Genomic DNA, 72,089 nt, shown 5'->3' with positions numbered 1-72,089 from the left:
AGCTAAATAAAAGATTCAAACTACTGAAGGCACTAACTACTGATAGGGATAGTTAGCAAATGAAAGATATTAATAGAGAACAAACAATGTATTTACCTTGATATCATCATATATAAATATACCAGTTCATGAAAAATTACAAAACTCCGCCATCTCTCTCCACACATCCACCACTGCTGGCGGCTCACCTCCAACTGCGCAACGCTACGCGCTGTTCACAGCCAGCTGCCTAACACTACAATGGCAGACAACAATGCAAACTAGCCACAGACTGCACACAGCACAGCCAGTGATTTTCATATTGAGCGCTACGTAACGTTGCCAATAAGAAAACATAAACAGCCTACTTACATAGAGAAAACATAAACAGCCTACTTACAAAACAATGCCTCGCCCTTAAGGGAAAGGCATCGTCTAAAGTAAACTGACGTCGGGGTTGCTCCGAAATGTGTTAGGACATTTACTGTTCACACTTTCCCTGTGACTGAAAAACATTTCCTGAAGATGCTTTCAATGAATCTAGCTTGGCGCCTGCTTTTTCTACAGCTACACTGTCCAGTCATATTAATGTGACCAACGCTTATGTTCGACATCAACGCGCAATAACCTCTCACAGACAGGAGGTGGCAGGACAAGCAATGGAAGGTACATAAAGTGTGTCAAAGGGGACACGGATAAGGGTGCACTTTTGGTCGTAATGCGGAAACGGAGCTTTTATCCGACATCCAAAAGGGCATGATTATTCGATTTCGGGCCAAGGGTGGAAACACTTCCGAAACGGCTAGGTCTATAAACTGTTTGCGTGCCACCGTGCTTAAAGGATACTGTGCATGGCAAGATGGCGTTATCCAAAAACGACGCCGAGCCAGCTATGGTGCTCCAGGGGTGAAAATTACCTGTGGAAATGTGTACGGGCGAATAGGCGTGCAACTGTTGGGCAACTGACAACCCAGATGATCCAAGGGCCTAGGAACAGTGTCTCCTCAACGTCCGTTCTGCGAACGTTGCCGCGTATGCACCTTCGTAGCAGGCGCCTGGTTCATGCACCCATGCTGACTACTGTTCATCAGCGACGATGGCTGGAATTTGTACGCCAATATCGCAACTGGACGTCCACTGAGTGGTGACGGGTGGCCCTGTCAGATGAATCACGTTCTATGCTCCATCGGGCAGATGGCTTCCATGAGGCCCGAGGAGGGAGCGTTATAGTCTGGGGAATGTTTTCGTGACATTCCTTGAGTGATCTCGTCATTCTGGAGGGCAAATTGGATCAACAGAAGTATGCATCTATCGTTGGGGACCATGTCCATCCCTACAGGCACTTGGTTTTTTCCTGAGCACGATGGCATCTACCAGCAGGACAATGCAACGTGTTTCACAGCTGGCAGTGTACTTGCGTGGTTCGAAGGGCACCAGTATGAGTTTACCGTACTCCCCTGCGACTAAACTCCCCGGATTTAAACCGAATATATCCAAACCAGGCGCCGAGGCAACTGTGGTGCACCGTGGGCCATAGATGAGAGGGGTGAGTGACGATGTGTATGAGCGAATCGACATGCAACTTTTGAGTAACTGACAGCCGGTATGAACCAAAGCGTTCAGCGAAGGTTGCTGCGTATGGGCCTCCGCAGCAGGCGCCTGGTTCATTCACACGTGCTGACTGATGTACATAGGCGATGCAGGTTCCAATTTACCATCCCATATCGCAACTTTACGTCCACTGACTGGCTACAGATGGCTTTTTCAGATGAATCACGTTTTATATTCCGTCGGACAGATGGCAGTTGGCATGTACGCCCTGAAACATCTGAAATCAAACACCTTGCAACAATTGTCCGAAGGGTCCAGGTCGGATGAGGGAGCGTCGTGGTCTGGTGAATGTTTTCGTGGCATTCGCTTGGTGATCTCGTCATTCTGGAAGGCCCAATGAATCAACACAGGTATGCATCTAGACTTGGGGTACATATTCAGGCTGTTGACAGGTTTATGTGGCTGGACAGGGTAGTTACTATGTGGTCATTTCTCGTGAACGGGAACGTTCACTGTCTCATAAAGCCGGCCGGAGTGGCCGAGTGGTTCTAGGCACTACAGTCTGGAACCGCGCGATCGCTACGGTCGCAGGTTCGAATCCTGCCTCGGACATGGGTGTGTGTGATGTCTTTAGGTTAGTTAGGTTTAAGCAGTTCTAAGTTCTAGGGGACTGACGACCTCAGAAGTTAAGTCCCATAGTGCTCAGAGCCATTTGAACCATTTTCTTGTCTCACAAAATTACAAATTTTTTTCTGATTTGCATGGATAAGGAACTTCACTGTGGCATAAAATTTAACAAGACATTTAAGCAGAAGTTTAGTTTGACATTAACCGTTATCCCAGTGATTATTAGAATTTTCTTTCTGTATTTATATAATTATTGATTGTTGCACTAACCCCAGACCGCAAAGCAGCGAAGAAAGTGCATGGATTGATTAACAGCTGGTCTACTGTAATCTCGTTCAACAAACTTTCAACATGAAACTCATAATGCATTGACGCGCTGACAACTACCAAGACTATTTCCTTTATCTTACAACTTGTTACAATGTACCATATGGCGTTCAAAGAAGGCTGAACAGTAGTAGGAATTGTTGCGTACAAAGTAATATTAATGGTATCAGTAGTACTCTACCTATTACTCTGCAGCGGATCGGGGGTGCAATGACCACTATGGAGGGATGATGAGCCGCTATTCTAGTAGTCAGAAAGGCGATGTATCTCTCACCTGAGCATTGTGAGTTCGATGGGTTGGCAAGGTCTGCCGAAATTTGTCGGAGGTGAGGATGACTACAGCAAGACAGACGACGTGCTAGTATACTTTTTATTACTCCAACAAGTGTACAACAGTTGCAGGTGCGCGCCTTCGTCTGGTGGTGCGGTCTGATATCGACCCACTGCAACCGTGCTACATGTGCGCGGTAAGGCATCGATCTCGCGGCCCGGGGCGAAGCGACGCCGCATTGCGGAGCGTTGTGTGGGCAGGAGAGTGATGGCTCGATGGTGCTGACGCATCGTGGGCTGAGTCGGCCAAAGGCAGCCGAGGCAACTGTGTCTTGGCTGGCGGTGGCCGCCGACGTCCGCAGCGCTGAGCAATCGTGCAGAGGTAGGGCAGCACAGTCATGGCTCAGACGTGGACTGCTGAGGACGACAACGGCTGTCCAGTGGATGCTGGAGTAGTCCAGTGCCATGGCGGCCGTTTCTTACGGTTGGTGGCTTGGACCTCGGCATGGTCGCATGAATGCTGTTCATAAAGGCCCCCATACAAAGGCTGATAGGTCTGCCGACCAGTTCGCCGAGTGGCTCAGTCCCGACGCACTCGCCTGTGTGTGGGAGATGGGCTCGTGGTCAGATTCGTAGTTCGGCTGCACCGGAGAGCCCGTACCTGCTTACCCCGAGCGCTACCTGCCAGCCCACACCCCATCAGTATAGGCAGGTAGGTTCTGCCAAGCAGTCGCCAGTATCCACCCAGTTGGACGATTTGAGGGTGTGGTTGAGAACGCCTCTCCCGACCTGGCGGACTGTGAATGGACACCTTAGATAACGCCCCTCCTTTGGCTGTCTGGCGACGAAGAAATGTAGCGCTGTTTGGCGCAATGCTGGTTGTTACTAGAGCTTTGACATAGTCAACGTAAAGTGTGGAGCATTCTCCATGTCGGCTGTGTCGTCATCTGCCCCTCTTCGGGACGTTAATTGGAACATTGTGTCCCGAATTTCCTTGATATCCCAGTGCGCCGCAACACACATCTACCCCTTCGGAGAAATTCAGTCTAAGAGGAGGTGTGTTGTGGCTCACTGCGACGTCAAGAAAATTCGGGACAAATTCTTGCAATTGCCAAAGGGATGCAGCTGAGGACGCAACCAGCATGCAGAACGCGCAACATGTAACGGCGACATGTGGCAAGGATCTCGTAATGAGATCGCCTGAATGAATGAAAACAGTTTGTTGTAGCTTTGCAGCCGGCCGAAGTGGCCGTGCGGTTAAAGGCGCTGCAGTCTGGAACTGCAAGACCGCTACGGTCGCAGTTTCGAATCCTGCCTCGGGCATGGATGTTTGTGATGTCCTTAGGTTAGTTAGGTTTAACTAGTTCTAAGATCTAGGGGACTAATGACCTCAGCAGTTGAGTCCCATAGTGCTCAGAGCCATTTGAACCATTTTTTTGTAGCTTTGCAGACGAGAGTGTTAGTAAAGTGTAGAATTATAGAGCATAATTTGCTGAGAATGAACCACTGGAAAATGGGACTTTTCGACAACATATATTATGCGGTGACTTTTCGACAACATATATTATGTGGGGAAATTACAAAAGTATTGTCAAATGTGTATGTATGAGCAGCTCATATCTAGTAAATTTTCACTCAAACAGAATTTTACGGGACTTTTGATACAGATTGTTTTGACATACATGTTTGGAAATCATAATATGAACATGGGGACACTGTGGTAACGTTTTTGTACCTGGGGATGGTCTGGAAGATTATAAATCTTTTTAAAATAAAAGAAATTCGGCTAGCAGCCTTCGGGGAGTCAGTATGTTGTGAGTTTCTTCTTATGAGGTTTCTGAGCGAGATTACAATACACCAGCTGTTAATCAGACCGTGCACATTTACTGCTTACCTGTTCGTGCTAGGTCTGTATAAAGAGAGAGGAAGAAAGAGAAAGGAAGAACTTCTTAACACCCGCCCGGATAACCAAGCGTGCTAGCATGCTGCTTCCGGCATTCGGGCAGGAAAGTGGATCAACGATGAGGGCCAGCGTGCTTGCTAGCCTCGATTTGGTTTCCCACATCCGCCTATGTGATTATCCGGCTGGTAGCCAAGACCTGCCTCAATTACACAATTCACAAACATTTAGAAAACGTTTGCACCCTTTCACATGATTAACACTGCACGCAAACTTGGGATACAAGTAATCGGTCCCGACGGGGGGGGGGGGGGGGGGGGGGTAGGGGAGGGGGGGGGGGGAATGGGGAATGTAATAGGGTGGCGACAGGAAGCGCATCCGGCAATCCCTAAGATTAAATTGCAAAATCAGACAGTAAACATCCCGATACTGAGTAGATGTGGGATAAAGTAACAAAACGACGAAGAGGAAGAACTTTGTAACAACCATTAGCTTCGCGGTTAAGACAAACTGGAAACTTATTTTTATATGTTATAGCACAGTAAGCCATATTAAAACTACGTTTCAGAAAATTTGACACCACGGTAGGGTCATTGGAAGCATCTTGAGGAAATGTCACTCGCCAACGAAAGAAGTGGTTTACAAAACACTCATTCGACTGATTCTTGCTGCATTTTGTCAAGGGTTCGTTCAGCAATCACTAAGGCGCGACGCTGTTACTCAACTCTAGTAGCAGACACTACAAGAGATGATATGCATCACAGAGAAGTTTACTGGCACAATTCCGAGGCCGCACGTTCCACTCAGGTTCGGGAAACATATCTCTTCATCTGACATACTTTTTACGATATGACCACGAGAAGAAAATCAGAGAAATTTGAACTCGTACGGAGGCTTACCGACTATCGTTATTCCCAGGAAACATTCGCGAATGAAACAGGGATGAGGGGAAAATGATAGTGGTCCTAGAAGCATCCTCCATCATATATCGTAAACTGGCTTACGGAGTACAGATTTAAATATTATAATTGTTGTAAAAGAATCATGCAACAATTTTATTGGTACCGTAAAAGGGATGAGCTTGCCTTTCAACGCCTAAGGATTCCACACGAGTTAGTTACTACACACATCAAAGCACTAAAATCAATTCAACTGTAAATTCTAAAACAGCCAATTAAAAAGAAAAAGCATAATGAAAAATATACAATAGTACAACAGGAATCGTTGTTGGCTGATCACTGGACTAATAAATGACGAGCCAGCCGCTCTATAACGTACTAAAATCTCTAACCGAAGAGTTTGCGGTCGAATCCGTACAATTCACAACATATTAAAATACGGATCACACTCGTCTCGTCATCCACTAAAACAGAGGGCAGATTCCCACTTAAATTTGTTGCTACTCTCGCGTCAGAATACAAAACGCGCTTAATTAAAATATGGTGTTTGAGTGTGTTGTACCTTGCAGTACTTTTCAGACTTTCACCTCTACACACCTCTGAAGTAGAAGTTTAATATATTTTTCTATTCAGTTTTGAAATGATACCATTCACTTGATGTGTGCTGCAATATTTTTCTGAAATTACAAAAATGTCTCCGGAAAAGAAAGATGTTTCCAAACATGAGAAACTGTTCCAAGGTACAACGTGGTCATGTACCTAGGAACAAGTATTCTATTCAAGTTTAAAAGTGTTGCACTCTAGAAAATCTTGTAAATACTGCATTTAATAGTCTATGTGTTACATTATCACTCTAATACATGCCAATAATGAGTGAGTGAAATAAAATTAAGTAGAAGTATTACCAAAAAAGCAGACGGCCTTGCCGCAGTGGTAGCACCGGTCCCCGTCAGATCACCGGAGTTAAGCGCTATCGGTCTGGGCTAGCTCGTGGATGGGTGATCATCCGGCCTGTCGCGCGCTGTTGACCCTTGTGAGGCAAACTGAGGAGCTACTTCATTGAGAAGTAGCAGCTCCGGTCTCGTAAACTGACGTACGGCCGAGAGAGCGGTGTGCTGACCACATGCCCCTCCATATCCGCATTCTGTGACGCCTGTGGGCTGAGGATGACACGGCGGCCGTTCGGTACCGTTGGGCCTTCATGGCCTGTTCTGGCGGAGTTTCGTGTTATAAGCAGAAACGAGTTACAAGTTAAAACATTGTGAAATAAAAGCAGTTGGCGACTAACACAAATTTCCGCTTTCGAGACAGAGAACATTTTTAAGACAGAGTAATTTGTTTCATTTGCAGTTATCGCGTGCTACATAGTAAAGAGACCTATTTCACGGTACAACATGGTGCACTACTGATGACGTACGACTTAACATTGCACATATTATGTAAGTACGACATTGCAGTGGCTGTGTTGTTCAGAAAAACGACGCCATGTTCTTCCGGACACCCACGCATGTACGAAGGAACATTGCATCGTATTTCTCACTGTGGTGACTACAGCCGTTATGAAATGCATGAAATGTATTCTCATGTGCGAATGTGGACAACCATCAGCTGTATAATGGAATGACAACAATGAAAATTTGTTCCAGACCGGGACTCGAACCCGGATAGCGAGCGATAAGCGCGAAAAGGCTAGAGTCCCATTCCGGCACAAACTTTTAATTTTCGTCATTCCATTATACAGGTGATGGTTGTCCATGTTCGCAACTGTAAATACAGTTCATCATGTAAGTAGTTTAAAAAAAGTACAACATTTTATTAACCATAAGACTTTGTAACTGTAGAATTAACAATATCACCAAAAAAGCTGTCATATGGGAGGGTGTGCTAAAAAGCTTTCCACGGTATTTAGGCCGTTCTTCGACGTCCGAATCGTCAGTCGGCAAGACTCAGCATAACCAAGAGCACCTCCGAAGATGTCCAACGTAGCTTTGAACGAAACGTCAGGGATAGAAGACTTCCATGGACCACGACCACACGGCCATACAACCCGGAAGAATTCTCGGCGGCTGAAACATCCGGTCGTGAAAGCCTTCATTGTATGACTAAAAAGTAATGCCTTAGAATTTTTTATATGAAAGCTCTTACAGCTTTTTAAATAAAACAAGTGTTATTAACATTTTACAGCTTTATTCTTTATGTCTATATGTTTAATTCTCAACATAGTCATCCTGGCGACGAGCACATTCCTCCCAACGAGAGACCAGTTTTTTGATACCGTCACTGTAGAACGTTTGACTCTGTTGACGGACCTACAACCTCACCTCTACTTGCATCGCTTCATCACTATCAAAGTGAAGTCCTCGGAGGTATTCTTTATGTTTTGAAAACAGATGGAAATTGAGTGGGGCCAAGTATGGAGGGTATTCGATGGCAGTGAACCAAAGATGCCGGATTGTAGGAGATGTCGCAGCGCTCGTGTGTGGTCTGACATTGTCATGCTGGCGGAGCGCGTGATACATGTGTGGGCGAATTCTTCAAATTCTAAACTCGCTTACAGCACGCTTTACCTCTGTCACCGATATAGTTACGTTACACACCGCCATGCTACACCCTACAGCGCTGTAAACATGAAGAAATGAAGAATAATGACGTAGAATATCACTAACGTTTGTTTTATTTAAAAAGCTTTAAGAGTTTTCACATAAATTCGGAGCCATTGCTTTTCAACACGCACTCGTATTATACAGCACTTAAATATGTAGGATTCATTATATTTACAAGCGCCGCACAAAACACAATCTCATGTCTCACAACAACAAAAACAGTAGAAAACGCCGGAACCTTTTTATGGCTGTCTATTGCTCGTTCCTTCACGAGATTCTGAAATCGGTCACTAGACTGAAGCACCGACCAGGAAGTATTATGTGTGCCTAGGTACGTTATCCTCCAGGTAAAACACTCTTCCCTAGTGAAATGTGTAGGCCGTGGGCGCCACAATCGGGTTGGTCCTCATACCGAGTCAAGAAACCATGAGTGAGTGAGCTATCTTCTGTATGCAGACGACTGAGTAGGGCTACGTCCCGTCTGTGTTACCAAAGGAGGAACGCTACCGACCTACAATGGGTTTCACAACGCGCAGTTTGTTGTACATCACCTCCATTTTTCCTCCCATTGATGCAATACCTTATGGATCAACAGCGAGCTCACAACCTCTAAGTGAGGTGAATATTGCATTTTTCAACTCTGTCACTCCTACAGACATTCTTGGCCGTTACATCAGATTGCTCGTATCAGTTTATTCCCATGTGCCCAAGGACTCAGCAGAATACCACCACCTTTCCATGCCGTTGCAGCCAGACCAGAGTATTAAGTACGTCGTCTACAATGTTGTATGCTGAGTACATTTACTGAAGGCCCTGTAGAACACTAAGGTGACCGGAGCAGATGAGAAAATTGTTCTCTTGGGCTCGACTCATCTGCTGAGATCCTTCATAAACTCGTACAGGTTAACACAGTAGACTGTGAACGGATCTGTTGGTCGATTTCTGAAGACACTACCACCAGGCAGGCAAGGCCAAGAAATGAGATGTCAGACATGTCTCAGAAGCTCATAACCCACTCTAAGGGCAATACAAGGTGGCGTACTACGAAGTAATTATTCGAATGGGACGGAAATCGATAGATGTGATGAACGTGTACAGACAAGCAAATGATTATAGTTTCAGGAAAACTGCTTGAGTTATTCAACAGAAAGAGCTTCAAAAATTGAGCAAATAAGCCGGCCGCTGTGGCCGAGCGGTTCTAGGACCTTCAGTCCGGAACCGCGCCGCTGCTATGGTCGCAGGCTCGAATCCTGCCTCGGGCATGGATGTGTGTGATGTCCTTGGGTTAGTTAGGTTTAAGTAGTTCTAAGTCTAGGGGATTGATGACCTCAGATGTTAAGTTCCATAGTACTTGGAGCCATCTGAACCTTATGCAAGCAGTTATTCGGCTTGGCATTGATTGATAGAGTTGTTCGATGTCCTCCTGAGGCATGTCTTCTCGAAGTCTGTCCAATAGATGCGTTAGATCGTGTGAATCCCGAGCTGGTTGGAGGGCAGTGCCCATAATACTCCAAACGTTCTCAATCTGGGAGATATCTGGCGACTTTGCTGGCCAAGGTAGGGTTTGGCAAACTCTCGCCGTGTGCGTGGAGGCGTCATCTTGCTGAAATGTAAGCCCAGAACAGTTTGACTTCATGGATCGTAGAATATCGTCGATATACCGCTGTGCTGTAAGGGTGCATCAGAGACAATCAAAGGGGTGCGGCTATGAAAAGAAATGGTATCCCAGACAGTCAGGTTGGTATCCCAGCGCTATCCAGGGAGCCTCCGGACACGTCCAAGCTGGTCATTAGGGCTCATTTCGAAGCGGGACTCATCAGTTAAGACACACTCCACGATATTGCAGTACCTGTGTCCTTAAGAAGAACGATGCAATGTTCCTTCCGACATACATCCATGTCCGTAGGAATCTTGTATCTTTCTTCTTAACAACACTTACACTGCAACATCGTTTTTATTCGCCAATACCAGGTAGCGAATTTCAATTGAAATGTCATCCCTGAACAATAACTACATAATGAGTGTACGAATACAGGTTATGAAACACGAACGACACTATATGGAAGTCTGGATCTGGCCGTGAGTCGTGTTCTGATAGACGAAGTGGTTAAGACGACCGCTCGCGTAATGCGGGAAATTAGGGTTCGAGACGCGTCGGGCACAAATTTTCATTGTCGTTATTACCTTACACAGCTGAAGGTTGTTCTTATTCGCAACTGCGAATACATGTCATGGAATGCTATTCCAGTCTATGAGATTTCAGGTCGAAGGCGTGTCTGGAGATGCCCTGGACAGCAGTGGAATAGCAACCTAATTGTCGTCCGCCATACGCCCCGGGAACCAGGAGTCGTGGTCTTGGGTATCATTCCGTTTCATGGCAGGACCCATTTGGTTGTCATTCGCGGCACCCTTGCAAATGGTTCAAATGGCTCTGAGCACTATGGGACTTAATTTCTGAGGTCATCAGTCCTCTAGAACTTAGAACTACTTAAACCTAACTAACATAAGGAACTCACACACATCCATACCCAAGACAGGATTCGAACCTCCGACCGTAGCGGACGCGCGGTTCCAGACTGTAGCGCCTAGAACCGCTCGGCCACTCCGGCCGGCGGCACCCTTACAGAACGGCTGTAGGTCGACGGTATTCTACGCCTCGTTTTGTTGCCCCTCGTAGTAAACCATCCTGGTTTTACATTTCAGCAAGATAATGCCTGCCCGCAAACCGTGAGAGTTTCTACTGCTCGTCTTCGTGCTTACCAAACCCTAACTTGGTCAGAAATGTCGCCTGATCTCTCCCAATTCAGAAAGTTTGAAGCAAAATGGGTAGAGCCCTCCAAACAGCTCGAGATTCTGGCGATCTAAGGTGTCAGTTGGGCTAAATGTGGCACGATATTCCTCAGCATGACATCCAACAACTCTTTCAGTGCCATGTTGGATAACTGCTTGCGTAAGCGCCAGAGGTGGATCAATTTGCTCAATTTGTCAAGCTCTTTTCTCTTGAATAAATCATTCAACTTTTCTAAAATTGTAATCATTTGCATGTCTGTGCATGTATATTACGTCTACCAGTTTCCGTCCCTTTCGGATAATTCATTCGTGGTGTGGCTTTTTTTTGTCTTAGATTGTATTATGACGGATCAAAGAACATTATCTCCAGAGTTGGCAGATCACCGAAGGCGTGTCATTTCCTTCGTCACGAAGGATGAATGTGGAGATGCACAGGGCGACGCCCGGCTCGCTCTCTGAGCTAGCTCTGCCCCCCTGACGTCACGCCACGAGCTGCGTCTCTTTCCTTTCGGCCGTCGACCGCAGGCGCTACAGGCTGCGCCTGTGCCGCTCAAGCCGGGCGTAAAATGTAAATGCGAGCACCGGAGGTGCGGAACGGATGCGCACCCATCTCGAATCGCACCATCGCACCTGGCCGCTCCACTAATTATTTCGCCCCCTTCCCAAAATGGCGAGAGATCCGACGCAATTTAATTTATTCCAACTGGCCCGCAGACCTTAGACATTTTCTCAGAGCCTAGTCGACGCACTGTCGGCCTTGACTATTTCGTGCAAGGATAATTATCACCGCGAGGCGAACGTCCGTAGCAGCTACACTACAATAAAGGAGCGGCAAGATGAGAAAAGTCACGACGGCGCTACGTACATTTTATTGCGTTTGTCGGTACTGTTCTCTTTTGTTCTCTACTATCAACAGCGATCACACGACGCAGGAACGATTCAGATTCGTTCCAGTGCTGAAATCACTGTGAGTCGCTTGGAGAGAATATCATTTCACACATCGCTATCGCATAAAACCTAATGTTCTCCACCAAAATATAGCAGTTACATCCAGGCAACACACAGTGAAATTTAAGACGGAATTAGGAAACCACATCGTATTAATGCCCTACTTGACCTATAAATCTTATTTCAAATCTTATTTGTACTATATAGGTAGTACGCACATACTCCAGACAGACAAGAGAGAGTATGGCATATACCTACGTCGTTAATGCAAGCTGTTGGGATGACACAATTTGTAGGAAGCCGTTCTAAACGCGATACTTATGAAAAATAAAGTCAATTATTAAATGGAAGGCGGCCGCGGTGACCGAGCGGTTCTAGGCGCTTCAATCCGGAGCCGCGCGACTGCTACGGTCGCAGGTTCGAATCTTGCCTCGGGAATGGATGTGTGGTATGTCCTTAAGTTAGTTAGGTTTAAGTAGTTCTAAGTGCTAGGGCACTGATGACCTCAGATGTTAAGTCCCATAGTGCTCAGAGCCATTGAACCATTTTTATTAAATGTTTTCTTCGTCAACTTGCGATGACTTAATGTTATTTCAGATACTGCAAGAAGGTGAAACAGTTTCTGCTCTGTCGTTAGTGGAGGCGGTAAATAAATGCACTCAGGCATCTACAAAACAGTAACACATTGATAAATTTATTTACACTATGTACATTTAATAACTGAGTTGCACTTAACTCTGAATTCTGTACGTTCTTATGTGGTGCTTAGTTATAAACAAATAGAGTAAAGTTCTTGATTGTAACAAATATTCTTGGATGCTGATAGACTTACATGTGTCGCTGAATATTAGTAACGTTTAGCAGCGTCGTACTACGTCTGATGTGTTGTTCCTCTCTACTATTGCTCACACTAATGTTGATAAGTGCATATGTGATGTCACTGCCAGACACCACACTTGCTAGGTGGTAGCCTTTAAATCGGCCGCAGTCCGTTAGCATACGTCAGACCCGCGTGTCGCCACTATCAGTGATTGCAGACCGAGCGCCACCACACGGCAGGTCTAGTCTAGAGAGACTCCCTAGCACTCGCCCCAGTTGTACAGCCGACTTTGCTAGCGATGGTTCACTGACTATATACGCTCTCATTTGCAGAGACGACAGTTTAGCATAGCCTTCAGCTACGTCATTTGCTACGACCTAGCAAGGCGCCATATTCAGTTACTATGTATCCTGAACAGATAATATTGTGAATCATGTACCGTCAAGAGCGACGTTCATCATTAATGGATTAAAGTTAAGTCTCCAACTAATTACGTCCGCTTTCTGAATTCTAATTCCTTGTCATGTTCCAGACCTCACGTCAGTGTAGTTCTCCCTTCTCACGCCAGCCTGCGTGAGCTAAAACGCGTGCATTTCGGTCTCCTCTAGTAACACGGTGTTGGCTCTTCTGCCAACACAACAGCATAAATGCACAAAAGATAAAATAAAGTTTTTCCTTTATTACAGCACTTTCAAGGAGGTCTTTTCCATCTCTGGGTTGGTAAATGTAAATTAACAAAATATTGACGTTACAAGTGAGGCATAATTAAAGAACTGGAAGGGGAGTGCAACCATGGGCAAACGGCCCGGTTACGCCTTAACAAACGCCTGAGAAAGACCTTCAACGAGGGTCAGTACACTCGTAAATTTTTGGTGGAGCGTGTTCAACAGGCTCCTAATATCAGTAAGGGCAGCTGTAATAGGACCCATAAAAGAGGTAAAAGCGTCGGACGATTGAGACTGTTGATGATGTTCGGGACTCGTTGCTTGTGCAGACGTCTGTTGTTGACTCTGAGAGGCAACCCGTAGTATTCTCTGTGGTTGTTGAGGATGTGGTAGCTGTTGCGGAGGCTGCTGCATTAAATGGAGTGACTGTGAACGGACATGGGAAAATTGGTAGACGTCCTGGGACAACGGCCTGATGACAGCTGTGCGCCGAGGAGGCCGTGAACTGTCAACAGCACGTCGTTCGCATGCAAGAGGTAAGTCTTTATAGGGCGGACACGTTCTGCATGATGCAGGGTGGTGCTGTTCACAATTACAGCATTTCGCCTTCTCCGTTCTTGGCAGAGTGCAGTCCCGAGAATGATAGCAACCTGCACACACAGTGGTGGAAAGTGGCAGTAATTCGCCGGTGCGAACTCTGAGTTGTTGCTACGTAAAAAAATGCGCAGACCAATCGGAGTCGCAGCAATGAGGTAATGTAAATTTAGTGCCCTCTGATGGCGTGAATGCGTGGCGCCACCCCACGGAGATTGGCGAGCGAAAAAATAAGCCATTCCCGGCGTGCGGCGTGCTGGCGGGAGACTCAAAAACGTCGTCTCTCCTGTAACTGTGAGCTTCGCGCTACCCATTGTATGCGGTCGAAGAAGATGCAGTCGATATTGCAGTTTCCATGTTCAGCAGTGTACACCAAGTTATCAAAAACATTTAGGCACTTTTATGAGCTTTATGTAACAGCATACACTGTGTAGTGGTGTCTAGCACGACGTTGGCGTAAATTTGGTTCGTGACCTCGCTCCTGCTGGAGAACAGGCGAATTTGGAAATTTGTGGTAAGATCTTATGGGACCAAACTGCTGAGGTCATCGGTCCCTAAGCTTACACACTACTTAATCTAACTTAAACTAACTTACGCTAAGACATACACACACACACACACACACACACACACACACACACACACACACACACACACCTTGCCCGAGGGACAACTCTAACCTCCGACGTGGGGGGGGGGGGGGGCAGGAGGAGCCACGGGAACCATGACAAGGCGCCCCAGACCACGCGGCTACACCGACGTCAGGAACAGATGAGAGTCTCCTTTATGTGGTCTGTATGTCAGAATAGTCGATGAATGCCCGGTTTGGTTATGATGGTATCGCTGCGTAAGTTGACCTTTCCTGGTTCGTAGTTGTGAAATTACTCGAGCAAGTTTTCAGCGATAAAGAGATAATATGACATACTGACACAAATAATGCTTGACCTCCTAATTTACTCCGAGAATAATCAGAAAATGACTGGGAACTTGCGTCTTTAATTGTCTGTTAGGTGACTGTCCCGCAGAGCAACGACTCGGGACCTTTGCCTTTCGCTTAGCCACAGCCTGGGGGATGTTTCCAGAATGAGATTTTCACTCTGCAGCGAAGTATGCGCTGATATGAAACTTCCTGGCAGATTAAAACTGTGTGCCGGACCGAGACTCGAAGCTGTGACTACGGGGCCTGAGTCGTGCTTGGCTAGCTCAGTTGGTAGAGCATTTGCCCGCGAAAGGCAAAGGTCCCGAGTTCGAGTCTCGGTCCGGCACACAATTTTACTCTGCCAGGAAGTTTCATATCAGCGCACACTCCGCTGCAGAGTGAAAATCTCATTCTGGAAACAATTAGTTAATCTGCAAATGAAAAGTCATGAACGGTAAATGAGTAGGGTGATCTGTTAGAGATGTAGAGACACGAGTGGTACTGAAGAGGAAAGTTTCGTCAATTGACTCAGATTACAAGACATTGAGTTATATACAGTTCTACTCCTGGATGTTCCTTTACCTTCACTGTGAAAGGAAGACAGTATATTGACACAGCGGATGACCGAGATAAGGGACAGTGGATCTAGGAAGGATATGAGCCAAACCAAAGAAAACTGGCGTATAGAGACAGAACCACTAAGCTCAACGTCACGCCAAGGTCTAGATTAAATTTCAGAACTGGTGACTGTGGAGAGATATCTCACACAGTTGTATTTGAATACCGGTTCTCTAAATTTACAAATTAGGGTTTCGTGAGAACAATTTCAACTTTATTCCTAAGATAGCCCTTTAAGTCCCACGAGTATATCTGTTATTTTATTTATTTAATTGATCTTCATTCATCCAAGAATCATCTCACAGTCATATAGGATCTGTCGAGGTAATACATATACAACACACAGCATACATAATATGCATTATGATGATAGGACAGTTAGCTTTCAGGGATAGGACAGCCGGTCGGCTGTGGCCTTGATTAAGGAACCATCCCGGAATTGGACATAGCTATCTAGGAAAACTATGGGAAACCAAAACCAGGATGGTCGGAAGGAGCATTACGATGTCAGTGTCTTAACAACTACAGCTGCACTGCCGTATACGGTAATTCACTATTTTATGATGTTCCTTGATTTACACACACAATTTCTTTCAGATAACTTGCAACATGAAACATTGCTTTCTTCTTCTTTGTTGAATACACTGATTTCGGTTACTTGCAAAACAAAACATAGTTCTGCTCTTCATTGCTACCTACACTAAGACTCTTCGATTGAGATGACGATGCTGGACCCTTACCTCAATTCCAGACTCCATATTCAACTATGTGCCACTGTCCACCTGAAAAACTTAGCCAACGACATTACTGTTACGCCTTACACATGATATTTATGAATGGAGTAAACCATAATCATGTACTGAAATGTGACATGGCGCTGTTGTTATCCTCTTTCATTACTATCCTTTACTACAAATCCTCTAAGTGATCTTAAATTGTTTAATATTCATTACGTCTGAAGAACGTTTTAACTGCCTTTTTAAACAAATATAATTTCTTTGGCAATATATTTAGACGATTTGATCCCATGATATAAAATGCTGTTTGAAGTTTTTTGTTTTTCCTGGATAAATGTAACTCCAAACTGGTTCTTGTTCCAGCAGTATTTTGTAATGTTTTCCCTGAAATGTAGCATCGACTGGTAGATGTACTCACTTGTTGCAGTAAGGGTGCGAAATTTTTTGAAACAGCTATTTACAATGAGCCCTTTTCTGCAGTTTAAAAACCATTTCGGTGGTCTGTACCTTCGATATCCTGAAAATAATCCTATAGTTAAAAACAGAGTGTATGTAGACACACACTGAAGAGCAAAGGAAACTGGTGCACCTGGCTAATATCTTGTAGGGCCACCTCGGGCACGCAGAAGTGCCGCAACACGACGTGGCTTGACTCGACTAATGTCTGATGTAGTGCTGGAGGGAATTGACATCATGAATTCTGCAGGGCTGTCCATAAATCCGTAAGAGTACGAGGGCGTGGAGATCTTTTCTGAACAGCACGTTGCAAGGCATCCCCGATCTGCTCAATAATGTTTGGTGGCCGGCGGAAGTGTTTAAACTCAGAAGAATGTTCCTGGAGCCACTCTGTAGCATATCTGGACTTGTGGGTCGTCGCATCAACCTGCTGAAATTGCCAAAGTCCGTCGGAATGAACAATGGACAAGAATGGATGCAGGTGATTAGACAGGATGCTTACGTACGTGTTACCTGTCAGAGTCGTATCTAGACGTGTCAAGGGTCCCATATCACTCCAACTGCACACGCCCCACACCGTTACAGAGCCTCCGCTAGCGTTAACAGTCCTCTGCTGACATGCAGGGTCCGTGGATTCATGAGGTTATCTCCATACCCATACACGTCCATCCGCTCGATAAAATTTGAAGCGAGACTCGTCCGACCAGACAATATGTTTCCAGTCATCAACAGTCCAATGTCGGTGTTAAAGAGCCCAGGCGAGACGTAAAGCAATGTGTCGTGCAGTCATCAGGGGTACACCAGTGGGCCTTCGGCTGAAAAAGCCCGTATCGATGATATTTCGTTGAATGATTCGCACGATGAAACTTGTTGATGGCCCAGCATTGAAATATGCAACTATTTGGGGAAGATTTGCACTTGTGTCACGTAGAACAACTCTCTTCAGTCGTCGTTGGTCCCACTCTTGTAGGATCTTTTTCGGGCCGCAGCGATGTTGGAGATTTGATGTTTTACCTGATTGCTGATATTCACAGTACACTCGTGAAATGGTCGTACGGGAAAATCCGCACTTCATCGCTACCTCGGAGATACTGTGTCCCATCGCTCGCGCTCCGACTATAACACCACGTTCAAACTCAATTAAATATTAATAACCTGCCATTGAAGCAGCAGTAACCGATCTAACAACTGCACCAGACACTTGTTGTCTTATATAGGCGTTGCCGACCGAAAAGCCATGTTCTGCCAGTTAACATATCTCCGTATTTGAATACGCATGCCTATACCAGTTCATTTGGCGCTTCGCTGTAGTATGTCACCACAAGGCACTGGCTGTTACAAACAGATGCTAACACCGTAAAAGCATATCAAACTGAAAACATTCGTTTTGCCACTATCTTTGTATGTTCACTTCATATTAGCTGACAGTCAATGTTCATCCCAAGAAACATTGTCTTTGCTACACGATCTATAGATCTGTCATCTCTGCTTAAAGTGACAGAGTTACTTCCCCTCTTTATGCTGAAGTGCTTACTGTTCGTTTTCTTTATGTTCAACGCTATTTTATTACATACTGCCCAATTGTAAACATCATTCAGGATTTAATTTACTGTTAAACTTATGAATGGATTATACAGACCTGTTGCGATCATAGCAGCACATCTCTGAATTCTTTCAATGTCCGGTGCGATGCCTAATGGAACATGACGCTGGAGAAGCAATCCAGTGTTGGTCGCTGTACCATTAGTATCTTGTAGGCAATTTCCTTTAGAAATGCACTGAATTTTCCCAGAACCCTTCCATTCGCCTTCCCTATTACTGGCCGGCCGCGGTGGTCTCGCGGTTCTAGGCGCGCAGTCCGGAGCCGCGCGACTGCTACGGTCGCAGGTTCGAATCCTGCCTCGGGCATGGATGTGTGTGATGTCCTTAGGTTAGTTAGGTTTAAGTAGTTCTAAGTTCTAGGGGACTGATGACCACGGCTGTTAAGACCCATAGTGCTCAGAGCCATTTGAACCATTTGAACCCTATTACTGCTTTTACGAATTCGTCCAATATATTGCTTCTTGGTTCTACTCTAAATACTTAAACGATATGACGCGCAGCAGACGTTTACCACTAATCTCGGAATAGAACACTACTGATTCTCTCTCTTTGTCATAGACATTGTCTTGCATTTATCAGTAATTAAAGAGAGCGGTCACTCTTTACAAAAGTATAATTTCCATTGAATTCGTCCCGACTTATGATAATTCTATGACATAACTTTCCTGTGAACGACACCATAGTCAGCAAACAACCTGATAGTGTTACTGACCCAATCTATTACATTTTTTTTCATATTAACGACGTTATAGGTTCTAATAAGCTTCTCTGGGACACAGCCAATATTTGTAGCGTTAGTTCTGTTGATTATTCTCTGTCCTGTATAATGTACTGGGTTCTATCAGTCACAAATTCTTCGAGCCAATAACATATACGAGAAGATGCTTCGTATCGTCATGTCTGGGGTGTTAATCGCCAATATGGTATAGTGAACAACGTCTTTTGAAATTTAGGAAAACGGGATTCGCTGACCGGCACTAGTATTTTGGAAGATATCGTACGTGAATAAAGCAAGAGAGTATAACAAATGTGAAATAAGAAATGTGGACGACGGTAACATGTTCCATGTAAAATCGACGAAGAGTCTTCGAAACTGATTATGGCAGACGAAGTAAATTTCATTGAACACAGCACTACAGTGACCCTATTTTTCAAGAGTCATCAAGTCTCTGTAAACATCGGTCGGGTCATTCAAGCAGTCGTTCAATTCCTCGACGTCTGAAATCCTCTTCTTGGTCACAGAGCCATTCAAGAACTGCTGTGTGAACGCCCCCATCGTTAGAAAACCTGCGTTTTCTACGAATCAATTTCCCGCGTCTGGACGCGACAGTGCAATTGGTCCATACACCTGGAGAATATCACGGTGAATTTATGTGGGATTCAGACGTTTTGCCCACAAGAATTGTTGATTCCCACGTACTTCAGCTTTGATGTAAGCTTCCAGCTGTCGTGTTATTTCACTCCCACACTTTCAAATGGTTCAAATGGCTCTGAGCACTATGCGACTGAACTTCTGAGGTCATCAGTCGCCTAGAACTTAGAACTAATTAAACCTAACTAACCTAAGGACATCACACACATCCATGCCCGAGGCAGGATTCGAACCTGCGACCGTAGCGGTCGCTCGGTTCCACACTGTAGCGCCTAGAACCGCACGGCCACTCCGGCCAGCTCCCACACTTTGGTCTGCCTGTTAACCATACCACAGCTTAATTGCGGCTGCAGGAAACCCAGAACATATACTCTCTTCTGACAATTTGCCACTCTTATTGTGCAATGGTCTTAGTGTGGTACGACATGTGTGCCTTATGAAGGGGTGCTGTAAAGTAATGATTGCGGATTTTTAATGTCAAACATCTTAAAAATTTTTAAATAAAACAAACATTACTAAACGAGTAACACCATAGTGTGTAACGCAAAAATGTAGGTGCCTGAGAAATAGCGCACAGTAATCGAGTTTCGAATTCGAAGAGTTCGCCCACACATGGAGCATCTCTCCTTCAGCATGGTAATGACAGACCACTCTTGAGCACTGTGACATCTGCAACAATCCGATGCCTTGGGTTCCCTGTCATCGATCATCCTCCATTCAGTCCCGGCTTGGCCCCATCCGATTTTCATCTGTTTACAAAACTTAAAGACCACTTTCGTGGACTTCACTTCGTTAGTGATGAAGAGGTACGAGCAGAAGTGAGGTTGTGGGTCTATGAACAAAGTAAAATATTCTACAGCGACGGTATAAACAAACTGGTCTCCCTTTGAGAGAAATGTGTACGTCGCCAGGATGGCTATGTAGATAAATACACTGGTGCCCAAAATTAATGGTTCAAATGGCTCTGAGCACTATGGGACTTAACATCTGTGGTCGTCAGTCCCCTAGAACTTAGAACTACTTAAACCTAACTAACCTAAGGACATCACACACATCCATGCCCGAGGCAGGATTCGAACCTGCGACCGTAGCAGCAGCGCGGTTCCGGACTGAAGCGCCTAGAACCGCTCTGCCACAGCTGCCGGCAGACTTCCTATTCAAGAGGATAATGCTCGACCTCATAGAGCATGGGTGGTTGATGTTTTTTTGGAAACGGAAGATTTTACATGCCTGGCGCGGCGTGCTCCCTCTCCCGATTTGAAACCCGTAGAGCATGTCTGGGATTCACTAGGGAGATTGGTTACATCACGACAGCATCCACCAACCACTTTCCAAGACTTGCAACAGCTCTGAAGGAAGAATAGGACTTACTGCCTAACATGAGATTGATGACATCATTCACAGCATGTACCGTCGTTGCCAGGCCTATACTGCTGCCAAAAGTGGCCACACCCCATACTGAGCACATTAACCAATTGTCGGAATGTGTGCGCAAACCCGTTAAGTTGAAAAAAAAAAAAACGAAGAACATTTTCGTCTACCGTTATGCTTGCTGCATTTGTTTACATTCTGTATTCTATGCATTGATCCCACTCCACTATCACTTGTTTATAGTGTTTTGTGGCAAAATAAATGCAGTCTTGCAAGATTTCCGTTTGTCGCTTTAATTTTGGACACCAACGTAAATATGTAGACATGAGGAACAAAGATGTAGAATGTTCATAACGTCCGTTTTATTTATAAAGCTTTAAGAGTATTCACATGAAAATTTCGGAGGCATTACTGTTAAGCAGGCCCTCGTACTTTTAGAAGTATCCAGGTAATACGAATTCCGTCGGTGACTGGTGCCTAGCTCGAGTTGAACAGTCTTAATAGTCTTTTGCAGGGTTACCTATTTCTACACATTCCACTTGTGTGTACAGCTGTCGAATTTGGTGTAGTAGTATCGACATGAAAGAATATAATATTTTAATGAGATGAGCAGATATTTTCCATGTACCTATAAGTATGGTATCGTGCGATCGGCTACAGGCATAATGTGTACTGAATCTGCAAGCTTTCAACAATAAGCAGTCGACCACACAAGCCAGCAGACAACCGAAGAGGATGGTGCCCCGCTGGTTCTGTTTTTTTTTTTTTTTTTTTTTAAATCTCATTTTGTTCGCTTCATCTGCTCGGGGCGGACGTCGCAAGACATCCGTTTATGTTCGTTGTTGATCGATTAACTCAGTTTTTTATTACAGAGGGCAGCTAACCCTCTGACCGAACACGCTGAGCTACCGTGCCGGTGTTTCTGTTAAACGGTGCACAAACAGGAGCGCTTGTGGTACGGCTGAACTTCTTAAGTAATAGACCCCAGTACGTTGTCCTCGATGGTGAGTGTTTATCGGAGGTGAGGGTATCATGTGGAGTGCCTCAGGGAAGTGTGCTAGGTCCGCTGTTGTTTTCTATCTACAAATGGTTCAAATGGCTCTGAGCACTATGGGACTTAACATCTGTGGTCATCAGTCCGCTAGAACTTAGAACTACTTAAACCTAACTAACTTAAGGACATCACACACATCCATGCCCGAGGCAGGATTCGAATCTGCGACCGTAGTTTTTCTATCTACATAAATGATCTTTTGGATAGGGTGGATAGCAATGTGCGGCTGTTTTCTGATGTTGCTGTGGTGTACGGGAAGGTGTCGTCGTTGAGTGACTGTAGGAGGATACAAGATGACTTGGACAGGGCTTGTGATTGGTGTAAAGAATGGTAGCTAATTCTAAATATAGATAAATGTAAATTAATGCAGATGAATAGGAAAAAAAATCCAGTAAAGTTTGAATACTCCATTAGTAGTGTAGCGCTTGACACAGTCACGTCGATTAAATATTTGGGCGTAACAATGCAGAGCGATATGAAGTGGGACAAGCATGTAATGGCACTTGTGGGGAGGGCGGATAGTCATCTTCGGATGATTGGTAGAATTTTGGGAAGATGTGGTTCATCTGTAAAGGAGACCGCTTATAAAACACTAATACGACCTATTCTTGAGTACTGCTCGAGCGTTTTGGATCCCTATCAGGTCGGATTGAGGGAGGACATAGAAGCAATTCAGAGGCGGGCTGCTAGATTTGTTGCTGGTAGGTTTGATCATCACGCGAGTGTTACGGAAATGCTTCAGGAACTCGGGTGGGAGTCTCCAGAGGAAAGGAGGCGTTCTTTTCGTGAATCGCTACTGAGGAAATTTAGAGAGCCAGCATTTGAGGCTGACTGCAGTACAATTTTACTGCCGCCAACTTATATTTCGCGGAAAGACAACAAAGATGAGATAAGAGAGATTAGGGCTCGTACAGAGGCATATAGGCAGTCATTTTTCCCTCGTTCTGTTTGGGAGTGGAACAAGGAGAGAAGACGCTAGTTGTGGTACGAGGTACCCTTCGCCAGGCACCGTATGGTGGATGCGGAGTATGTATGTAGATGTAGATGAACAGTAGTGTCGTGTGTTACCACTCTGAACTTCACAGCTCTAAACATCGTTCCAGCAGCTGAATATCACCCCCCCCCCCCCACCCCACCCCCCCCACACACACACGCACACACGCACACACGCACACACGTAATACCTGCAACGATATGGACAGTGGCGGGTTAAGTACGGCAGTCATCAACTCGGAGATCGAATCTTAACACCGAAGGCCTCAAGATGATATTCCTCCGACAGTAGAACTACCTCGCATAGCCAGTAGTGAAGACATAAACAGTTTAATGTCAAATCCGAACTAAGATACGAACTACCATGAAAACTTTAGAGGCTACCATGTGCTACCACATGACACAAGCCATTGGTGATCTCGTGACGTTGGTTCACAGAGCTCATACAATTCCTGATGCACATAATCTGCAGACGGAACTGAAGTACGTTATATGTTAACATAAAACGGTTATTTGTCACACCAGATACAGAGAGCGCTAGCGACAAATAAATGACAGAACAAGGAAGAGGATAAATTACCTGCCATATATTGAGAATGTTTCCAAGAAAATGGAATACTACGAAAATATGAGATTTAAGTGACTTTTCGTGCTCCAGCAAAACTCATGGCTTATTGGATCTGCCAAAGGCGACTGACTGCAGCGGTTCACAGGGTTAATGTCCGCTGTTGAGAAAAATATGTACAGCAGGTATGCAGCAGCGACTCGCGTGTACATTGTGCTGTGCTGCGAAGCAGAATAACAAGAACAGTTCTAAAGACATTTTCATGAATATAATTAATGTCAACATTGTAACTGTGACTGACTTGAGGCGCTGGAGAGACGTGCAGAGTCTATACGGGGTGTAAACGATAACTGTTTACAACGTAGCGCAGTGGTGTAGGGGAAGTCGAGACGAACAATTTTATGTAGAACACTTGCAGTCTATCAAACAGCGGGACAATCTCAGCTTGGTTTACAAAAGTCACCTAAGCAATAGCGGACGTGCGCTATGTGAGATTTTTGATATCCTCTCGCTTTCTTACACCACCGGCTCAGTCTGCTATTTCGTTAACATGATTAATGTTAACATATCCTTGGGAATAATGAAAGAAAAGACCTTTGTCAACGTTATGCAACATCTATTACTTTTACTACTCGATCTAAACTGAACCCTTAGATGCACAGTAGATTCGTAGTAACATCAGAAAAAAAAAATTATTGTTAATTTTATTCGCAACATTATGAAATAAAATTTATACAAACGTGAATTTTGCGTTATGTAAGTTTCGGGTCCGACCCATCGCCGTCTCATCCGTCAGCCATGGCGGCATGTTGATGTGATAAGGAGGCGTGGAGTTCAGTACATCGCATTCCTGGCCGTTGTCGGGTTAGCTGACCTGGTGCCGCTACTAATCGGCCAAGTAGCTCCTCAACTGGCATCACGTGGCTGAGTGTACCCCGTTCCTGTTTGCTCACCAAGGAAAAACTTCTGGCAGTACTAGGAAAAAAATTCAGATCCTCTGCATGATAGCCACCCCAGCAGACCACTTTTTTGTTATCTGTTTACATGTTTCTTCGTCATATTCGTCAGCAGTTCTGTGCGGATGTCGCATGACACCTCTCAGGCACCATCGAGGAAAACTTCACTCAGTTTGATTATTACAAAGTGTGGTCAATCCCCTGACCGACCACGCTGAACTTCGTTACGGTAACAGACAAGTGCCAGAACAAGCGTTTTTTAATACTCAACTCATGGACGATTTTAGCCAAAATATTGCGCGGCAAGTATGCTCTGTAGCTTAAGGAACTATTGTAGGCCCATTTGAGGCTGTTTACCGACTTGATAGACCACAATGCCCGAGGCAGGACTCGAACCTCCGGTGGGAGGGCCCCCGCAATCCGCGACATGACGCCCCAGACCACGCGGCCACTCCGTGCGGCTCCTCGTGATTATAAGTCTGTCTTATGAGTGCGACAATTTGTTCGTCTTGACTTCACCACCGAGCGAGGTGGCGCAGTGGTTAGACACTGGACTCGCATTCGGGAGGACGACGGTTCAACCCCGCGTCCGGCCATCCTGATTTAGGTTTTCCGTGATTTCCCAAAATCATTCCAGGCAAATGCCGGGATGGTTCCTCTGAAAGGGCACGGCCGACTTCCTTCCCTAATCCGATGAGACCGATGACCACGCTGTCTGGTCTCCTTCCCCAAACAACCAACCTACCAACCTTGACTTCACCTATACCACTGTGGTACGCTGTAAACAGGACATGAAATTGTCTCACGTCTTCAGTCCACTGATAAATCAGGAATAACATTATCTGTAGACAGCATCACTGGCTGCTGTATAAACAGTTTACTAATGCTGGTTCGGTGTACTCAACTACCACTGAATCGCGTGTTTTCGCCACGAGATGCATTTCGTCTTATTCGGTTCAAACATCAGCAGTAGTAGGGATATCGTGTCCGTTTTTTGCGTCCATTGGGGATATGATACCCGCTTGCACGTTCCACAGAAGTGCACCTCTTGTTACTGGTGCTGTACATAAAAAGGAATAATGGAAAATGGGAGACAATAACGGGGACAATGAAACATAACAAGTATGACGATGAACTCCAATACTAAGGTAAAATTTTTCAGATGGCCAATAACACAAGCCATTGACAGCCGTGGCTTGGAAAGGGGAGAGAGGGGAAAGAGGGTTACCCTTACGTCGTCTCATCTCTCGTAGTCATTCGTCTGAGCTTCGTACTGTAAGTGCTTTGTTCAGGAGCACATCATTGTGTACCAGCGGCATAGTCGTCTGGTACAAGTCAGTAAATTGATTATTGCTGAACATCGTATTCCTACAAGTCATTCAACGGACCAAAGTGTCGCACTCATAAGACAGACTTATAATCACGAGGAGCCGCACGGTGTGGCCGCGTGGTCTGGGGCGTCATGTCGCGGATTGCGGGGGCCCTCCCACCGGAGGTTCGAGTCCTCCATCGGGCATTGGTGTGTGTGTTATTATTAGCATAAGTTAGTTTAAATTAGTTTAAGTAGCGTGTAAATGTAGGGACCGATGACCTCAGCAGTTTGGTCCCTCAGAAATTCACACACATTTGAACAGATCTGAATCACGAGGACAGTTGTTCAAACCCCCTGATGGCCACCCAGATTTAGGTTTTTCGTGATTTCGCTGATTCACTTAAGGCGAATATCGGGATGTTCGATCAGAAGGGTACAGCCGATTTACACGGACAATGGCAGCTTGAACCCTGCTGGGGAAACTTTCAAGGACGTGTCTGAATGCCCCTGGAGAAATGGTATCCCATTCTTCCCGAGAGCCGAAACGAAAGAACGTAATGTTGTTGGATACTGGGGTCTGGAGTGATGGTGACGTTCTAACACACGCCAAAGGTGTTCCAACGAGCTCATGTTGGGACTGTGAGAAGGCCGGTACATTTCTTCGCTTCATGGCGCCACCTTTATACTCTTATCGGTCTCAACCCCTTTCCTGCCGATTTCTGGGCCCTCAGTGCTCTTGCGTTCCAGTCGGGTGCGGAAGTCACTCTCGGTCGACGTTGTGAATTATTCAGCTGAGTACTGTGTCCCAAGCGTTGCTAAGAGTACAACAACTGTCTCTATTGATCATATTTCAACAGCCCCGTTTAGAACACAGTCCCAAAACAACGAAGTCTGTCTTAGCACTTCCGTTTGTTCATATTTCATCGAATTGTCTACTGCTATGCAACAGCTCCAGCCACAGGTTTTTTGGCTGCTTAGGATCGGTATGTTTCCTGTGTCCGTGGCACTTCTCTTCAACTGTCCGTACAGTCTGCCCGATATATGTTTAACGAATTTGCATGAAATACGGTAGACATCCGGTTCACGGAGCGCCAAGTTGTCCATCACTGTACCTAACCGTGCACATAGTTTCGGAGGTGGTCAGAAAAAGCATTTAAGTTACACCGAGCCACGATTCTGCCGATTCTGTTCGATAATTTGCCAGTGTACGCCAGATGAGCCATTGTCTTGTCCTCTTCGTCGTGTCCTAGTTGCAGGGCCTGTACCTTCTACCCGGAAGGACACTGGATTTTCCTTGCTATATTTGTTCTTCTTGAATAAGTGAAAATGTAGTTGAGCTCCCTTGGTAGGCTTTTTTCGTCCAATAATCTACAAGGCCCTTTCACCCTCGTGCTGTGTGGGATGATGATCGGGGTCGGTTGGGTATTCGGACTAGATCTACAGCCATCTGAGTCCCTATAGAATCAGTGAGTATATGAGTATGAATTACCACTTTGATTAGGATTCCTAGCTTTTGGCTTAGTTCCAACAAAATCTGTAAAGACGACACTTGGCAAACAAGGCAACGATTCAGTCTATGTTACTATACCGATGAGTACATATCAGTTATACTGCTTCCATTAGCCTTTATCGGGATAGTATGCAATTCAAAATTCAAACATAAGTCTTGGAAAGATATTCCTTATCACGAAAACCGTTCCTATCTGTCCTAAAGGACGTTTTAATGTATTTAAACTGAGGAAACAAAGAAGGAATACGTATCAATAGACTGTATCAGAATCAGCTTGGTTTTACTGGTGACAATGTACTGTATTTAGTGCTATGGTAGAGTACGGCTCTAGAAATATCATGTTTTTCTCGATCTTTCGATCGCCTTGCTTCGTAGACTTCTATTGGTACTGCCTACTCCATGATGTGCCTTATAGTTTTTAGCGTAATATGGATTTTAATAACAGAAATAAGTGTGAGAAAGAGACTATAATACCTACTGGAATGCAGTTATTCTGTAACAACAGGAACTATTAAATAAATAAGAGATCGCAATAACGATTCAGTACATTTTGTGAGTTAACGAGCATTGCACTCTCATTTAAATATATGGCCAAAAGAGTCAGCCTTCACGAATTGTGAAACGAACTCTGTCGTCGAGGACCGTGTGCCACAAAGGGCGCAGATGCACCACTACATGGGGAAATACACAGGCGTCTATTGTCTATTGAGGCCTAAGTACTGTAGTGTGCGAGTGAGACAGACGAGAACCTACGTCATAGGGAAACCCAGTAGAAGGCTTTTGTGGCCGAGGAGACGTAGTAGTGTTAAATATGGCAGACCTAAGATCGACCATAAAGGGAAACATTTATGGAAACTATTCAATTCTGTAGTAAGTCAGGGAATGAAGCCACAGTAATTTTAATCTGCCATCCTTCCATAAATTTTCATGGTGATTCCAATAAAACTTGAATACTGATCATATCTATAATAGTTTAAGATTTACTGTTAAAGTGAAACTAACAAGTTTCGTAACAAAGACCTGAATGCTAAGATCTGAACGCTTTGGTCGATATTAACGATGGACATTTCATATAGAAGCGTATCATTAAAATGACAAACGTTGTGAATATCAACTGTGTAGCTTTATTTGTTTAAAAGATATAGTAAATTTAAACTATCAGTATTTTCAGTTAAGCATCAGATCATCATTTCCTCCACACAAAACACATTGAACGATGACAGCATGTCACACTATTAAATCATTAGGTAACAGAATATTTGTTGTAAAGTTTAGTGCATAATAGTTACTTTTGTTCTTTATTTATTTATCAGAAAGCACATTGGTGCAAGGATACTGGCTGTGACATTCAAAGTTAAGAAGGAAATTGTATTGTTTTTATGTAAAAGAATTTGACATTTATTATGTAATGGATATTATTGTTACTTTATTTAGAACGTGAAAGTGGTCAAGCTTTGATTATTTAAATATGTTAAAATGTAAAGTAAAGTAGAATAAGCTGTAGCCAATCAGATGGACGGCTTCAGGAGAGGTAACTGCGCTAGTCAGTTGAGCGAAGATGTTCGGCGCGCGGGAAACGCAGCCGGGGACGGGCAGGGAGGGACAGTTCTGGTCTAGACACCAAAGGGTACAGTCTGGTGCAGACGCGAAGGCGGACAGTTCGGCTGGAGACACCAAAGGCTACAGTTCGGATGCAGACGCGAAAGCGGACGGTCGGTCTTCAGGCAGCTAGGTAGTGAAACGTCTTAGAAAATTTCGCGTTGTGTGGTATCGCGGGACTCAGTCTCTGAGGGGTGGGCAGCCGCGCGCCTGGTGTGAACTCAAGCTTTTCGCGTTGATAACTTGTATTTCGCGATGAGATTGTGAATGATCGAACTGTGTCAAATGAATATGCGCTCGAGTGTAGCAGTAACTCTAAATACGACCACTTTCGCTATTAATTTGATTTCTGAATAAATATTATTCTTACCAAATGGCAACTGTGTGGCCTACATCATTTATGGGTCGTTAATTTAGTTCTCGATATTGTTATTACTGTTATTACATGTTATGTTAACTTTGTATTTCAGAAACTTGCCATCAGCCAGACAATTTAACGAAAGGATCACAAGTGTCTAATTTGGGGAGTGTAATGCGACACGTATGGTTCAACCCCTAGACGTCTTTGAGCCAAAACATTTCGACGAAGAGGAACCGCATGTGATCCCGAACATCTTTGGGATGGTAGCTCGCAATTTCACGAGCTATCGCTCGTCCCACGGTCTAGTGATGTAATTTGCTATTAACTCTGGGACAAGTCTTGAATATAACGACAGCAGCTACATTCAATTTCATATTACTTGTTTCATTTGTTAGACATTTAATTCTTTGTTTCATCTTACTGTTATTATCTTGTTTTCAAGCTGATTAGAAGCTGATGATGCTTTTCCCCGATATTCTGAAATGTGAATAGCGAGAGAAATGCAACACACTTGGTGAACCATTGCACTTTCTCATATTGTTGTTGCCGTTGTTGTTGTTGTTGTTTTTGTGACTGGTAGAAGCAACTCTCCATGTTAGTCTATTCTGTGCAAAACGTCATCTCTAAATAACTACTACAACATACATATATTTGAATCTGCTTACTGTATACATGCCTATGTCTCCCTCTACAGTGTTTACCACCATTACCAAACCGATTATTCCTTGGTGCCTCGGGATGGTTCCTATCAGGCGAACACCACATTTCAAAAGTTCTATTCCTTTTTTGTGTTAACAGCTTATCGTCTCCGTCTCTCTTCCGTACAAGGCTACACTCCAGCCAAATACCTTCAGAATAGTCCAATAAAATATTGGACTGGTTCAGAGTCAAGTAACGTTTTTCGAAGGACGACATTTTCGTCTTGCCTTAAAAATCAGCACACATGTTTATACACTGCCGGAAAAAATAGCACACCTGTAAAGATGAAGTCGATTTTGATCCGATGACGGCAGATGCCATCTAGGAGACAGATAGCGGATGTGCTGATAATGGTTTCAACGTCGTCCGCTAACAGACAGCGTAGTGGCATAGATACCAGAGCGCCATCTGTGCCTACCCTTTTTAGGGAATGTTCACAGTCAGAAGGTTTCGTGTAGCGTAAACGTGTCAAGAAAGCATGCGAATACGCCCGGAGATGCAGTGCGGCCTTCCGAGTGGCAGCATGGTACTTTCCGAGAATTGCCTCACAAGTCGGAAGTGCTGCGTCAGTTGTGCAACGATGGTGGCATCGACGGTCACGTGAACATTCTCACACCCACAGACGAGGTTCTCGACGCCGACACAGCACTGACGCCCACCAGGATCGTCGTATTGTAAGAGCAGCAGCGGCAGATCGTACAGCGACTGCAGCAGAGATAAGAGGGCTTGTGAGCCCATACATGTCAACACGATCTGTTGCGAACTTGTTATTAGCAGTGGGACTACTGGTACGCACATCTGTAGCCCGTCTTCCTCTCAAGCCACAGCATCGACGTGCTCGGCTCGAATATTGCCGTCAGAGGATCACTTGGAAGATGGAATGGCGTGGAATGGTCTAAAGCAAAGAAAGCAGATTCTTCCTGCACGCAGGTGATGGTCGTTTTCGTGTACGGCATAGACCTGGTGAGCGCCGTCTCATGGAGTGCATTCGTCCACGACACATTGGCCGCACCTCAGGCTTTATGGTTTGAGATGCGATAAGTCATAGCTCTAGTTCAAGTCTGGCGTTTCTGGAAGGGACGCTAACACGGCTCAGTACGTGCAGAACGTTGTTAGACACGCTCTGTTGTCGTTCTTGCAACAGGAAGGTGATGTGTTGTTCCAACAGAATAATGCTCGCCCACACACTGCCCTGAAACTTTCCTGGCCGGCACGATCTTCCGACTTGTCTCCAATCGAGCACGTGTGGGATATGATGACACGATAAGTGACTCGTGCGACTCATCAGCCAACAACTCTTACAGATATACAGTATCCACCATCTGTACGATCGACTGGATCCCAAAGTCAGCGCCTGCATTGCCACCTGTGTATACTAGAGCACATACTAATATGGGTATTTGAGCATGGGTACCTCAGAACGGCTTGTGCTATTTGTCTGTAAATGTAATCATTTCATGTACACCATATGCACTATTGCAACAATAAATCTTGAGTGAATTGGAAATTTCTAAAAGGGTGTACTATTTTTTTCCAGGCACTGTATACCCATAGATACCGTCACTGTGTGAGAACTCTCATTGCAGTTTTGTTCACATACAAAAAGGGTCTGTACGATGGTAAGATTTAATACCATTTCTTCCAGTGTTTCAAGAAACTGTCAGATTTTAAGCGGCGCAGTAGCTTGTTGTTGCGATTAGTTCGTAGTTTCTCGCGTATCACTTGCACTCGAGCTGTGCGAGTCAAATTGTCACGTGATTTGTTCCAGCAGACTCGATACTGTGTCGAGTGCTGCGGCTTGTCGGGATATCTCGAGCCCGTTCGAACGCGAGTATCTTTCACTCAGCCGTATTGTTTTTCTCCAGTAAACATAAACTTCAACAACGAAACTAAGAGATTTACGAAGAAAGTTTGAAAGTAATCCTGGAAACCAGTTACTATAAAATAAAAATAAAGTATAACTTACATATAGAAAAGACAATGGTGTAAATTAACACTGAAACGGAAGAAAAGTTGATAAGCGGTTGTGTTTAGCGGAGATGGCGACAGTTATTTGATGGACAGCAAAAGAAATAAACAGAAACGTAAAAATCTCATAGATTGCTTTTGGTAAACTGACTAGCACATTCGTAACAGAGCTTCCATTAGGATTCGAAATGTAGTTTTCCCATCGGGGTTACTACCGGTTTGGACTTGTGTCAGTGATAGATGGGATTTTAAAGTAAAAATTATTCACTAACTGAGAGTTACTCGGCTAGCAATGGAGAGACGCTCGTTCGGAAGTATTAGGAAAGTCAGGAAACAAGGAAATATGGTGTGTTACAGACTGGAGCGGAAAGCGTAATTATCCAAAGCAATAAAAAAAGATGGAGGCGATGATCTAATGGAGGATTCGCAGAAGGCACTAGGAAACGTGCAGGAGCAACACCTTGAAGATTGTATTGCGCGGGAGGGCTTATAGGAGGCCTTCATCTAATAGTGGAAGTTAAATGGCGGATGATTCTTGTAAAAGATAATGGTGAAAAAGCAAAGTCATTCAGTTTTGCTTTTACATAGAATCTGATGCCGTTTTAAGCATATTTTCTCAATAAATGTCTTCTTAACTTCTGGTAATTTGTAGTCGATAAATCCTCTACACATATTTTCGTCAACTGTCTAGTCAATAATTACGGCCAGAGTGATCTTCGGGAACAGCCTGCGGCCGGAACGGACATCCACGCCTCGATGTCGGAATATGTGGCCGGCCGTTGTGACTGAGCGGTTCTAGGCGCTTCAGTCCGGAACAGCGATGCTACTACGATCGCAGGTTCGAATCCTGCCTCGGGCATGGATGTGTGTGATGTCATTAGGTTTAAGTAGTTCTAAGTCTATGGGACTGATGACCTGAGATGTTAAGTCCCATAGAGCTTAGAGCCATTTGCACCATTTTTTTCGGAATATGTACTCACGCTGGAGGCTTTCTGGTTCATACGGACAATTCGTGGCGAATACGTACACATTCTGTCGCAGATGGTCAAGCATAGATAAAGGTCAATGTTTCCAAACTAACGACCCTCTTTGGCTTATCACAGTAATGAAAGTTATCATTTTTTTGCGATCGATGTGCTTCGCCTAGATGAAGAAGCTACTTAAAATCTTTATGGATAACTTACGTATGAATTACTTCGTACTGTGTTCTTCCGATTTGTCGTTTGTGAGCTACAGGAAAGTTAATAGCTCCGTAACATTGATTTGCCCTGCACGTCATTTGATTTTCCGCACACGTTAAAAAGGTGTACTGAACATCTTGTTTACAAATTCTGTTTTCCAAGCAAAACCAGTATGGATTCGTAAAACGAAGATATTTCCGTACACTCCGTGTTTTCGTCAATACTGTGTTAGTCTAATTCGTTTCCATTTATCATAACTATGACATATAAGCAGAAATTTTGAAGTTATGCTTTTTGTTTGCTTTCATCGAAATCCGATAAGCGGGTCTCCTTTGCTCTAGGCGAATGGAGGGAAGTAGAGGAACCCTAATGCTCGAAATGTTGAAGAGTCATGTAATAAGTCTCCGTAATATCACGGTTCCTTACTCCAAAATGTGTCATCTAATGTACATGTTGGGCATAGGGGGTGGCTGCAAACTGTAGGACCAGATTTTTAATGCACTGGCATAAGGAACCATTTACTCTTTCAATTGGAACAAGGGTAATTACTGCTGTGAACGTACATCATTTCCGCAAGAATTACAATTTACGCTTGCTTTATGACTGACTCTTCTTTTCGCCCAACGGGCTGTGAAAGCCTTCACACAACATCCTTATTACGAGCAGAATATTATAATTCAGTGCACATATATCTCGAATGGCCAAAACACACATCAGTAACCTGATACGTTAAGTTATGGACTTGTTAGTGAGGCTTTTTTAACACATTTCAATATTAAACGACGGAGGAGACATGTGATACGCCGTTTCAGAAACTGTCAAACGCAAAAAATTGCCTCGTGAAAACATTATTTCTGATTTCGCTTTCAATAAATCAAAGGGTCACTTCAGCCGATCAGTATTCACACTGTTTCTCCGACATCGACAGCATGTCAGATTTTTTACCAAGACACGTACGTATAACGCAGTTCATTACGTCGCTAATGACTAAGGTAGAAACCTCGTCTCGGCTTGTTGTGCGTAACCACGTAGATTTGTAAGTAATTATTAGCTTCAGACCGGAAAGAAACTGACTTAAAATTCGCAGCCCGATGAGAAGAGGAGATAATAATAATGTTCAACACCGATGCGATCGGCTGGCTGCTGAAAAACAACAAGGACGACACCGTTTTAGCTAACACGCGTTAACTTGGAGGGAAACAATGCGCGAACCTGTTATTGCGCTATTGTCCGCTGAAGAAGAGGAAGAGTCTCCTGCAAAATCTTGTAACCATAGCTTTCATGGTCATTAGTGCGAATGTAGCACCTCTGTAAGCTCACACGCTAAAATAATGGAAGCTCTATACTCTGCGAACTGCGTCCCATGGGACTTTACGCTGTAGTAGGAAAATAATCTCATAAAAAAGCTCTACACGTTCGCGAGATCTATACTGCTAGACAATTGCTAGAGAATGCAGAAATTTCTATGTCCGCATTGCACTAAAGCGATTTATATGCATGAAGTTATTGGTAGAAGGCAATATAAAGCGTTTTGTTCTACAGGTACATGCAGTGGAAAGTCGACTGCTGCGTCTGAAGTGGATCAAAGTGTCATTGTCGTTATACCTACGAAGGGGGAAGAAAAAGGTGTAATCTCACGACTAATAAATAGCTCTTGTTACCAGGGGAACAGAATTTCTGTATGTGCCCCTGAAATTCGTGAAAATTACGCAACAGGAAGAAGAAATTGACGCACCACGAAGGAATTAACCGAATCAGACGGATATAGGTAGATGTGATGCACAAGTATAGACAGAGAAAGAGCTTTACAAATTGAGTAAGTCAATAACGTGCTGGTCCATCTGTAGCCCTTATACAAGCAGTTATTCAGCTTGTCACTGATTGATAAAGTTGTTGGATGTCCTACTCAGGGATGTCGTGCCAAATTCTCTACAATTGGTGCGATAAGCCGTCAAAATCCAGTGCTCGTATGCGGGCCCTGCCCATAATGCTCATTTGGGAAGTGATCTGGATAAAGTTTTTGGATGTCCTACTCAGGGATGTCGTGCCAAATTCTCTACAACTGGTGCGATAAGTCGTCAAAATCCAGTGCTCGTATGCGGGCCCTGCCCATAATGCTCATTTGGGAAGTGATCTGGATAAAGTTGTTGGATGTCCTACTCAGGGATGTCGTGCCGAATTCTCTACACCTGGTGCATTAAGTCGTCAAAATCCAGAGCTCGTATGCGGGCCCTGCCCATAATGCTCATTTGGGAAGTGACCTGGATAAATTTGTTGGATGTCCTACTCAGGGATGTCGTGCCGAATTCTCTACACCTCGTGCGTTAAGTCGTCAAAATTCAGAGCTCGTGTGCGGACCCTGCCCATAATGCTCATTTGGGAAGTGACCTGGATAAAGTTGTTGGATGTCCTACTCAGGGATGTCACGATGAGTTCTCTACACCTGGTGCGTTAAGTCGTCAAAATCCAGAGCTCGTATGCGGGCCCTGCCCATAATGCTCATTTGGGAAGTATTCTGGCGACCTAGCTGGCCCGGTTAGGGTTTGGAAAGCACGTAAACAAGCAGTAGAAATTGTAGCCAAGCGCGGGCGGGCATTATTTTGCTGAAATATAAGCCTTTGATGACTTGTCATGAAGGGTAACAAAACGGGGCGTAGAATATCGGCGACGTACCGCTGTGCTGTAAGGATGCCATGGATAACAACCGAAGGGGTCCGCCGATGAAAAGAAATGGCACCCGAGACCATCACTCCTGCCTGTCGGACCGTACGACAATCGTCAATCAGGCTAGCATCCCACCACTTCCAGGGGCGGCTGGTATCCCACCACTTCCAGGGACGTCTTCAAACACGTCTTCGCTGGTCATCGGGACTCATCACTGAAGACAATCCTACTCCAGTGAATACGATTCCAGACAACAGACATGCCTGGTAACGGCTCGGAGAGCAATGGGATACCAACGTGACTATCGCCCACCATACGGCACGACAACCAGAAGCGATGGTCTGGGGTGCCATTTGTTTTCATTGCAGGACACCTTTGATAGTCATCCGTGGCACCCTTACAGAAGAGCGACTATGTTCCATGCCTCGTTTTATTGCCTTTCATGGCAAGCCATGCTGAGCTTACGTTTCAGCAAGATAATGTCTGCTCGCACACAGTGAGTGTTTCTACTGCTTGTCTTCATGCATCCCTAAACCTACCTTGGCCAGAACGCTCGCCAGATCTCTTCTCAACTAAGTAAGTTTGGAACAATATGGACAGGATCCTCTAACCAGCTCGGAATTTTGACGATATCACATGCCAATTGAACGGAATGTGGCACGATGTCCCTCAAGAGGACATCCAGCAACTCTGTCAATCAATTCCAAGCCGAATAACTGCTTGCATAAGGGCCAGAAGTGGACCAGCACGTTATTGACTTGCTCTATTTGTGAAGCTCTTTCTCTTGAATAAAACATCAAATATTTCTGAAACTGTAGTAACATCTTTGTCTGAACATGTGCATGCCCTCTACCGATTTCCGTCCCATTCGGAAAATTCCATCGTGGTGCGTCTTTTTCTATCTTAGAGTGTAGTTTTAGGCTCACAATTTTCGCCATAAATCTCGATGCCTGGACAGTTCACTAGACAACCGCTTATTCTGGTTTTACGTGTTACAGGAGTTACAAAGAAGGCAAAAGCCGACAAAATGACTCAGTCTTCAGCTTGATTATAAATGAAATATGCATGTTTGATGGTCGTTTTATAACAAATACCACCAACTAAAAATTACTGGGTTATTTTTAAAACAGTTTCTCGTATCTTCCCTCTGCCGATTTAGAATATTTTATTCATCATAAGACGGCTGTATACTACTTGCATTTCGAACTGTTAATCAAATCATGAACATTTACAGAACCATGATGCCCTACAGAGAAAATAACTTTTAATTGAGAAATACTCGAAGTGGAAATGAAAATCGAGAATAAACTCAAATTAATACACTACTGGCCATTGAAATTGCTACACCAAGAAGAAATGCAGATGATAAACGGGTATTCATTGCACACATATGTTATACTAGAACTAACATGTGATTACATTTTACTCAATTTGGGTGCATAGATCCTGAGAAATCAGTACCCAGAACAACCACCTCTGGCCGTAATAACGGCCTTGATACGCCTGGGCATTGAGTCAAACAGAGCTTGGATGGCGTGTACAGGTACAGCTGCCCATGCAGCTTCAACATGATACCACAGTTGGTCAAGAGTAGTGACTGGGGTATTGTTGCTCGGCCACCAATGACCAGACGTTTTCAGTTGGTGAGAGATCTGGAGAATGTGCTGGCCAGGGCAGCAATCGAACATTTTCTGTATCCAGAAAGGCCCGTACAAGACCTGCAACATCCGGTCGTGCATTATCCTGCTGCAATGTAAGGTTTCACAGGGATCGAATGAAAGGTAGAACCACGGGTCGTAACACATCTGAAATGTAACGTCCACTGTTCAAAGTGCCGTCAATGCGAACAAGAGGTGGCCGAGACGTGTAACCAATGGTACCCCACACCATCACGCCGGGTGATACGCCAGTATGGCGATGACGAATACACGATTCCAATGTGCGTTCACCGCGATGTCGCCAAACACGGATGCGAACATCATGATGCTGTAAACAGAACCTGAATTCATCCGAAAAAATGACATTTTGCCATTCGTGCACCCAGGTTCGTCGTTGAGTACACCATCGCTGGCGCTCCTGTCTGTGATGCAGCGTCAGGGCTCACCGCATCCATGGTCTCCGAGCTGACAGTTCATGCTGCTGCAAATGTCGTCAAACTGTTCGTGCAGATGTTGTTGTCTTGCAAACGTCCCCATCTGTTGACTCAGAGTTCGAGACGTGGCTGCACGATCCATTACAGCCATGTACATAAATGCCTGTCATCTCAACTGCTAGTGATACGAGGCTGTTGGGATCCAGCACGGCGTTCCGTATTACCCTCCTGAACCCACCGATTCCATATTATGCTAACAGTCATTGGATCTCGACCAACGCGAGCAGCAATGTCGCGATACGATAAACCGAAATCACGATAGGCTACAATCCGACCTTTATCAAAGTCTGAAACGTGATAGTACGCATTTCTCCTCCTTACACGAGGCATCACAACAACGTTTCACCAGGCAACGCCGGTCAACTGCTGTTTGTGTATGAGAAATCGGTTGGAAACTTTCCTCATGTCAGCACGTTGTAGGTGTCGCCACCGGCGCCAACCTTGTGTGAATGCTCTGAAAAGCTAATCATTTGCATATCACAGCATCTTCTTCCTGTCGGTTAAATTTCGCGTCTGTAGCACGTCATCTTCAGGGTGTAGCAATTTTAATGGCCAGTAGTGTATAAAACATTGTGAATGTGAATCCATGTACCTACAATAAAAATGTTCCAGTTATTTCCGAAAATGTATATTTTACGATCAGCGCGAACTACATTAGGACCTGGATACTGAACACCCTGATTTCACATTAACACCAAGTGTTCAATCATAATACTGATAGCTAGAAGGAAAATCTATGCATTGTTTACATTAGGGAAACTAATTAACTCCTTATTCTTTTTCTTATTTGTCCCATTGACGTCGGAGATCATGTGCGTGTCCTACGTTCCTACTTCAGTCATTTCTGTTCCTGGCTTTCGTGGTCCATTCTCTTTTTGTCAGTGTCATCGGCTTCGTATTCTTGTTCATATCATCCTTCCATCTTTCCCGTGGCCTTCCTCGGTCCTTTCTGTCTTCCACAGACGTTGAAAACTTTGTTGGTGCTAGTCTTTCCTGTTCCATCCTAATTAGGCGTCCCGCCCACATCAGTCTTGCTTTCTTCATTATTAGGACAATATCAGCTGTGAGAGTGTGGGTTTTTGGGTTTTATTTTGTCAAGTTGCATGGGTATATCATTCGCTGCCTTCTCTCACTCCTCTGAATCCTTGCGTCAAAAATATTCCGCCAATCAGCGTTGCTCTTTTAAACAGGAGAATGACGTTTCATTTAAGTCGACCAATGCGGAAATCTGTAGCATCTCCATTAGGCATATACTGTCCTCCTGTGAGAACTCCATAACTACGCAGTCGGTCCGTAAAAAAATGCATCTTCTGGGCGCTCTCACACAATATATTGGAATTTGCTTTTATGTCGAATACAGGGGTCGTTATCCCTTCGCTCCTGCAATAGCTGTGCGCTCTCTGGCCGGTCGCTTCGGCCGACATAGGTAAGTTGCTGACCCAACCCTCTGAGGGGACAGTCTTCCCAGCGGGCTGGTTTCCTCTTTAGAACGAAAATTCCTGTGGCCGTCATGTTGTATATGACAGCCTCGACTTTTTTCAACATCAGTGCGCACTTGCGATTTACTTATTAGATTTGCATATCGTTTACATGAATTCATACAAAATTGACTCTACCTTATCGAGTTTGGGTTCGAATGAAGCGTCTTGATGTGCAGAATACGAGTGTGAGGACGGAATATGTAAGAAGTGAAGGTCAGGAGACCACGCCACCTTACACAGCTTGAGAGTATAGGTCTAGAAGTTACTGCTTTTTTAATATCCTCCATTCATGTGACTGGGTGTCACTCCTCAGGACAACCAATTTCCTTAATATCTTTCTCTCGGAGACTATACAATTTGTTCAGTTGTTTTCTTTAACTTAAACGTTTCAGAGCTATATACAGCTACCGGAAGAATTTCTTTGTCTGATTTTAAAACTTTTAGAAGCTGCTCTACTGCATAACACGTCCAGTAATAAGCCAAACTATGTTCTATTTGCCGTTGCGATCTTTGCCTTAATCTCAATTACAGACTATTCTGCTTGCTAAAGGTGTTTTCCAAACATTTAAATATGTCTATTATTTTAAAAGTTACTTCACCAAATGTCAGTGAGCTACCATTAATGGGTGCCTTGTTGACGACCATGTACTCGATTTTCCCCTCATTAATTTGTAAACCTGCTCTTCTTGCAATTTTTCTCTAAGAACTTCTCATGAGCTGCAAGTCCTCTTTTCTAAAATTCATTAGAACAACATCGGCTGCATATGCGAGCCGATTTATTGTCATTACCCAGATTTATTCCAGCTTGGTTTAATATTTGGTGTTCTCCGTCTATCTTTTCAAAAATTTAGTTAAAAGTTATTGAAAATGGTGTGTCTTCTTGCTAAGACCAGTTCTGATTTCAAAACGCCCTGATATTCCTGTGGTGATAGTTACTGTGCAATAGGTTTCCTCTAAAACATCTATACTACCTTTATTAACTTTTATGCAAACTGAAACTTTTTCAATATATTGCTGATTGTGCCTCTATTTAGGCTGTCATAAGCTTTTTTGATGTCAATAAAGACCATGTGAATATCAACGTTATGTTCCCAACCTTTGTCGGTTCCCTGCCTGAGCGGTAAAAGCTGGTCTATTAATTAAACATAATTGAGAAATCTTAGAAAGAGTTTAACACTATATTATGACTTAAACTATGAAGAACATTTTAATCTATTTGTCCCTCTAGCCAGACGGGCAGTGAGAAATGGTCTGTGTACATGAAAGTATTTCGTCCTTTCTTGTCCTTTTTGAGTAGATATTGTGTACTCCATATCGTTTAAAACTTTGCTTTTAATATTGGGTCCTATAATTAATAAATGTGACACAATGTTCAATATATATTTGTGCCAGAAGATGGCAGCATCTGGTTTTGTGTCATACAAGACAGAAACTTTTGGAAGTTTTCTAGAAAAGCATTATCACCCAACTATGTTTGTTCTTGGAGAATACTGTATGGTGATGTACTTTTATTGGCAGATGTTTCTATTTCTTCTAAGATATTCATAGTAATGACCTGCTACCCATGGTAAAGGATCTGTGTGTTGTTTTTTTCTCAAACCAAGCCATTAGTTGCATAATTTGAAGGGAAAATATTTGTTTCTCGTCTTTTAGCAGAATTATTTATTCGAAATTGTTGGTGTTTTAATCCACGCATATTGTGAAGACGAACTAGCACTGTCCAATTTTCTGTTGACAGAAAGCACCGTATTTCTTCCGAGTGAGGTTATTATCTGTATCAAACATGGCAGTGGCCAATCAGTCTTCGGACATAGACCTGTGCGATAGAACTATTTAAAAAATTGACTGTTCATGTTCGTTATCTTAAGTTATATTCCAAATTGCAATTTAATGTTTCTTTCTCTGTCGATAAGAGTAAGTGCCTCTCCATGATAATACAGGCGTTATAATTCCTAGAAAGAGTTAAAATCCCTTTTAGGTCCAAGGTATACTCATTGCTGTACCTAATCGATTCGCCGCCGCAGTAGTTCCGGCGTTCTCGGACAGCGCGCAATAGCTCTCAGTATTTTGCAACCCCAGGGGTCCTGCACAGACTGAAATTTGCCACGGTGAGCTAAGCATCCGCTTTGGAGCAATTTTATGACTCGCATTCGTCTTTCCCGTAGCGCCTACGCGCAAAGGAGGCGTGCTGCTGTACTGCAGTAAATACGTAGTACCTACCGCAGCAGAACACGTCTCCGTAACTAAATGAAGCCCGGGACATTCCGTTTGTCCTCATCTCCCACAACACTGTTTCCTCCTGTTCCCCATTATAATTTCAAGCCAAGTGACGATGCGCCTGCAGCTTGTGGCAGAAGGAGGGTTCAACGACACAACCCGGATTCTGCACCGTGGATCCTCTCTACCGGTTTCACTATGGAAATGAAGAAGCAGATAGCCAGACAAGGCCGTGGATTAGACACGCACCAGCTAGCCGCAATCGCACCCACCAACATCTGCAAAGCGTAACCACCGTTTGCTTCATATCAAAAGTCAAGCATCGTAGAACACATTTCGTCACTGTATTATTCCTTAATAATCATTTACCATATTGATGGTTCTGGATTTCAATTGCTGTGTCATAATGAAAGTTGTATTTGCTGCAACCAGACACAATGTTTAAGTAGTAGGGCGAGTGTGCCAAACCCCAGCCAAAGAAACTCATCTGTCAAAGATGATTTCTAAGAAGTTATATTGATCGATTCTGTGACATTAATTTTGTGTCTCTGAAACATAGAAATTCGTGTATTATGGCAACATATAACTTGTATTGACATAATTATTTGAAACTACTTTTGTTTTACGTTTAGCGTAAGAATAACTCGACGACTAGTTTTTCAGAATGAGTGTGTTTTCGTATGAAAAGCATATTAAATATTTTTATAAATATAAGGGAACAGAAATGATGAATAAATAAAATAAAAAGTGGGACCCCATCAAAAGTTAAGAATTAAGCAAATATCGTCACAATGTGGTATAGAACGACAGCGGCATCGATAGCTAATTTGGAAGAGAGAAAAGTATCCCAGAGCTGTTACCCACTCCACATGTTGAGCATCTAGTTAGTGATAGAAAAAGCAGTGATGGAAGCAGAAGTTTTCCAATTTTGATCAAAAAAATCTCTTTTGTTACCTACGAAAAACGGAAGACGACCATCGAATAGCGAACCAATTTTCGTTCCGTTGATACCATTTAAAAGGGTGTTATACAGAGAATCTGAACGTATAATAGTTTGCAAAATAACTTTAAGTTTCTGTGTGTGTATAAATTTAACTGTATGCATAGTACCGCTCACCAACATGTGTGCGATATCGATTATAAGCGACATTAGGAAAATTATTATTGACGATCGTGTGCTTACTTACCCTTCATTTTTTCGATTCTTTTATTCCCGTTTCGTGAATTTAATACATCGTCATTTTTTTCAATGGGTAAAGCTTGTAAAATGCTTAACAATAAGAAGAAAATGCAAAAGTGGCCCACAAAATACTGCAATTTGTATGTCATATTCTTCGAAAGGATGTATTCTGAACGCTGAAAGCTGAGAATACGTACGGAGATCCAGCGTCAACTATTCGAGACTGTACTAGAACAAGTAAGGAGGCTGAAAATGAGATTTCTACCGTAAAAAAAAAGTCGGAATAAAACCAGTGCTGAGAATGTGTATGAGAAAACAGATAATTACATTAGGACTACTTCAGAGGATGGAAGATCACGCATTTTTATCAAAAAAGGGACACAGTTTTATATAAGTCTTCGTTGGATTGGACGCAGAGGAGCTTTATCTTAGCCGTCCCCTTCCCCGGATTTGACGCCTGCAGGGGAAAGCAGAAAGACACCGTCTTCAAGAACATACCAACTACACTCGATGATATTCAACAACGTATTACTGCAGCCTGCTCGGACATCTCCGCTCAAATGCTAGCACATGCACAGCAGTCATTCCACATCAGACTGGAAGCGTGTATCGCCGCTGCTGGTGTTCAGTTTGAACACAACCTGTGATGGTCAAGTATCTCTTTACTGATTAGAATCAACGTAAGCAGTGCATGCATTCGTTCTTTAGTGTGTACTATCGCAAGTATTGTACAAGTGTGGGGGTGGGAACTTTTCAAAATTCGATATCTCGTAAATAACGTGCACTAGAACCCTGCAGCAGACACCACTGACATTCTAACTTGCCCTACTTTTTGTTTATTAATGTTCATAGACATTGTTCCATATAAGAAATACACTTTCTAAGAATTATTACTACCTGTTGATTGGCTAACTATACGACTGACTACCTATTCATTCTGTGAAAACCGCACATCAATAGCACTTTTCATTTCGGCAATATTTGCGATGCAAGTTTGAGATGATGCATATTGTATATAAAGGGTGAAGATAAATTCGCGCACTCGGACTTTGCACCACGATTTCTCACATACTGACAATACGAAAACGTCGCTTACAAAATTTTGGGCAGTAAATGGACGTTACAGATCGGCAATCTGCAACACCGTAATCACATGCACGGTAAATACCTCTGTCAGGATACAAGAGCGCGGTGTGCAGTTGGTGCAGTTGACAGAGTTTCGGTTTGTCCTGCAGGACGTCGAGGGTTCGATTCTGGGTCGTGGATTATTCATTTTTATTTGCTGCAAGTAGTCTGCGTGGTACGGTATCTGGAATCTTAATCGTCATAAAGCGATTGCAGTGGGTCTACTACAAAACATTTTCAGTTACATATTACGAACACAGAAATGAAAATACAATCCTTTTCGTTGGTCAGCTTTTAAAGATGGCTTTTCCACATCGTTGACGCGAATTGTTTCTCACCACTGCCTCTAGTATATTCCAAACCAGTAGCCTGTGTACTCTCCTCCAATGGTTCCATCTAAATTATTTGCGAAGCAAGTTGCTAGCCTTACTGACGACGTAAGGCCCTAATGGATTCTAATGGACCTGAATGTGACAAGAATAATAGTTGGTATTAATCCATGGGACCACTGGATGAGAGTACATAGAAAACAAGTTTGGAGTCTAGTTGATGCAGTGATGCGGAAAAATTCGCATCCACAAGATGCAAAAGTTTTCTTTAAAAACTGACCAATGAAAAACATTGTATTTGCATTTCTGTGTTCGTATTACGTAACTGCAAACGTTTTGTCACTGCAGTCGCTGTATGACGATGAAGACGCCAGATACCGTAACACGCAGAGTACATTTAGCAAATAAAAACACGACCCAGACTCGAACCCTCGACCTCGTGCATGCTAACCAAAAACACTGTCCTCCACTGCACGAACTGGACAGCACTACTGCTGTATCGTGACAGAGGTAGTTAGCGTGCATGCTGTTACAGTGTTGCCAGATTGCTAATCTGAACTTTAACGTCAATTTACTGCTCGAAATATGTGCAGGACGAAATTTTGTGAGAAACATTTCGGTACTGCCATTATGTGAGGAATTGCGCTGCGCTGCGAAGTACGAGTGCGCGAATTTTTCTTCACCCTGCATATTTGGAATAGTATTGGTCCTAACATGCTACCCTAACGATGTACTATATTAGCGTTTCTTGCTTGTGATAAGTGTTTCACTAAAAAGTTAGCCTTAAGTGAGGTTTGTGTTATCTCTACTGTTTTTATTCTACCTGCTAACTATAATCGAGACAGTCGTTAACTACACATCTAATTGCTAACGATTCTAGTTTATTTAGTAGAATCTTGTGGTCAACAGTATTGAAAATCCTGGGCAGCATTAATAATATGCCTGTATCATATTCATCCCACTAGCACAACTTTTCGCAATTTTTTAAACCGCATATTCTGTACTTCTGCCACTTCAGAACTCAAATTGCGATACACTTACAAGACTGTATTTATTCAAGTAATTCGATAATCGGTCTCACACAATAAATTGATTATATTATTCTGAGTATAGTTTTATACGTCATCTTCATTACCTGTATTTAACGGAGGCATTATTCTTGCCCGTTTTAAATACTCTGGAAAGTTATGTTATGTTAATGACTCGTTTACTGTTTGTTGACAGAGACTGTATGCTCTGTATACAGTGTTTCAGAACACAGAGTGGTATTTCATGTAAGCCTGCTGACATTTTACTTTTTATTTTTGTAGTGTCGTACTGACTTGGTTCAAATGGTTCTGAGCACTATGTGACTCAACTTCTGAGGTCATCAGTCCCCTAGAACATAGAACTACTTAAACCTAACTAACCTAAGGACATCACACACATCCATGCCGGAGTCAGGATTCGAACCTGCTACCGTAGCAGTCGCGCGGTTCCAGACTGTAGCGCCTAGAACCGCTCGGCCACCTCGGCCGGCCGTACTGACTTCATGCTCTGTGATTGGTAATAATATCATTGTACTTAGTGAATAATTATTTACATATGTTATATTTGCTTCGTTCCAAATAAATTCGCTGAGTGCGAATGTCTTCGCATCGTCTGTATTAGGTATAGATATGCTAACTACCTATTAGTGACATGTGAAAATTTGTGCTGGGCGACACAAATTTTCATAAGACCCTAACAGGTAGCCTATCTGTACCTAATCAAGCCGATGACGAGATATTCACATTCAATGAATTTGTTTCGAATTAATTTCTTACGGCCGTCAGTCACCAGGAATGTCTTCTATTCTCTCAGACATACAATTAAGTATTACACGCCAAGGCGGGAAAATGATGATAACATCATTGGTCACGATTGATCAAAGTCTCATTCCCACTGGTGACGAAATTCAGAGTAATTCTGCGAGCATCAATGTATGAATGTAGAGGACTATAGTACAGGGATTAGACAGTGTGACATACGGAAGTCTGGGTCGATCTAGTAGGCGTGCAATGATAGCAGAAGTGATTAAGGCGACCGTTCGCGATCAGTGGAAAATTGAGGTTCTACTCCTCGTCGGGCACAAATTTTCATACGTCACTAGTAGGTAATACTTATATCTGTAGGTATTACCAAATAGGTTCTATTATATATTTAATACAGCTGATGCCAAGATATTCGCGTTCATCAAATTTATTTCGAAATAACTTCATACAGCTCGCAACTGTCAGGCGTGTCCGTTGTTTCAGACTTACAAGTAAGTTATGTTTTTTAAAATTTTAATTTTAATTTCACTACTATACTTAAAAATGCTCATTTCCAAAATATTCCTCGTCGCTTATCTGTGAGTTATCATCTTTCTTTTCAGAATTCAGTACCTTTCTATAAATCTTTTACACCTGTGGTAGAAGTGTAAGAACATCCTGACTATTTTCCGTGGAACTGAGTAACTTAAGGATCTCGAAGGATTTTCGATAAGTTAAAGTTCTCTATTTCTCTCTTGTGAGAAATTGTTTGTGCGTTTGGGATCTTTTACTAAAATTTCTCTGTAATACTTCAAGAATACTCATTCAGAAAATTTTCTAGCTGGCGTGGGTCATTTCTTACTTGATCCCCATCCTTTATGTGTTGTAGAAATTTAAGAACTCTGCCTACCTATGACCCTTTTTCCTTGAACTGAGAAACTTAAGGGACTCAGAGGCATTTCTAATACTTGCTGTTATCCATTTCTTTTCGCAAGACATTCTTCCTGATGTGGGTAGTTTTGGAAATGCAATTTCAATGTTGAGGTTAGAAAACGTCGAGAGTTTGAAGAATATTACATCTACATTTCTTTCTCTGTACGTCTGCTCCAAACTGTAGTGTAACAGTTACATGATAAATCTACTATTTTGACTTTTCATGAAAGAGTTTTGAGGTCTTCAGTTTAGGTATTTTATCCTATACGTGATTTTACTTGTGTTATTTATAAGAATTGGTCTGACAGTACAAAACCTTTTACACCCACAGGGATTGGACCAAAACATGGAATTATCGCGAGAAATGCATACTTGAACATAAATGCTGATGCTAGCGAAGTCTGCAGGTTGCGCTGTTGTGTTTAACCACGAACGGCACAGTGCAATGCTATCAATACGTTGTAACTGACAGTAGTGGTCAGAACAGTCTTCTGTGTAGCTGTGAGTGCATTATGTTGAAGCTAAGTGGATTCGAACGTGGACGAAATGTTGCTGCTCGTATGGTAGATGCTTCCGTAACAAAGGCAGGCGAAGTGTTTGGTGTTTCAAGAGGCACCGATTGAAGATTTATAACACATGCAGGGAAATGCGGAAAAACATTTTTCGTTAAGTCACAACGAGGACGAAACTGTGTGTTGAATGGTCGTGACGGACGGAAACCACTTATCAGTGATGCAAATGTCTGTAAAAGGAAAACAAGGTGCCAAAGCTACAAAACCTGAACTATGGAGCAACGGAAGTAAGTCATTTGGTCGGTTGAGTCCTGTTGCACACTGTATCCAACTTCTGGGCGAGTTTACGTCCCAAAAGGGAAACATGGCGGGGGTTCGGTGTTGATTTTGGCAGCCGTATAGTGTTATCCAATGGACCCAGGGGTACTCTGCAATGTCACATTAATGCGAAGTATTATTCGACCATTTTGAATGACCTGGTCCAGCCCGTGGTACAATGTTTGTTTCCTAATGGTGACGCTGTGTTCTAAGACGACAGGATGTTATTCACACAGCTCGCACCGTTCAGTACTGATTTTGTGAGCACAGCAATGAATTATCGCATCTGCCGTGGCCATCACAATGACAAGATCACAGAATTGTTGATCCTTTGACGTCTACTTTGGAGAGAAGAGTGCCTGATCGCTATCCACCTCCACCATCGTTACCTGAATTTGCCACTAGTTTGCAAGAAGAACGACATAAGATTTCCTTGAAAAACATGTGGGCCAATACTTATCCATTCCAAGACGACTGGAAGCTGCTTTGAAAGCCATGGTGTTTCCTAAACCGTATTAGGCATGGTGATGATCATGGTTAGTTTGTGGGGCGCTCAACTGCCCGGTCATCAGCGCCCATACAAAGTCCCAATTTTTTCACAGTCCAATTTTGTACACAGTCCAATATATTCACTGTCATTAATGATGATGATGATGATGATGATGATGATGATGAAATGACGGGGACAACACAAACACCCAGTTCCTGGGAAGAGAAAATCCTCAACCCGTTCGGGAATCGAACCTGGGACTCTATTAGGTATGGGAATGTGTTTTTGGTGTTTCCATATTTTTGTCCACCCTCTGTACAACGTTCGTTTGTGGACGCATGGTCCATTACTGATGCGATTTTTGTAGTTAACCCTGTTGCACTACTGTCCAACAGGGACATGTCAGGGGCGTTGGTGCTTTTAAGAACACTTTGAGTAGATGCCGCCACACAATAGTGAATTTCACATGTTCTCTGTTCCTCATAAATTTTTACTCACTGAATTCCTCAATATTTTACCTCTCGTATCAAATCCCTGTTATCATTCCGTAACTATAATACAATGTCTGATACATCCGGCGTTTTGACCGTACCTGTGCATAACTTTAAATCTCCTTCCATCTCCCTCTCCACTCTAATCATAGTTGTTCCGAAACCATGTTGCTCTCCCTCTTGTCATCTCCCAACCGTTTTCCTCCTGCACTAAAACGAATCGAACTTAGCATAAATAAGTCAGCAGGAAAAAGTTAAGTAAAACAAGCTTGGCTACGAGAAGGCAATACGTAAAAGCTTCAGTAATTACAACAGTGAAATATTATCACAGGATCTGTATCCAAAAATTAAGAAATATTGGTCATAATTATGTTAAGGCTGTTAGTAGCACAATAAAATAGAGGCTATACAGATGCCAACACAGAAAACAGGAAAAGAAAACTGCAAACATCTTTTTGTTCAGAGCAACCACAGCTTTGAAATATACATCTTGTGGGATGAAAATACAAACAGTTGCATGTAAGATCCTTTATTTTGTAGCGTAAAGCCACTCCTTCGGTTGGGTCTATAAATTATGTCATACGAGACAGAAATGTGGAGATGGGTAGAAGATCGAACATTGCAGATCTGGATGCTCGGTCGTTCCCCCACGCTGCGATAGATTCAGTGGTTGCCACAACTCACTCAACATTTCTCTGTAAGTGGCAACCTGCTGGGCACTGACTAAAGCAGCTTGGCTTCTGGGAGCTGCCAGGGTAGAACTTGGACGAATTTTTAATGTCAGTAGGGGATATTGTCCTGGGGAGTGACATCTCCCCTTTCCTTCAGAGTATTCGCCTCGAATTTTTCGGTCTGGAGCACACGTAATAACATTATGCCACATACACTGAAGCGCCAAAGAAACTGGCATAGGCATATGTATTCACATACAGACATATGTAAACAGGCAGAATACGGCCCTGCGGTCGGCAACGTCTATATAAGACAACATGTGTCTGGCGCAGTTGTTAAATCGGTTACTGCTATTACAATGGCAGGTTATCAAGATTTAAGAGAGTCTGAACGTGGTGTTATAATTGGCGCGCGAGCGATGGGACACAGTATTTCCGAGGTAGCGATGGATTGAGAATTTTCCTGTATGCCTATTTCACGAGTGTACCGTGTATATCAGGAACCTGGTTAAACATCAAATCTCCGACATCGCTGGGACCGGAAAAAGATCTTGCAAGAACGGGACCAACGATGACAGAAATGCAATCTTTCCGCAGATTGTTGCAGATTTCAATGGTGGGCCATCAAAAACTGTTAGCGTGCGAACCATTAAACGAAACGTCATCGTTTACCTTTGATCACTGCATGACACAAATCTTTAGGCCTTGCCTGGGCGCGTAAACACCGACATTGGACTGTTGATGACTGAAAATATGTTGCCTGGTCCGACGAGTCTCTTTTCAAATACTATCGAGTGGATGGACGTGTACTGGTGTGGATCCATGGCCCTGCACGTCAGCAGGTGACTGTTCAGGCTGGTGGAGGCTCTGTAATAATGTGGGGCGTGTGCAGCTGGAGTGATATGGGACCCCTGATACGTCTAGATACGACTCTGACACGTGACACGTATTTAAACATCCTGTCTGATCACCTGTATCCATTCATGTCTATTGTGCATTCCAATGGGTTTGGGCAATTCCAGCAGGACAATGCGACGCCCCACACGTCCAAAATGCTACAGAGTGACTCCAGGAACACTCTTCTGAGCTTACACTTCCGCTTGCCATCAACTCCCCAGATATGAACATTATTGAACATATCTGGGATGCCTTACAACGTGCTGTTCAGAAAAGATCTCCACTCCCTCGTACTCTTACGGATTTATGGAGAGCCCTGCAGGATTCATGGTGTCAGCTCCCTTCAGCACTACTTCAGACATTAGTTGCGTCGATGCAACGTCGTGTTGCGACACTTACGTGTTCTCGTGGGGGCCCTACATGATATTGGGCAGGTGTACCAGTTTCTTTGGCTATTCGGTGTATTTTGAACCAGTAGTACACATTACACAACTGTAGTTATTCTTCTATTACCATACTCCTAATTTACATGATATTCAACGGTTGATACATGAATGCTATAGCGTAGGGCTTTGGAGAAGTCATTTCTTACACACTAATAGAATTATTCATATAATTACAGGATCGTCTATTTGTGTACACGTAAATCCCTTAATACGTCTGCTCTTTATGTACAGACTAATCAACGGGTATTTGGCGCACTGGTAAATCTCAGCAGTGCAGTGACTTTCGTTTAAAACAGAAGTAGATTATACAAATCGCAATCAGAGCCACTACAGTGCTGGTAAATGTCACCCTTATAGTCGTGATACTATGATGTTGTCCATCGCGGTAATCCTGTATATGCTGTAACATTTGTTGGGCTGTAATTCTCCCTTTTTGAGTTGCTGCTAGTTTCTCTAGCGAGCGTAGTGTCCGCATTGAGCATATTATTTAGGAAGATTATGTTCTGGGTAGGTAGCACCTCTAGCACCTTCTCGGGCCAGTATAACATAGGTTTTCGCATGTAAGTGTGGTCATACCAGAGATCGTAGCTGGTAGACGAAATGTCGTGCCTGGTAAGTCAGAAGTCGTACCGTTTATGATTATTGTAATCCGCTATCCCGTAATTTCACTCCATTCATACCTGTTGGTTTCCCGTGTTGCACTTTCTTACGTAATGCAGATTCACTGACTGCTTACGGCAGAGATCTTCACTTTACTCATCCATGTCGTCTTTCTTCAAAACATGCAAATTACCAATTAGTAAACCCTTTGGCTGACTTACTTCGTACTTGCCAAAATTATCAAGACTGTCCGGAACCATAAAATCTCCGTCCACGTCACTGACGAGTGCTATACTTGTCCGTACAAAATAGTGTGATTTATCCAATTCTTCGTTAGTTTCCAATGGCTCTACTACATATAATAAAAACTTAGGTAAATTCGTCTCTATGTTCATCAAGAACAACGTTCCTGTACGCTGTGATATCATATCATGCGAATTGATGTTTAGTGCCTGTGTCTGCAGTTTACTGGGTACCACCTTCATGATCCGTGAACCTTGCTTCAATGTAACACTTGTAGTTGTTGCCCATAGCGGAAACAATGTCCCGCCAAGTCCAATTGTACGTTGCAAAAGGTCAGTTCTTGCGTGAGGTTTAGCAAGAAAGTCGACCCCCCTGGATCGCACAGTACCCTCATAAACGCGCGGCAATACTTCTACATGCTCTTGAAAACACTTATTTCTCACGTTAAAACTGCTCAGCGCTGTCCCCAATGACTTCACGTACTCCACGTAATCTATACTGTGGCGACCGCAGTCTCCTTCTGCTCAGGAGAGCCAGACTGACTACTGACAGCTGAGCCCCTGTGTCCGCCAGAAATTTATGTTCCCTACCATTTACTTTACCTAGCAAACAACACTTCGTCTCTACATACGTTTCTGCAGTCTCGTGTTTTACTGGGAATGCCGCCGGCGATGAGGCACCAACGTTCCCGTTTAACGACCGATTATTAGGACGTTACTTGTCACATACTTTCTTCCAAGAATCACGCGCCTTATGGCCCACCTCCCCACATTCATAAGATTCGGTCTGACGACATTGTTTCCCGATGTGGTCAGTGCGCCCACATCTGAAACACTTCACTTCAGAAGTCAAAACACCGCAATCACTGTGTCTTATTATAGCAATGTCGATATCTACCAGATGCGTAGGAATAGTAATGGCAACAGATAAATCACTTGGGTTCTCCATTCTGACCCTGATTGACATATCAGCTGAAATACATCTTTAAAACACATCCAGAGTCGTATTCTATGCCTCACGCACAATCTCTCTATCGGCCACCGTATTCTGCATTAGTTCATACGTTTGTGAATTCAGTTTTCTAATCCTGTCAGAGAAGGATTCCACTGATTCGCCGTGTTTCTGTGACAGTCCATTGAGTTTTTCCCTAAAAAACCTAACACTGTTCTGCTTTCCATAGCGCTGAATTAGACCGTTAGTCAGTTCATCAAATGTTTATGCCTTACTCAAGGTCTTGTGCTACATAACGTACATTTTCGTGTCACCAACTAATCTGAATTTAGCCATACCCAAGGACTTTTCTTCCGACCATTTTCGCATTTTGGCAGCAGTCTTCCCACCACTAATAAAAATAGATACATCCTCGTTTGCTTTCCCCGAAAATGGCGCTAAGAGGTTAGCTGCTGCGGGATCGATGCAATGGGCGGGTACACTCAACACGGTTTTATTTTCGCTTGAATGAAGCAGTCCTTGGCTCCCAACAGCTCCCATTGCTCTCTTCTCCTACACAATGCTTCATTCTCTTGCCCCTTAACAATGCGGCTATCTGCCCATTCAAAGCTTTCACCATTTCATTTGGAGCCACCGTGTTTCTGGCATTTGTGTAAACTCCATCTGCCGTTATACCAGAAAAGTAGGAGAAAGCACACACAAGAGAAAAAAAAAAAAAAAAAAAAAAAAAAAAAAAAAAAAAAAAAAAAAAAAAAAAAGAACAATACTTAATCTTTATGCTGTATCACAGTCCAGTGAGATTATGTGCACTGCTGGCATTCTACACGTACTACAGGCTGCTGACAGAGTTTGAACACATGGCAAGTCATGCCCAATGAAATACGGTACGTGCACCTCACTGGCTGCAAATAAACTTCTCTACTGCTCCCACGGAACTGAGACTAGTCCGTGGGGTCCAACAAAAGACACTTTTAACGTACTGTGAGGGTCCCAATGGCTTAACATGGACATAAGAAAATATAGAACAGGAAAGCAAACAAATATCATCACTCATCACACCACATTGTTACGAGCTTCAACTCGCAGCTCTTGACCTCACTTTGGAGCTGCGTAGACAGGCTGCTGCTGTTATACTAGATGTGTGGGTGTGACAGCAGGTGTAGACCCTTCTACAACTGGCAACCAGACTCATATAATCGTCAGCAGAGAGCCGGGTGGGATGAAGCGGTGAAGTCCTTGTTACTCTCGAGAGCGCCAAATAAACATCATTGAAAATAACACATTTATTAGGCAGTAATACACGTTTGTCTTCCAAAGTGCCGCACCTCAACCAGGCCGACAGAACAGTCCCTCCTCAGCTGAGGGAGACCTGCTTGCACTCATCTTGCAATATCGTCAACACAGCGAAGCGTCGGGTGGTTGCTTCTATATCATGGGTGGTCATCGACTTCTGAACCTGGCGGACTCCAGCTCTACGTTTCGATTTCAAACATACTCTCGTGGATGTCGAAGAATTTCCCTCAGGAGTCTCGCCTCAAATCCACTGGCTCACATAGGTCGTCTCTCAGTCACCGTGAAGGAAACAGTACCCAGCAGCCTCGGTGTCTGCCACAGGTACGGGATAAGCAGCAGCGGTGCCCTCCCACTCGAAGGTGGATGAGGGACAGCGTCCAGGTCACTCAGGTCAAGCCTCCAGCTTACCTGCAGCGTGATGGCGGCCTCCACACCACACCAATGTTGCCTGTTGCCACGGAAATTGGTAGTGCAGTTGGCAACAGAGCATCATTCCAGCCGGACAAGTGGTTCCACAGACGATAGAAGACAGCTAGGAGTGCCGACGGCCGACGTCCATAAACTCTTTTTTCACTGGATAGCTGCAGCTGACACAAGAGCTGAAACTACGCACTGTTCCGTCGGTAATCAGCTCCCCGGAAGTTGGTAGTGCAGTTGGCAACAGAGCATCATTCCAGCCGGACACGTGGTTCCACAGACGATAGAAGACAGCTAGGAGTGCCGACGGTCGACGTCCATAAACTCTTCTTTCACTGGATAGCTGCAGCTCACACAAGGGCTGAAACTACGCACTGTTCCGTCGGTAATCAGCTATTTGTTAAGAAGGGTGGGGTATTTATGTTGGCGCTACACATGGGTCTGCGGCAGTGGGGAAGGCTATGACATCATATGTCCTGGTTTCTCCTCACTGTCAGCTCGGCTAGCGACTTCACACTTTCGAAACTTCACCATTCAGAGGCTCTTTGCTGCTACCTCGACATGTGAATACTTAAAGTTGTGTCTAGCCTTCCTGCACGACACTCTGCTTTGTTACTAGTATGATGATATCTCTCGGCTTCCATGATGTCATTGTGCTACGCTCGCAGAACTGGGCGCTCGCTCGTTCCCCCGTGCTGAGATAGCTTCCGTGTTTGCCGCAAATCGCACAGCTTTTCCCCCTAGCTGGCTAACTACTGTTCATTGACGCAGGTGGTTCAGCTTGCGGAATCGACCAAGGTAGAAGTTGGACGAATGTTTAGTGTCCGCCATGGTTACTATCCTGAGGCGTAACAATAGGCTGAATGGTACCGTCAAAACGCCTCAAAAATCGAGCTGGATCCAATATCGAGGAAAAAAATGTTATCGAACCATATGAGATCCAACAACGACATGTTAGTAATTACATGTGTTTTGGCAGTTATACAGAATCAATACCCGCCTCTGTAGCCGAGGTCGCTAAGGCGCACTTGTATGGTGACGCTTGTCTAGGAAGTAAGGTGATTCGAATGCTGGTGGCAAAAATTTTCACTGTTACTAATTCGCCGGAAAGTTGAGAAGAGATTGTGGCATCAAGTTCTTTATCGTCAGTCATATCACCAAGCCTCTCCGGAGTGTTTTATGCAGTAAGGGCACGTTACATTGTTGACGGTGATCCGTCCGTCGGATATGGACGTTAAACTCGGCTACATCCTTGGTACCGTTCGAGAGGAGTAATCTATATATCGGCATCGGCCTCGCATTTCACCCATAACAACACAAACCCAACCCAACACTACAATGTACAACCACTCATCACAGTCATCCACATGACAAAGTTACAGATCGGAGGAAGGCAACGGCAAACCACCTCCGCCAAGAGTGCTGATGCTGGGTTCCAGCATCTAACTCCCCTATGCTCATTTTCTGAGTATGGGTCTGGCTAGCTCTGAGCCCTATGGGACTCAACTTCTGAGGTCATTAGTCCCCTAGAACTTAGAACTGCTTAAAACTAACTAACCTAAGGACATCACACACATCCATGCCCGAGGCAGGATTCGAACCTGCGACCGTAGCGGTCTCGCGGTTCCAGACTGCAGCGCTAAGAAACGCACGGCCACTTCGGCCGGCTGAGTATGGGACTACTTCCACTTTTAATTCATTATTTCAGAATTAGTGATGATAGACTGATAAAATGATCTTCAAGTAATCGAAGTAAAGATGTCCCTTTTCCAGTCAAAGATTGATTTGAGCATTGCAGTGGTTTTCAAGTTGATGTCGTATTGGAAATGATATGCCACTGGCTTTTACCGATCTCTAACGTAGCCACTTATAGGATGATCTACAGTTTAACGTGCACTCAGAACTACGACAAGACCTGATACTTTTCACATGAACGATTATTTTCCAAAGATGAGTAAAACAATAAGCGACAAATAACCTGAAAGCAGTTGAGAATTTAACTCGCACCTTTGCATTTGTTGTCTTGCACTTACCCACTTAGCAGCTGTGCCACACAATCTTCAAATATAAAAACAAATTAACAACAAGTTGAATCCGATAAATTAAAAAATAGAGATACACGACATAGAAGAAGAAGCAGCAGGAGAAAGAAATGCTTTGAGAAGAAATATATTAAAATTTGTATTCCACTGTAGACTCGGTAAGATAGGAGGTGTGGCGTGGTCAGAGGAAACAAAGGAGTTGTGGTGAAGAGATGAAAGAATGTTGCTGGATAGGATAACAGCAAATGTAAAAGAACGTAAAGTAACACGTATTCTCTTACTGGTTTAAAAAAATCATATCATCAGAGTATTGTGGTGCTTTCTTTCAATAGGTCTCGGCCGATTTCCTTTACCATCATCGCCCACCTGAACTAGTACTCTGGCCCTTATGACCTCAACGTCGATGTAGCAAATTCTAACGTTCCTTTCATAGAAACTCAGAAAGGTGTCCTAACATCCTTCAGATTTGACACATATATGAAAATCCAAGGAAAAAACGCTCAACGAGCGACGCAAACTGATAAACAGCAGTTTCACGGATATCTGCCTCCCCGTTATTGACAAATTCCTTTAAAATTACTCCACTAATTCGCATCTACATTTAGAGTTTTGTAAACATGCTTTGTAACCAGTCCACGATGCTTCCAAGTTACGCTTGCGCCCTCTATAGTTCGTTGTGTTTGAACTTTAGGTGTCTAGAGGCTACAACTTTATACTTGGCTTGAACGTTCCAACCACTGCAGGCATTGATTTTAGTTTTTTATTGGTAAAATATGCAGTTTGAAATTTCGAGCATTTGAGAACATAACTCTTCTTAAGGCTGAAGCATGACAGCATTTTTAATGTATCGAATTGTACAGTTTTTATAATCGTGACATGCTCATTTCTCTCACGGTGCCACTGTGTCCTGAACTTTTTAAATCCGCTTGACTTCTACCTTTTTTATGAACTGACGTTGCTCCTCTCGAGCATAATGTGAGTTATACATTCTTTCTGTACTCATACTGTACATGTTTCTCACTTATTATTATATAAAACATTTATAGATAAAGCACATTATGCATTAACTGTAGAAGTTTCAGATCTGCTTCGAAATGGCCTGATGTTAAGACCAAAATCGGTCATGGGCTTAATAAAATTCTTATTAGCACCTGGATTAGCTTTTCATTAATTGGCCGGCCGGGGTAACCGAGCGGCTCTAGGCGCTACAGTCTGGAACCGCGTGACCGCTACGGTCGCAGGTTCGAATCCTGCCTCGGGCATGGATGTGTGTGATGTCCTTAGGTTAGTTAGGTTTAAGTAATTCTAAGTTCTAGGGGACTGATGACCTAAGAAGTTAAGTCCCATAGTGCTCAGAGCCATTTGAACCATTTTCATTAATTAAATACATAATGCACCCCACAAGATACCTAACTGGGACATGGGGCAGTGACAAAGTCAAGTAGACGAGTGTTGCAGGTGATTCGTTCTCACAACTCGTGCCGCCATGTATTACATTGCATTAGTGGAGGTTCTGTAGAGCGAGTGCCTGCCAAAAGTTTAAGTTTCATATCCTATGTAAATATGTTCCGAATTTCTCCAGTCATAGATACAATGGGAAATCCTCCTGCATCTAGCAACGGTATTTCATGCTCTATTGAGATCCTCATCCAGTCGCACTCAAACAGTCACCCGTTTTGTAATAAGGTACTGGAATACCACCTAGAGGAATAAGTGGCAATTCTTCTCGGAATTACGAACTTACTAATTTATGATGCGATATTGAAATTACTTGAGACTTTTTTGCTTTTAGTTGAAGTCCCAAGTTTTGCGCCCATGTTTCCACAGACGACAGATCATCATTCGTCTCTATGGTCGCAGTATTGATGCCTTCAAATCTGGCATTTAGGTAAAACTGGGGATCATCGACATCGACACTATATTTGCTAGGGATGGAACTGACAAGAAATCATTGATATAGAGGGAAAACAGCAGGGGTCCTAGTTATGACTCTTGTGGCACTCCTGAGAGAACGTGCTTCAGCACGACTTTTCGTTCGCACAGAGAACACGTTACTGTTTGTTTTTCGCATACCTTTCAAACCACTACAGGGTACAGTCTGAAAGATTAAGCTCTTGCATTTTTCTGAGGAGTATGTCAAACTTGGCGGTATCAGACGCTTTACTGGAGTCAAGTAGTACCAATATTTTGGCTCATTGTTGCTCATGGCGCATTCCAGATCACAAGTTATAGTATAGCAGGGTAGGTCCAAGTGCAGGGGCAAGGAGATAGGCAGCCTGTATGTCCTCTGACAAGAAAACGCTCTAACTGATAAGCAGTAGGTTATCAAGGAGAGTCCGAGATATAGTCGGCATAATATCAGGGTGACTAATAAGAAATACCAGTGTTAGGTTAAACACTTGCACAACTTATATTCATGGTCGCCCCTCCCAGGAAATGATTGGCGATTGACCAAGGTCATCCAGGGGAACTTCCACCCCCTCTCCCCCTCCCTTCCAACTCCCCTCCTTCCTGGGTCAATGATATTCAAGGCACCCCCTCTGCATCTTCATCTTTTATAACTGGATCTCTAGAATGGCTGACTGCAATCTGGAACTGGGCAGTATATGATGAGAACCACCCTGTCTCTATTTGTCAATAACAAATTATTGTAATTACATTAAATCATGCCAGTTGAGATCTGTCTGTCAATAACAATTTAATATTACGTTATTTTCGTCATCCGAGGCAGCAGTGGAGACCACACCCAAGCAGATTTATAAATATTATCATTCTTTGATATTTTCCTCAATCTTACGTATTTTTCATCAATTTCTTCATATTTTTCCATATTTTATGCATTTTTTTACAGTTTTACGTATTTTTTCACGTTTTTAGTATTTTCAACAATTTTACATATTTTTCCACATTTTTCGTTTATTACATAATTTTATCCAATTACGTGAGTTCTGTCCCATTGCTCTCGATGTCACGTCAACCTCGCGTCGATGTCATGATGCTCTCAGCCAATCACAGTGCAGAGTGTTTCCAAAAGTAACTGAATTATTTATCATTGCAAAACCACCACTTTGATTACTAGAGTGTGTGTGTGTGTGTGTGTGTGTGTGTGTGTGTGTGTGTGTGTGTGTGTGTGTGTGTGTGTGTGTATGTGTGTGAGAGAGAGAGAGAGAGAGAGATCATAGTGTATGTGCTAGAAACGAACAATTTGGTAGAAATAATGACGTCACAACATATTAATAGCAAATTGTATAAGCATTGCAGTTTTGCGATTTCGAGCCAAAGATACTATATGTACAGGAAATACCTCGCTGTGATAGATAAATGTTTGCTAACCCACCACCACATTACTAGATTGTGTGACATCGTAGTTCTGAGTTAAAGTGAGTGAATTGTTGCAAGTAATGGCGTTAGAGTAAAATTAAGTTGGTTCCAACCAACGATACTGTGTGTATAAGAATTAGCACAGCATTAAAAAATTGCGCCTAGAGACTGAGCTGACCAGTATCTGTAACCATCTAAGCGAGAATTATATGGTCTGCAGGGTAGCCCACCCCTTTAACGCTGACGTGTGGAGTATAGCCACGACCGCGAATATCGATAGTTGGAGTATAGTCGTGAACACACTGCCCCCAGTCCAATAATGACCAAGAAATTAGCACAATTATGTGTAATCATTTCCGATATGGTTGCTGGCGGAAAATCAATGTTATGGAAGCATGCATTCAAGAATTCCTCCCATGGCGAGCAAGTCCCAACAAATCGTCGAAATATGTGGACTGTACTGCAGTTAAACGCTCTGAGCTCGGGCCACTTTCTCTCTCTGGACCATTGAGAATGACATTCCCCACAACCATCAAGCTATCAAACCTAGCGCTCCCCGTGGGCGACCCTATTTCCAGCAAGTCAGCACTTCAAAGTGGAGTGAAAACACACAATTATGACTATAATATCTAAACAAATGAACCTTACAATATTATTAGCATATGTGACATAACCATAAGACTCATATATCAACTACAAAAAAATGCAAGTATAGCCACCGCTATTAATGTAATCTAGACTGATCAATAGAATTCCAAAGACGCACACTGGACAGCTAACACACTGTAGTATTTTTTAAAAATAATTAGTGCTACGAAAAACTTATTTCTGCATTCATAATGAGTGAAGTTGCATCTCTACATATGCTTTAACAGTGGAGAGCCAATGCATTGGTACTAAACTGCCACAACACGATATTTATATAAGTAAACCACACAATACTGTTAGTTTGTGAGGATACTATAGGACTCATAAGTAAGAAGGGAAAATTGGTGTATGTCCTTCCATAAAAAATTATTATAAACAATTACAGCAGCTCAATATTATAACAAAATATAACTATTCTCCACAATGCATTAACTAACACATAAATGCATTCCTTAATATACCTTCTGGAAGAACAGTGAAGAAGATCTCATCCCTCCATTACTAACAACAATTTATACAATTCTTCAAAGACACACCCTTAATAACAATTAACCTACCACTAACAGGATTCAACTTGCTAGCAACACAAGGGCATTGACTACTGGGTAAAAACCTTCTGCACATAACTGATAAAAACATCTCTCCTTGATTCCCCCGACTGCCTCTCTCTGTGTGTAGTGTCCGCCATGTTCGACTTCTCACCACCGTGATGACATGCATATGGAACTCTAACGTCTCTCACAGAAGCGCAATGCACCTATACTTTGAACAAATAAGAGCCGTTTAGCCAGGAAGGCACCACCACCACCACCGCCATCTCAATGTGCGGATATTGGTTCACAGTTGCCGCTGGAAATCGTCCTACGGATCAGAGAATACCCGCCCTGTGTGTTACTATCGGTAATGGTTGAATTAGTTTCCCAACCATGACGCTGCCCATGAACCTTCACTTGGAAACGTCCAGAATAGAGAGGGCACATAGTGGCTAGTAAAGAAGCGGGAGCTGAGGACTGTCCATGCAGTGGTGGCACTGCAGGAAGTCAGTGCTTGATAAGGCCGCCGGTGCATCATCTACCAAAAGTGCACTGCAGCCAGTAGACACTGAATTCAGGCACCTACATCTCTCTAAATACTTAGAATAATACCAATAAGGACATACTATTACAGGAGCAGAGATTCCCCTTGAAGCACGAATTTAATAAGTCGATTGTACCAAGAAAAACTTTCTGTGACATATATACAGTAACTTGTGTTATGTTGACCATTGTGATGGGACAATTAAATATGAATTTTGGTTATGTATGCAGTGGTGAACAATGATCGATGTTTCACAAGACGAGTCCACACACTGCTTCCTACGAAGATCAAAATAAAGATAAGTTATAGTCAACCCATGTGGTTTAAAAGGTCGCTAGCAGAACTTCATAGCAGTGAACCTTTTGATGCTTGCTGAAATACTGTAACACACATCTCACTAACTTAGTAGAACACTTTTTCCCACAAATAAAAACAAACGATGGACTTGCTGCCAGTAGGGTCAATCAACATGCTAGTTTTATGTGAACTCAAACTGTACAACACTCTTTTAGCAAAAATACTATTGAGAACTGACAATCACAGTTGACTATATACATAACAGCCTCGTAAAAATGCATGCAGCCAATCGCTTCTTCTTCCTTCTTTGTTCTATATCAGAGTGGTACAAGGTTCCTCAGCCGCTGACTTGCGGATTATACACACAACCGTGCCACCCAAATGAGATTGATAAGTGGGCAGCCATCATATCAAGGCATCGACGGCCCGAGGTCAGACACCTCCGTCGATTTAAGATGAAAGGGGTTGTGGAGAGATAAGTAGCACTCAATTTATGGTGTAGCATATAACGACAGTGCAGGGTGTGGCTAAATTAATAATGTCATGTTATATATTATGCAAAAATATTTGAGGAAACACCTAGAAGTTTTATGCAGATTGCAACAGGAGAGGTGCAGTGCGATTCTAAAGATGCAAACACCGGTTTGAAGCTGGCTGGCTGGATCCCTACTAGATACAGCCTTACCGCACCCACACCGTCCACCATTGAGTAATAATTATACACGTCAGTGATGCAGGATTCCCTGTGGCTTGCTGATATGACCCTTCCAGCTACAGGTGGCATACATTCGACGGGTCTCTTCAGTAATCCCCGGACTGTGCTGGGATCTGGAGGAGACTCTCGGTCACGGATGACAGCGAACAAACAGCGATTGATGATATGTGGCCATGGTTGGTGCGTTACGTTTCGCCATGTAGCAGGGAAAATCGTCAAAGTAAACTCATGAATTTTTTAACTGCTAAATAATTACTGCATTGCAGGATTTATTGTAACTAAATTCGGGATATACGTGCTTTTGTTAAAATGTTACTTCGGGCTATTTGTTTAAAATGATGCTTCAGCACAATTTGTTTCGCTATTGTATTGTTCAGGTTTTTACGTGGATGTTTTTTCAGAGAAAACCAGTCAAACTTGTAAATAACAGTTAAGAGTATATTGCTAATGTCATTGTCCTTAACAAACTATGACAGCACACTAGAATAATAATACACAGTCCAGTCACATTACTTTGATCGCATGTCAAAAGTAGAAAGAGAGTCAGTGAGGTTCTGGAAGATAGCTACAGGGATGTGGAGACATGCTGTCTTAGTGCCATGGTCAGCTGCGCTAAGTTTCTCGGTTGAGGATCCATGGTGCAAACAGCATGTTCGAGATGGTCCATCAGATTTTCGACTGTGCTTGGATCCGGGAAGTTTGGTGGACAGCGGAGTATGATAAACTCATTCTGGTGCTCTTCGAACCATGTAAATACACTGTGAGTTGTGTGACACATTGTATTGTCCTGTTAGTAGGTGCTATTGTGCCGATAAAAAATAAACTGCACGCAGGGATGGACGTGGTCCACAAGAATAGATACATATTTGTGTCGATTCATTGTGCCCTGCACAATGACGAGACAGCCCAGGAAAAGCCACGAAAACATTCCAGGTCATAAACCAGCCTACTGGCTGCAGGTTGTTTTCTTTCAGACGTTTCATGCCATACACATCAACGGCCATCTGTTTGATGGAGCATAAAACGGCATTCATCTGAAAAGCCCAGCTGTTGCCAGTCAGTGGACGTCCAGTTGCGCTATTGGCGAGCACATTCCACCTTTTGTCGCCGGTGAGCGGCAGTCAGCATGGGTGCATGAACCAGGTAGTTGCTGGGGAGACCCGAAAGCAGCAACGTTCACTGAACGGTTGTTGAGGAGACACTGTTGGTAGCCCCTTGGTTCACATGGGCGGTCAGTTGCTCAACAGTTGCACTCCTATTCGCCAGTACACATTTACGCAACATTCGTTGACTCCTATCCTCTATGGCCCGTGATTCACCACAGTTGCCTCAGCGCTGGTTTCGGATAGTACCATTTTGCCATGCACAATATACTTTAACCACGGCGGCACGCGAATGGTTTACTAACTTAGCCGTTTCAGAAATGCTTCCACGCTTGGCCCGAAAGCCAATGGTTATGGCCGTTTGGATGTCAAATACATCGTTCGCTTTCCGCAATACGACAACGAAAATGTTTCCAATGGCTCTGAGCACTATGGGACTTAACATCTGAGGCAATCAGTCCCCTAGAACTTAGAACTACTTAAACATAACTAACCTAAGGACATCACACACATCCATGCCCGAGGCAGGGTTCGAACCTGCGACCGTAGCGGTCGCGCGGTTCCAAACTGTAGCGCCTAGAACCGCTCGGACACCTCGGCCGGCTGGAAATTTGTGGTAAGTTCCTATGGGACCAAACTGCTGAGGTTATTGGTCCCTACGACAATGACTGCACTGTTTTCCGCTTTATATACACCCCCCCCCTCCCTCCCGTAAGCCCCGCTGTTAGTCCTGGCACCTTCCGCCTTTAAGTGGTTATTGCACGCTGAGGTCGAAGATACGCGGTGATCACATTAACATGACTGGACCGTGTACTTTCCCTACACCATGGCAGGCGCAAAAAGACTCAGCATCTTACTGACCGATGATGGTTGCGTCTCCGCTTTTCTCGACGGTGGTAAACCCACATATTTCCACTGCCTGATTTACCCCTTTGTCTCGGGCTCGAAGTGATGCGTTCAGTAGACGTCCATTGTCATTATGCGGCTAAGGAAATCATTCGGATTGACGTGACGCAGCTATGACATTTCGACGACTACCTTGATTCGGTGGTTTTTTGGATGGGAGCGAGCAGTTGCAGAGCCCAGCGAATGTCGACGTTTGCCATTATCGAAACCTCGTGAAATATTTGAAAACTGATGCATAATTGATTTTCACTTTCTCCATTATCGCCTCGACTGTGATAAGCCGGTCTTCCAGCGGCAGGATCCCTATTTCTCTTGCGGTTCCCAGCTCTTCGCAGAGAGATGATGTGCCACGTAGTTTTCGTAATTTTGACTTTCTTGGCCACACTGCGAGCTTCTGGGCCACCTAACCATTCTGTTATTTGATGACGCATTTTTGCAATAGGCTTTCACCATTTCAGCACAGATTGTTGCAGCGCTGTTACCCTTCAAGTGCAGAAACAAATTTAAGCACGATAGTACACTTTAACATTGGCTCCTCTTTCAGCGCACTATGATACTGTGGCGCGGGGATTTCAGTTTGTACCAGAACCGCTGACATACACCTGCAAACAAACAAAAAGTTAGTTTGTTTTTTCAGTGTGCTAATTGGAACTTTGACTACACCCTGGTAAGAAGGGCACTTGATATGTGATTGTACTAGGTTTAGGTCCAAAACTGTAAAAAGTTAGAAATAACTGTATAATTTAGCTTCGATATAGTACGGGATTGTGTGAGAACATGCAGGTTGAAGCACTACCGAGCACGTGTTATGGAAGAAGGCTGGCAGCCGCGGCCGCGACCTAGCGCAGCTAGGCAGGCTTGTCGCTGCTGGACAATCTACATTCCGTATTCCGCAGGCGTGCCGCATGCGGCGCCGTTTGTCTCTGCCGCAGATGTACGGCACGCCGTCTGCCTCTGCTGACAGCGCTCCGTACGTTCACTCTCGCGCAGCCGCCTTCCGCTGAGAACTTGCCTTGTGGATAAACCAAACGTTTGCTACACTCTAACACCTGCGAAACACATCGATAGTGAATGTCACATAAAGAAGGAGCGGTCTAACTTTCAGGTCACATTCCACATATGTTGTAGCCGTCGTGGTTTTCAGTCTGAAGACTGGTTTGATACAGCTCTACAAGCTAGCCTATCCTATGCCAGCTTACTATAGACCAGTTCTTGGTCTCCCGCTACAGCTTTAGCCTCGCCCCCGCTTCCCTCACCATACTGGAGTTAGTTTCCAAACTGATGATTCGTTGATTGCTTAGGGTGTGTCCTATCGACTGTCACTGAAGTTGCACTGTAAATTTATTTTCTCCCTTATTGAATTTAGTACCTCCGCATAACTTCTACGATCTACCATCTAATCTTCAACATTCTTCTGTAGCACTATACAGGGTGGTCCATTGATCGTGACCGGGCCAAATATCTCACGAAATAAGCGTCAAACTAAAAAACTACAAAGGCGGAAACTTGTCTAGCTTGAAGGGGGAAACCAGGTGGCGCTATGTTTGGTCGCTAGATGGCGCTGGCATAGGTCAAACGGATATCAACTGCATTTTTTAAAAATTGGAACCCCCTTTTTTATTACATATTCGTCTAGTACCTAAAGAAATATGAATGTTTTAGTTGGACCACTTTTTTCGACTTGTGATAGATGGTGCTGTAATAGTCACAAACATATGGCTCACAATTTTAGACGAACAGTTGGTAACAGGTAGGTTTTTTAAATTAAAATACAGAACGTAGGTACGTTTGAACGTTTTATTTGGGTTGTTCCAATGTGATACATGTATTTTGTGAACTTATCATGTCTGAGAACGCATGTTTTTACAGCGTGATTACCCGTAAATACCATATGAGTGCAATAAATGCTCAAAATGATGTCCGTCAACCTCAATGCATTTGGCAATACGTGTAACGACATTCCTCTCAACAGCGAGTAGTTCGCTTTCCGTAATGTTGGCACATGCATTGACAATGCGCTGACGCATGTTGTCAGGCGTTGTCGGTGGATCACGATAGCAAATATCCTTCAACTTTCCCCACAGAAAGAAATCCGGGGACGTCAGATACGGTGAACGTGCTATTCAATACCGCTTCAACCGCAGGCGAGCTATGTGCCGGACATCCATCATGTTGGAAGCACATCGCCATTCTGTCATGCAGTGAAACATGTTGTAGTAACATCTGTAGAACATTACGTAGAAATCAGCATACACTGCACCATTTAGATTGCCATCGATAAAATAGGGGCCAATTATCCTTCCTCCCGGCGGGGTCAGGGATTTTCTCTGCCTCGTCATGACTGGGTGTTGTGTGATGTCCTTAGGTTAGTTAGGTTTAAGTAGTTTAAGTTCTAGGGGACTGATGACCATAGATTTTAAGTCCCATAGTGCTCAGAGCCATTTGAACCATTTTTTATCCTTCCTCCCATAATGCCGCACCAAACATTAACCCACCAAGGTCACTGATGTTCCACTTGTCGCAGCCATCGTGGATTTTCCGTTGCACAATAGTGCATATTATGCCGGTTTACGTTGCCGCTGTTGGTGAATGACGCTTCGTCGCTAAATAGAACGCGTGCAAAAAATCTGTCATCGTCCCGTAATTTCTCTTGTGCCCAGTGGCAGAACTGTACACGACGTTCAAAGTCGTCGCCATGCAGTTCCTGGTGCATAGAAATATGGAACGTGTGCAATAGATGTTGACGTTGCATTCTGAACATCGATGTTTTTGAGATTCCAGATTCTGGCGCATTTTGTCTGCTACTGATGTGCGGATTAGAAGCGACAGCAGCTAAAACACCTACTTGGGCATCATCATTTGTTGCAGATCGTGGTTGACGTTTCACATGTGGCTGAACACTTCCTATTTCCTTAAATAGCGTAACTTTCCGGCGAACGGTCCGGACACTTGGATGATGCCGTCCAGGATACCGAGCAGCATACATAACACACGTCCGTTGGGCATTTTGATCACAATAGCCATCCATCAACACGATATCGAACTTTTCCGCAATTGGTAAACGGTCCATTTTAACACGGGTAATGTATCACGAAGCAAATACCGTCCGCATGGCGGAATGTTACGTGATACTACGTACTTATACGTTTCTGACTATTACAGCGCCATCTATCATAAAGCGAAAAAAGTGGTCCAACTAAAACACTCATATTTTTATATGTAATAAAAAATGGGACTCCTATTTAAAAAAAAACGCGGTTTGTATCCGTTTGATCTATGGCAGCGCCATCTAGCGGGCCAACCATAGCGCCATCTGGTTTCTCCCTTCAAGCTAGACGAGTTTCGTTCTTTGTAGTTATTTCGTTTGATGCTTATTTCGTGAGATATTTGGCACGGTCACTATCAATAGACCACCTTGTAAATCAAAAATTTCACTTCACTTCTTGTCCGCACTGTCAATCGTCCACGTTTCGTTTCCATATGAAGTCACAGTCCAGGCAAATACATAGAAGAAGAAATTATGTTATATAAATAAATACTACAGAAGCACACATTCTCTATTCACGAATAAAAACATTCACCACAGCTCAACAGTTAGCGAGAAACTGCACTACAGATGAACTGATAAGCAAGACATTACGACCACTGCCCACTGCGACGTTGGATGCCGCCTGCTGGCGTTGCGGGCACGTGAAACGTTAACAAAAGAAAGTAAGCAGAACAAACACGGAGGGGGTATCACCCTAGCGAAGATATGGACTGCAAATGGTGAAATCCACTGAGATAAGCGTCTTTGACAAAGGGCGTATTATTATTACGCAGTGCCTGTGAACGAGTATCTAGAAAACGGCGAAGTTGGTCGAAGGTTCACGTGCTACTGTCGTGTGCATCTGCAGAAAGAAGTAGAAGGGCAGTGAAACTACCACTACGCACTAAATGTTTGGACGTCCACGACTCTGCACAGAACGTGGGGTTCGTAGGCTTGTCTACTGTGATGTGCGATAGATGGTAATCTGTAGCATCTCTGCCCTAAAGAGCACAACGCTGGTGCACATACAAGTGTTTTGGAGCACACCGTTCATCGTACATTGTTGAACATGGAGCTCCGCAGCAGATCAACCCTACGTGTTCACTCAGATGTTTACCCAACGACATCGGCAATTACGATTCCAGTGGGTACGGGACCATTGGGATTCGACCGCTGATCCATGGAAACATACAGGCTCTTCGGGTGAATCACATTTTTGCTACACTTGGTCGATGTTCGTCTGCGCAAACGGCGTCATTGAGGTGAACGGCGGCTAGAAACGTGCAGGGTAGTTGGGGCACCGGCTGGTTGGGGCAGTATTATACTATGGGAGACATTCTTCTGCGCTTGCATTGGACCTGTGGTAGTAATCGAAGACACGCTGACAGCTACACACCAGCTGCATCCCTTCGTGCTTGATGTCTCCCCCAACGCCGATGTTATCTTTCAGCGGTAAAATTGTCCTTGTCTCAGAGCCATTGCCGTGCTACAGTGGTTTGAAGAGCTTTATAGTAAACTCACATTGATATCTCGGCGACCAAATTCGCCTGATGTAAATCTTATGGAACCAATGTGGGTCGCTATCGGACGCCATAACCGCGTACGCAAATCAACGGCCGGTTATTTACACGAATTGCACCTCCGCAAACCCGCCAACAAATTGTCGCATCCTTGAGATGCAGAATCAGGGATGTATTTAGTTCCAAAGGCGGAAAACAAGCTATTGAGCAGGTGGCCATAATGCTTTGGCTTATTAATTAATTTTACTGGAGTATTTTGAGACTCACATGGACAGCTCAAAAATCACAGTTAAATATCTATACGTACATCCATACTCTGCAAAGTATTATGAAGTGTATGTCAGAGTACCAACTATTAACGCTTATTCTCATCCTGTTAAGGTACAGAGCGCAGGAAGAACGACTGTTTAAATGCCTCTGTGTGTGTTGTAATCTTGTCCTCGTAATCTCTGTGACAGCGATACGCAGTAAGTTGTTGTATGTTTCTAGATTCCTGCTCATTTAATGCTGGGACTTGAAACGTTGTAAGTAAGCTGTCTCGGGATAGTCTACGTCTGTCTTCAAATGTCTGTCAATTCAATTACTTCACCATCTCCATCCTACTTTTCCATGGGTCAAACAAACATGTGACCATCCAAGCTGCCCTTCTCCATATACACTATTTCATCGAAAGTATCCGGACACTCCCAAAAACGTACGTTTTTCATATTAGGTGCATTGCATTGTGCTGCCACCTACTGCCAGGTACTCCATATCAGCGACCTCAGTAGTCATTAGACATCGTGAGAGAGCAGAATGGGGTGCTCCGCGGAGGTCACGGACTTCGAACGTGGTCAGGTGATTGGGTGTCACTTCTGTCATACGTCTGTACGCGAGATTTCCACTGATGTGATAGTGAAGTGGAAACGTGAAGGGGCACGTACTGCACAAAAGCGCACAGGCCGACCTCGTCTGATGACTGACAGAGACCGCCGACAGTTCAAGAGGGTTGTAATGTGTAATAGGCAGACATCTATCCAGACCACCACACAGGAATTACAAACTGCATAAGGACCCACTGCAAGTACTATGACAGTAAAGCGGTAGGTGATGAAACTTGGATTTCATGGTCGAACGGCTGTTCATAAGCCACACATAACGCCGGTAAATGCAAAACGGCGCCTCGCTTGGTGTAAGGAGCGTAAACACTGGACGATTGAACAATGGAAAAACGTTGTGTAGAGTGAAGAATTACGGTATACAATGTGTCGATCCGAGGACAGGGTGTGGGTATGGCGAATGCCCGGTAAACGTCATCTGCCAGCTTGTGTAGTGCCAACAGTAAAATTCGGAGGCAGTGGTGTTATGGTGTGGTCGTGTTTTTCATGGAGGGGGCTTGCACCACTTGTTGTTTAGCGTGGCACTATCACAGCACAGACCTACATTGATGTTTTAAGGACCTTCTTGCTTCCCACTGTTGAAGAGCAATTCGGGGATGGGATTGCATCTTTCAACACGATCGAGCATCTATTCATAATGCACGGTCTGTGGTGGAGTGGTTACACGACAGTAACATCCCTGTAATGGGCTGGCCTGCACAGAGTCCTAACCTGAATCTTAATGAACACTTTTGGGATGTTTTGGAACGCCGACTTCGTGTCAGGCCTCACTGACCGACATTGAGACCCCTCCCCAGTACAGCACTCCGTGAAGAGTGGGCTTCCATTTCCCAAGAAACCTTCCAGCACCTGATCGAGCGTATGCCTGCGAGATTGGAAGCTGTCATCAACGCTAACAGTGTGCCAACACCATACTGAATTCCAGCATTACCGATGGAGGGCGCCACTAACTTGTCATTTCCAGCCAGGTGTCCGGATACTTTTCATCACATAGTGTATGTTCAAATCCCCTATTAGTCCTATATAGTGTGAGTGCCACATACTTGAGCAATATTCAGGGGTGGGGAGCATGACAGATTTGAAAAAAAACTCGTTTGTAGCCTGATAGCATTTCTTTACTGTTATTCCAATGAATCGAATTCGGCCACCCAAGACTGAGCCAATGTGATTGTTCCATTTCATATCCCTGGAAAGTGTTACACGCACTTATTTGTATGAGTTCACCAATTCCATCTGTGATTCGTTAATACTGTAGTCGTTGGATACTATTTTTTTTTTCGTTTTGTACGGTGTACAATATTACATTTCGTAACTGTTGTGAAGGAGAATAATTTCATTATACATGTTTAAGTTTTTTTAAAAAAATTTCTACCAGGTGAGCTCAGAACAGAGAAGGTTAGCTACATAACAATACAATGTGGGGTAACACTACGTAACTTCACTGCCTGAGCGCAACTGCAAAACGAAATGTAGGTAGAAAGAACTGAGTTCGGCGACCCAGGAACCAGAACAATTGGCTCAAATGGCTCTGAGCACTATGGGACTCAACATCTGAGGTCATCAGTCCCCTAGAACTTAGAACTACTTAAACCTAACTAACCTAACGACATCACACACATCCATGTCCGAGGCAGGATTCGAACCTGCGACCGTAGCAGTCACGCACTGAAGTGCCTAGAACCGCATGGCCACCGCGGCCGGACCCCAGAACAATTACTGAATAATTACTACAGTGAGGCAAGGACTGATGGCGGGTCTAATAAATGAGGGCATGTGCGCTCATATATCCAGAGCCACCATGTCATAGTGAAACGTCCCCTTAGAAAAATCATAAATGACTGTGCTTAAACTGACACACAATATTTTTAGCGCAACGCAATCTGACTTTTAAAAATACCTACAAAAGAATGGCCCTGACTAACAATAACCTATACCTTTCATGAATCACTTGACTCACAAAAATCTTCGTTGCTTAAACTACTGCAATACAGCGTGCGCCAATACTGCCAGCTGAATAAAAGATTCTAACTACTGAATGCATTAACTACTGATAGGCATAGTTAGCAAATGAAAGATTTTGATAGAGAACAAACAATGTATTTACCTTAATAGTGTTCAAAAGTCAT

The sequence above is a fragment of the Schistocerca piceifrons genome, chromosome X (assembly GCF_021461385.2).
Source record: "Schistocerca piceifrons isolate TAMUIC-IGC-003096 chromosome X, iqSchPice1.1, whole genome shotgun sequence".
Classification (NCBI taxonomy): domain Eukaryota; kingdom Metazoa; phylum Arthropoda; class Insecta; order Orthoptera; family Acrididae; genus Schistocerca; species Schistocerca piceifrons.
This window is presented reverse-complemented; position numbering follows the sequence as displayed.